At 38.6% G+C, this 60,948-nt stretch overlaps 3 protein-coding genes across 9 annotated transcripts in view; all 3 read left to right on the top strand.

Annotated features, from left to right (window-relative positions):
• Positions 1-9,051: 9,051 nt before the first annotated feature.
• On the top strand, positions 9,052-17,600 carry LOC125275913. 4 transcript variants are annotated; one of them, XM_048203243.1, is made up of 14 exons: positions 9,052-9,274; positions 9,354-9,418; positions 9,971-10,376; positions 10,650-10,919; positions 11,442-11,702; positions 14,672-14,830; positions 14,910-14,951; positions 15,156-15,200; positions 15,342-15,428; positions 15,718-15,780; positions 15,862-15,900; positions 15,991-16,056; positions 16,142-16,180; positions 16,337-17,600. In XM_048203243.1, exons 3-14 carry the CDS (start codon positions 10,322-10,324, stop codon positions 16,339-16,341), a joined length of 1,131 nt encoding a protein of 376 aa, XP_048059200.1. In that variant the 5' UTR covers positions 9,052-9,274; positions 9,354-9,418; positions 9,971-10,321; the 3' UTR covers positions 16,342-17,600. The 4 variants fall into 4 exon arrangements, 3 of the variants coding, with proteins under 3 accessions (XP_048059200.1, XP_048059198.1, XP_048059197.1); XM_048203241.1 differs by having other exon boundaries at positions 9,962-10,376; XM_048203240.1 differs by lacking the exon at positions 9,354-9,418 and having other exon boundaries at positions 9,962-10,376.
• Positions 17,601-23,429: 5,829 nt separating this feature from the next.
• Positions 23,430-37,863, top strand: LOC125276274. The gene is made up of 14 exons (XM_048203774.1): positions 23,430-23,504; positions 23,795-24,070; positions 24,620-24,880; positions 31,189-31,305; positions 31,383-31,424; positions 31,679-31,723; positions 31,864-31,953; positions 32,516-32,578; positions 32,660-32,698; positions 32,775-32,840; positions 32,945-32,983; positions 37,383-37,445; positions 37,527-37,565; positions 37,799-37,863. The coding sequence occupies exons 1-14, from the start codon at positions 23,441-23,443 to the stop codon at positions 37,861-37,863; spliced, it is 1,269 nt and encodes a 422-aa protein (XP_048059731.1). The 5' UTR covers positions 23,430-23,440.
• Positions 37,864-54,977: 17,114 nt separating this feature from the next.
• LOC125275912 overlaps positions 54,978-60,948 on the top strand; it is a 9,061-nt gene continuing 3,090 nt past the window's right edge. For all 4 annotated transcript variants that reach the window (XM_048203239.1, XM_048203238.1, XM_048203237.1 and 1 more), the window contains exons 1-6: positions 54,978-55,118; positions 55,346-55,519; positions 57,620-57,736; positions 58,695-58,766; positions 59,735-59,752; positions 59,907-59,924. In XM_048203239.1, the coding sequence (XP_048059196.1) occupies positions 55,106-55,118; positions 55,346-55,519; positions 57,620-57,736; positions 58,695-58,766; positions 59,735-59,752; positions 59,907-59,924 (412 nt within the window). In that variant the 5' untranslated portion in view covers positions 54,978-55,105. The remainder of the gene's footprint in view (positions 55,119-55,345; positions 55,520-57,619; positions 57,737-58,694; positions 58,767-59,734; positions 59,753-59,906; positions 59,925-60,948) is intronic.

Below are 60,948 nucleotides of genomic sequence, written 5' to 3'. Positions count from 1 at the left end.
TAGTAGGGTTCATGGACTTCACTGTACTTATAATAAAATCATCTGCAACCGTTTCAAAGTTCGAAAAGGTAGTGGTTGGAGAATTTGAAGATTGGATATCAACTAGCTCAAGAGGAGTGATGGTATTTAAAGAGCTATATATACCCTCAATCTTACCAGTGAAATAATGAAGAAACTTATTACACTGGTCAACAGAGGAATGAACAACGGCCTTAGTTGGTTTGAGAAGATTGTCAACAGTCTTAAACAGTGATTTAGAATTTGTTGCAGCATTACCAATGATGCTTGAATAATAGTTCTGACGTGCAGTATTCAAGGCAGAATGGTAAGCAGACTGTTGTTAAGTGTAAAGAAGCCTGTGCACCATCAGGCCAGATTTTTTGTACTGCCGTTCTAATTGCCTTCCGGCAGCTTTCATTAAACGTAACTCCGGGGTAAACCATGGACAGGGTTTCCTAAAGGTAACAACCCGTTCTCGCACAGGTGCGAACTCTTCCAGAAGTGAGGATAGCATGGAATTATAGTGCTCAACGGAGTTAGTAGTGGGAAGCCCAGAAACAGAAGTCGAAAAAAAGAGTGAAGTCCATGTGCTTGATGTTACGAAATTTGATAGTGCGCTCAGAAATGGATCGTGAAGGCATAACATTTATGTCAAAAGTAATAAGTCTATGGTCACTTATACTCATGTCAATACTATCCAGAGATTGGATACCAACACCAGCAGAACATACCACATCCAATATATGGCCCAGCCTATGGGTCAGAAAAGTCACATGCTGTTTAAAGTCAAAACCATCCAAAATATCCAAAAAGGTAGCAGTTTTGACACAGTTTGGATTATCAATATGGAAATTGACATCACCAGTCAAGACCATAGACGGACAGAGTGGACTAAGAAGTGTCAGCAACTCAGTAAACTCAGAAAAAAAATAAAGGATTAGGTTTTGGTGGACGATAAATGAGCAGCACAAGAACAGGTGAAGCACCATTGACTTTAAAAACCAGACATTCAAATGATGAAACAGTAGGAGCATCAATAACATCGATTGATACATTTGATACAAACATTGCAGCCAAGCCACCACCCTTACCAGAAGCTCGAGGCACATCAATATATTTATATCCAGAAGGGGCACACAAATTCAAGTTAAGATAGTCATTGTCTTTCAAGTTTCGCTGAGACAAAGAATGTCAATTTTCCTGTCAAGGATAGTGTCCGTGATAAGTGCCGTTTTATTGTTTATTGACCTCGTATTGAAGTGAGCAAGTCGCATAGTGCTACAGCACACATTCGCCGCGGGTTTTTGAGAGAGAACCTCAGGATAGCGTAGGTTACCATGGCCGATTCCACGGCAACCAGAAGTGCGACGCAGCGAGCGCCTGCGGTTCGACCAAAGTGCAGTGACTCCAGCACCGGCAGTAGAGCGACTCTGACGGGAGCTTCTATGATTATAACTAGGCCGGCGGAGGAGCTGCATGGAACGCAAAGTTTGTATGACGCTGAAATTTGGACGGCCATGGTGTCTCAGGGATAATAGTTCAGAGAGAGAGTACCTCAGCATGGTAAAGTCCAGAGGTTCAGTCCACTGCTTAACGCTGGTTCCTAATAAAATCAAGACGGCAATAATCCAGGTGATCATATGAAGTCGCATGATGACATCCAAGAGTTGTTATACCACCATTGCACACGGAGAACTTGACGCAACTCCAGGAACCCGTTTGATCTCACACGGAGACAGCAGTAACAGGCAGAGACAGTGCAGGTGAATCACGGCAAACAGACGAGACGAGCAGCAGACAGACCAGGGAAAACACTTTAAAACTGCCTTCTCTGCCTCATTTCAGAAATGCACTCTCTATCCTACATGTACAGCATCATATCAAAATCTCATAATATTTGTACTTAAGGATGCACATTATGACAGCCTTTAATATATTTAATTGTTTCCACCTTTTTCAAGATTTAATTTTTAATAGCACTAACCTATGGCAAATTAAGTTTGGTTTGAGAAATTAATTTGACCTTCCATATAAGAAAATTACTTTGACATGTAAAAATGTTTTATGGCCAGAGGTGGAAAGTCCAGGGGTCAGAAAGTAAAAGTCCTGCCATATTTTTTTCCCCACCCACTGAAGCGGTGTTAAAGTTAATGAGATAAATAAGTGATTAATTGAGTGATGATTGACCATTATTGAAGACACCTGATGATAACAAGCAGAATCACCAAAGGAGAAAAATCACAATTTTTAAGACACCATCACAGAGGTCATGGTTTGCTTTAGTTGGACTCTTGACCCTTCACTCTTTAATATTAGATCTTGTTTGGGCTGCTGTAATTGAGTTATAACAGCCAGACAAGCAAAGAGAAAAGATGGTCAGGTAACGTTGGTTATGGTTTCACATAATCATTATTTAATCTGAATCACTGAACTCATTTAGTGCCCAATCTCTGAGTTAGATTTACATTATTGATTACAGCAGCACTGAGATTCTAAAGCACAAGATCAGCTTTATCAATAAAATAAGAATTTTTTTAAAAAGTTGTTCTGATCAAAAAAAGTCTTTTAGGCACACACAGACATCAAGAATCAGTCCTGTGAATCTCAATGACTGTGACAAGCAACATATTCTGATCAACAGATCAACTGTGAACATTAAAAAACAAGCTACTAAAAAGTCACAGAAAAACAGCAAAATTTAAATAGTGAGAATAAAGAAAATTACTAAGACAATTCATCTCATAATTTATTCATGCAGCAATGCATGATGGGAGCTGTGGATGAGTTTTGATTGGTGGCACCCAGAATGCACTGCAACATTGCTTAATTATTCTCACCACTGTTGAGATTCACAGACTGATTCTTGATATCTGTGTGTCTAAATAAGAGTCTTTTTTTCTAAGAACAACTTTTGATGAAACCTTTGAATTTTTTTTAAAAAAAAATGGATCTTGTGCTGTAGAATCACAGTGCTGCTGTAATCAATAATGTAAATCTTACTCAGAGATTGGGCTCTAAATGAGTTCAGTGATTCAGATCAAATAATGTTTATGTGAAACCATAACCAACATTACCTGACCATCTTTTCTCTTTGCTTGTCTGGCTGTTATAACTCAATTACAGCAGCCCAAACAAGATCTAATATTAAAAAGTCAAGGGTCAAGAGCCCAACTAAAGCAAACCAATGACCTCTGTGATGGTGTCTTAAAAATTGTGATTTTCTCCTTTGGTGATTCTGCTTGTTATCATCAGGTGTCTTCAATAATGCTCAATCATCACTCAATTAATCACTTATTTATCTCATTAACTTTAACACTGCTTCAGTGGGTGGAAAAAAAATATGGCAGGACTTTTACTTTCTGACCCCTGGACTTTCCACCTCTGTTTATGGCATAATAAGCTAATCACTTTTAATCAAATTTCATTCCTCTGTTTGTAAACTTTATGTATAATATCACTGTCAGATTTAGTATCTTCTGTTCTTAATCTTCTGTGTTTCTCTTCAGATCTTCATGTTCTTCAGTGGAGGCACGGCTGTGTTTGTTGCTTTTATTCTGTGTATGTAGCTCTGAAATCATCTATATTGTGTAATGTCCTACTAAAAGTAACCAAAATCATGTGTACTGTGTCAATAGAAATGGAGTGTTGTCTTCCAAACAAAAGATATAAAAGATATAATAAAAAGCAGAAAATTGTTGAACTTGAAAATCTCTGGGGCCTATGAAGTTTTCATAATGTGACATACAAAAACACATGCTGTGGCTCGGGTGAAGTGTATACCACATCCTGTAAAGATGACGAATGTTATGTGTGTAGGTGAACATGGGTTCTGGGGATAGAAGCATTGTTGTGTGCAACTGACGAAAATGAAGACAGTTAGGAAATAAAGATCTAGCAAGGTTGAAATCTGATAAAGATGTATAATAAAAAATGTATTGCTTAAGCCATTGACGAAATAGGAAATGCATTGACGCAAGCAAAAAAGGTGATAATCAAGTAACATAGCAATTGACGCATGCAGGTAATATGTTAACGCAAGTAGAAGCCACGTGTGCGAAAATGAAGAGATAAAGTGCGTCAAAAGAGAATATAAAAATAGGGGCTTTTATAGTTCTCTGTAGTTTTGCTGAAGAAAGAAAGAGCATACAAGCAAGCAGCAAGCGGAAGCCGGCACCAGACCACAACCCTCAGAAGATCAAAGAAGACACCTGATATTCTTAGAAAGAACATATACTGAGTAGAGAAGAGGTTAAGCTTTAAAATGTAATTATTTATCTGGCCCATGGAACTTCCAGCTTAGCTGGCATAGAGTGCCCAGCCAGCAGAGCCATGTGGGGCCCAAATGGGTTTGACCTGGGCTATCTAACTGGGACCCAGCCAGTTTTGCACCCAGTTTCCATGTAGGCCCCACATGGATTTGCCCAGATGAAATGAACACTGCTTAGTGTGCACACTACAGGCTGTTTAATGTAACACTTAATCAGTGTTGGAGGTAATGAGATAATTAAGTGATTGAATAATGATTTTGTATTAGTGAAGAACACCTGCTGTTAACAAGCATAATCACTGAAGGAAAGAGAAACACAAGAACTACTTCCAGCCACAGCCTTGGATGAAATCAACTGAAGATAAAATACATTACATCTCTCAAGATCTGATTAAACAACTCCACAAACAACATTAGCTTCACTTATTACTAACCAGACTGACTTTATTTCTGTCAGACATCTACAGAAGTTCGTATTAAGAATTAAGAAGAGGCTTAGATGTTGATTACTTATTTGAAAGTAATAGTTTGATTTGATGTTACCATTGTGGCGATCAGTGTGTGCTTTAGTCAGGCTCTTGACTTTTTAACATTAGTTTTTCTCTTGACAGCTGTGTCTGTTTGTTATGGTGAGAACAGCAAGAGAAAATATAATCAGATGCTGTAAGCTGATTGATGATAAGAATATAATCATCATATATTGGCTTAACTCATTGATATTACGTGGGAGGTTTATACGGTAGTATGTTATTAATTCTGTTTTGTTGTTATGATTCTACAGCAAGAGAATAATAGAATTTAATCAGAACATGTGCATCATACGAAACTTATCCATGGCTCCCAGAATGCATTGCACCATTGAAGCATGTCACCATTGCTGAGATTCATACGCTGATTCTTGATGTCTGTCTGCGAGTAAAACTCACAGGAGACCAAAATATGTAAATGGTGTGTTATAAATCGTTTGATGTTCTGATTAAATTCTATTATTCTCTTGCTGTAGAATCATAACAATAAAACAGAATTAATAACATAGTACCCGTATAAACCTCCCACATAATATCAATGAGTTAAGCCAATATATGATGATTATATTCTTATCATCAATCAGCTTACAGCATCTGATTATATTTTCTCTTGCTGTTCTCGCCATAACAAACAGACACAGCTGTCAAGAGAAAAACTAATGTTAAAAAGTCAAGAGCCTGACTAAAGCACACACTGATCGCCACAATGGTAACATCAAATCAAACTATTACTTTCAAATAAGTAATCAACATCTAAGCCTCTTCTTAATTCTTAATACGAACTTGTAGATGTCTGACAGAAATAAAGTCAGTCTGGTTAGTAATAAGTGAAGCTAATGTTGTTTGTGGAGTTGTTTAATCAGATCTTGAGAGATGTAATGTATTTTATCTTCAGTTGATTTCATCCAAGGCTGTGGCTGGAAGTAGTTCTTGTGTTTCTCTTTCCTTCAGTGATTATGCTTGTTAACAGCAGGTGTTCTTCACTAATACAAAATCATTATTCAATCACTTACAGTTTTTCTCAGTCGCTTTGGTGCATTTCTCACATCACTATTTACATTTGCACAACAGTTAGTTCAACCTCCACAATATTTGGTCATTTGTGCACATCATAGTAGCAGTTTCTCATTCCTTCGAACAAATTGCAAATGCTTTTGGACATGCATCAATTGCTTTCATACAACTCTCTGCTGTTTTATAACATTAGCATTTGCTTATGTCATGTCAGTCAAAATTAACTATACTTGTGAATGCTGAATAGTCATTCCATATAAAACTAATAGTCCTCATTTCATTGATTGAGTCATTACATACAAAAATGTTGAACTAGTTGTCAAAATCTGTCAAGCAAATTTTACACATTTTTTTTAATCTTTTTTTTCCTGAAAATGTCTCCTAAATTGAACAATTTCTTTCAAGTGAATCTCAACTTTCACTGATGAGAAGGGGTGTGTGAAGCATTAGTTGCAACCAATGATAAGCCACTTCTCTACAATTACTGTCAGAGGTGAATCCCATAAACTCCCACTTAACAAGCATATACGAACCAAGCAGGTGTGCCATTTCTACAATACTGTGACACAGAAATGGAAGGTCAGCCTCGTGGAAGAGGGGTAAGGGTGCGGGGAAGAAGGGGAAGGGGACAAAACAGGGGAAGAGGAAGAAGAGGCCAAGTACATAGGCAGATCCCTGATGAAATCAGGGCTACAATTGTGGATCATGTTGTCAATCACAGCCTCACAATGGCTGAGGCTGGTCGAACTGTGCAGCCAAATGTTGGGAGAACCACTGTAAATTCAATTATTCAAACATTTCGTTGGGAGAACAGGTGTGTATAAATGGACAGTAATTCAGCACTAAACAATCTACACTGCACTACTGTCATTGTGTCATGCATGAAGCTTGCAGTCCCACTGAGCAAATTACGTCCAGAAGACGTCTTTTTCAGGTCTTGTCTCAAGGTTGAAAAGACGTCCACTGAGGGGCCAGAATGAAAGTTTTTATGACGTCTTTTTTGGACGTCTTCTGAACATCCGATATAGACGAACACGCAGAATCACCAAAGGAGAAAAATCACAATTTTTAAGCCACCATCGTGGAGATGAGTGTTTGCTTTAGTTTTGCTCTTGACCCTTGCCTTATTAATATTAGAATTTGTTTGGGCTGTTAACTCAGTCATAACAGCCAGACAAGCAAAAAGAAATGATCAGGTGTTGGTTATGTTTTCACATAATCATTGTTTGACCTGAATCACTGAACTTGTCTAGAGCCCAATCTCTGAGTTAGATTTACATTATTGATTACAGCAGAACTGTGATTCTACAGCACAAGATCAGCTTTATCAATGTGATTCACATGATTTCAGAAAAGGTGTGTTGAACAAAAAAAAAAGCTTCTATTTTAGGCACACACAGACATCAAGAATCATCCTGTGAATCTCAACAGTGGTGACCATCAAAAAGCGTGTTGCAGTGCATTCTGGGAGCAACCAATCAAAATTCATCCATGGCTCCCATCATGCATTGCTGCATGAATAAATTATGAGCTTAATTGTTTTAGTAATTTCCTTTATTCTCATATTTTATTTTGTTCTGTTTATGTGACTTTTTAGTAGCTTGTTTTCTAAAGTTCAGAGTTGATCTGTTGATCAGAATATGTTGCTTGTCACCGTTGTTGAGATTCACAGGCTGATTCTTGATGTCTGTGTGTGCCTAAGAGAAATTTTTTTTTTTTTGCTCAGAACAACTGTTTGCGAAATCCTTCAGATTATATTGATAAAGCTGATCTTCTGCTGTTAAATCACAGTGATGCTATAATCAATAATGTAAATCTAACTCAGAGCTTGGGCTCTAGATGAGTTCAGTAATTCAGGTCAAATAATGGTTATGTGAAAACATAACCAACACCTGATCATTTCTCTTTGCTTGTCTGGCTGTTATGACTCAGTTAAAACTGCCCAAACAAACTCTAATATTAATAAGGCAAGGGTTAAGAGCCCAACTAAAGCAAACACTCATCTCCACGATGGTGGCTTAAAAATTGTGATTTTTCTCCTTTGGTGATTGTGCGTGTTCGTCTATATCGGATGTCCAGAAGACGTCCAAAAAAGACGTCATAAAAACTTTCATTCTGGCCCCTCAGTGGACGTCTTTTCAACCTGAGACAAGACCTGAAAAAGACGTCTTCTGGACGTAATTTGCTCAGTGGGGTGGGACAAGAACTTGTCACTGTACATTTTACATTTAGACGTACAGCTTTACTGCATCACACATTTAGTGTATTGTAGTGTACAGTAGTGTTACAGTAAAGATTTGCCATATGTACTGCAATATTGTTTACAGTTGTGCACAGCTCTACCCAAAGGGAGTTTATGTTTGTTGCAAATATGGGTGTATTTTTTCTTTTGCACAATGCTGTGAACAAATTAGAATTGCAAAGAGCATATGCAGTAAAAATGTGAAACATACATATTCAGTGTCTTGTACTCAGTTACCTCACTAAATACAGTAATGTGTAACTTTACTGTATTTTTCAAATGGCTGTGCAAATATTATATAGTGCTGTCTTGCGCATTTTCAGGTAGTGTCACCAAGATCTGACTTTTTTGCATTGGAAAACATTGACAGAGTAAACTGTCATAATGAAAACATGACAAAGCCATTTGACTATCTTGTTCATAAACAATGGTGTCAGGACTTTTCATCTTGATGACATTGACACTTTCATTGACACGAATACTTGCTTTTGAGGAATGACCTATCCATTTTGAGCAAGTGACATGCTTTTGCAGGTTATCAACTAGGTTTTGCAGTTTGCACTAATTGTTTTGAGAACTGCATTAACTGTTGTGCAAATGTAAATAGTGATGTGAGAAATGCACCAAAGCGACTGAGAAAAACTGTAATTATCTCATTACCTCCAACACTGATTAAGTGTTACATTAAACAGCCTGTAGTGTGCACACTAAGCAGTGTTCATTTCATCTGGGCAAATCCATGTGGGGCCTACATGGAAACTGGGTGCAAAACTGGCTGGGTCCCAGTTAGATAGCCCAGGTCAAACCCATTTGGGCCCCACATGGCTCTGCTGGCTGGGCAGTGAGATAATATAGTCTAAGAAGAAAATATTATATGACTATCTGAATCCTCCTGAATCTATAAAGGACATGAGTTGAGTAATATGATTAGAGGAAGTGGCTTGTGATCAAGATCATGGTCACGGTGGAAACCACCCAGGGGGTGACGCGGCACAACTGTACTTACAGTCTCTCATGTGAGCAGTATATGAGTTTATTTCACATGTGTATCAGTGTTTACAGGAATTATATTAATGAATATAATTGAAGATTTCATTGTGTCTTTGAGTGGCTAATAGAACTCTAAATGTAGATCTCAGATAGAATGACCAGTGATTGAGTCAATATAACCTGCATGAGGAGGACAGTATGTGATTTTGATTCAGATGTTCTGTTCAGCAGTAGGTGAGTTTGTCTTTCTCTGTTGTTTCTTTCTCTTCGTCATGCAGATGTGATCAGATTGTGTTTCTCATGTCAATAACAGACCACAGCAGATAGGGGTGTAACGATATTCATACCAATCCAAAAAAATGCGATACACCACCCAGGGTACGTATACTCTCAATTCTGCCATTTTATTGCGAAATTCAATCAAAAAAAATGTTTTGCCGCTCTTTAATGTGGCGTGACAGATTACTCTACAGGCGCCTCATTTCAAGCTAGACCGCGATCATCTCTTCCTCTGTAACATTAGTTACAAAATAAACATGAATGAACATCTAAAAGCATGTTGAAAGATACAGTACAACTTACTGAAATGTATCACATCTCAAATAATTGCTCAATCGGTGTTTCAACGGTGGAAATACATCAACAAAACACTGTGTCACCTAGCATTTACCTCAGGCAAGTCCACAGCTTGTTAGTTTGTTAGTCTAAATATATGCCCTATATATTCATTATATTTTACTTAACTTGTTAGTGATGTCTTGATTATTTAAATCTGTCATGAAAATGACAGCCACTGTATAAATGATTATATTTCAACAACAAAGAAATGTGATTTAAATGAGTTTGAACATGACATGGTTGTTGTAGTCAGAAACTGCTGATCTACTGGGATTTTCACTTACAACCATGAACCATCTCTAGGGTTTACAGAGGTGGTCCGAAAAAGAGGAAATATCCAGTGAGCGGCAGTTCAGTGGGTGAAGACGCCCTGTTGATGCCAGAGGTCAGAGGAGAATGGCTGGACCGGTTCAGCTGATAGAAAGGCAACAGTAACTCTAAAACCGAGGTCTGCAGAAGAGCATCTCTGAACATGTTCAACCTTGAAGCAGATGAGCTCCAGCAGCAGAAGACACACCGGTGACACTGAGAATAGCAAACTGAGGATACAATTCACACGGACTCACCAAAACTGGACAATAGAAGACTGGACAAACATCTGGTCTGATGATTTAGGATTTCTGAGATTTTCTTTTTTTCAGATTTTCTGAGTCAAGATCTGCAATGTACTCCGTCAAAGTTCTCCTCCTGATTTCCTTTATTGTGCCATCTCAGAGTGGTAAGAACTCCATATGTCTTCTTATATTTCCTAGTGGATTATATAACATTCCAATTAAGTAAATGTGTTTATGGGCAAAAAGAGTTGTTGAGAGATTACTGAAAAGTTTGGATTATCTTAATGCATACTGAATCATCATTACCAATTTTTAATTCATTTATTTACCTTTTATTCTTTATTATTCAGTGTTTGCATTTTGGCTTTGAATTTTGTTGGTTTTGTTTGAACTCTGTTTCTTGTTTGAACAAGTTTCTTCTCTGTTCCTCATTTCAGAAATGCACTCTCTGTACTACATGTACAGCGTCATATCAAAATCTCAGATGTCTGGAGAAGTGTTTGAATTCTACACCTCAGTTGAACTCAATGACATTCAGATGAGTTTGTGTCACAGTGTGAATAAAGCAGATTTCATGACTCAGTTGTGTGAGGAATCTGAGAGACTCTTTAATGAAAGTGATGATCTGCATTATAAACAACAGTGGCTTCAGATCAACCTTAAAACACTGATGAAGAGGAAGAACAGCACACGGGACACAGTTGGGGGTAAGATGTGCCATTTCAAATAATTTGAAAAATTGAGGAATGCATAAAAAATTTAATTTCGAAAAAAATAACTTTCTAATGAACAATCCCATTCAAAATCTAATTTGGTTGCATATTATTCATATTTTCTTAAATAAATTAAACAACAAATTCGATATTCAGAGTATTTGAATGTAGTAAAACAATTTTCTTTAGTTATAAATGAATGCATATATGAACTGCTTCCACCTTTAAGACTGAGATCTTCTTCTAGCACTAATGCCATAATGAGGAAGGTTATGATAGATTTAAACTAATTCAAGTTTGTTTTGAGAAATTTATTTTACTTGCCATGTAGATTTGGCATAAATTTGCTCATAACTTTTCTCTTGTGCAATTGCTCAAAAACAAGCAAATGTATATGATAAAAATGACAAATACAGTTCACCTGCTGACACATCTTACCCCACTCTCCTCCACATTTTGAATAATATCACTGTCTTATCTTATCTTAATATCAATGTCTTCTCTGTTTCTCTCCAGATCTTCATGTTCTTCAGTGGAGGCACGGCTGTGCAGTTGAACGTCACTCTAATGGTTCAGTCATGTTTCTTCAAGGCACTGATGAATACGCCTATGATGGCCAGATCTTGACCTTTGACCTCTCAAATCAATGGAAGCCTTTAGTCCTTGACCATGACATCATCTGGAACAGAGAATCAGTTTCCAGCCTGGAGAGGAAATGTGTGAAAACGTTAACCAGCTTCATTGATCTTCAGCTTGAGGGAAAGTTCATCATGAAATGTGAGTTTATCACACTCTTATAGTTCACAGAATCTATAAAAATGTCAACATCAGATGATGGGTTGTTTCATCCTCGGCCAGAAGACACACAATGAAATGGTAAGCAGCACCTGTTCAAATTTAGATTAAGAACTTTTAGTTTTTATAATAATACATTTAGATCAATTTTTCACTTCCATGCTTTTCTCTTACATGTGAAAGATGATTACTAAAAAAATTCAGGAATTGCCTATTTCAGATTTACCCACCCCAAAAGGATAAGTAAAAAATAATAACTTTGTTGATTGTAGCAAGGTTTGCTGATCAGGGAAGGTGGAGGCATTATTCATATAAAATAAATAAACACAAAATGAAAGTAAAAGCGGCAGCCCCTCATGGACGACTGCCACACACACATCAACAAAACATGACATAAATAGTCCAGGCCTGCACTGTAAAAAAAAGTCAGTAAAATATACAGCAAAACACCATCAAATTCCAACGGTAATGGAGCGTAAAACCAAAAACTTCCTTTTACTGTATTAAATAGATTGAATAACCGTTAATTGTGAGACTGGATAAAACTTTGTTTTTTACTGTAATAAAATGTTGAAATTTTATTTTAAAAATAAATATTTTCTGTGAAAACAAATAAATATGCATACATTTTACAATTAAATATTGTAATGTTGAAAATGTCTAAAAACCTTAGATTTTATGGTATTATTTGAGTAAAACTACATCTTTTGAGGTTGTGCACATTGGAATTCACAGTATAAATCTGTAGATTTTTAAGCAAACAAAAACATTCATTTTTACAGAAGCAAGATGTTAAAAAATCCCACTAAACACTGGACGTCGGATAGACATGCAGATCATGTCTATATTAGGTCCGTCGGTCCATGACCATTTCTGAACATCTATTCGACGTCCAAACTAGGTCCACTATTTGGACGTCCAACCATGACCCAACTTGGACGTCAACTTGACGTTCAACATTTGACCTTTGAACGGGGTAATTTTTTTGGACGTCATTTGGACGTCTATAACAGATGCAGGAAATTGACATGATTAATATGTAATATTTGTTTTATAGGCCTATCAACATACATGAAGAGTTCAGATGCAAAAGCCTCTAAGTGCCATCTGAAATTTTCTTCTAGAATTATCATTTTTATCAAGCTTGTATATTTAAGTTCAATAATTTCACTTAAATGGCAATGCTAATTACCTATTAATTGTCATTTAAGTGTTTAAGTGTTCATATGTTCACTTTGGGTGTTAATTTAACACTGGGGATTTTGCTTTATAAAAATGATCATTCTAGAAGAAATTCAGATGGCACTTAGAGGCTTTTGCATCTGAACTCTTCACATACAGATTATTTAGAAACAAACACGATTTATTATGTGAATGCATATTTATTATTTCAGGCCATTATTTTTTTTTTTTTTTTTTTACATTTTCCTGATTTTCTTTAACTGGTTTATTTAAAGTAGCCTAATCAAGTTATTTCTTTATGCATATGTATTTTTGCATGTATCTGTTTATTTATTTGGAAATGCAATTTGTGGGAAGTTATAGTTCAGAAAATAATTTCATGGTAGCATATATTAGGCCTATACTGTTAAAAAAAACTGTCAAATTTACGGTAAAATACCGGCAGCTGTGGTTGCCAGGAATATACCGTGAAAAAAATGTGGAATCTGTAAAAGACAATACGGTATACTGGTTTTGTAACCCTAAATTTTACAGTAGACAACGTATTTTTTTTTACCAAAATCATGGTAGAAAAAAAACAAATATATTTGTCAATTATACAGTAATTTTATGTAAAAAAATGCAACTTTCCATAGCTTTTTACGGTTATTTGCAGTAAAAAAAAAAGTTATAATATAATAATATATATTAATCAGTAATTTGTTGTTAATTTAACAGTAATAGGATAGACCCTATTATGGTAAATAACTGTAAAAATAACAGAAATATGTTTTACTTACTTATCTAGCGAAACGATCACTCATTTCAAAAATAAATAAAAAAGTTTAAGTTTTATAAGCACAAATGCTCGCCTTGCTCTGTTCTGTGATGCGCGTTCGTGACATCACGCAATACGCAATTACATTGAAAAGGTCAAGTTGACGTGTTTACAAATGTGCGGAAGGAGGACCATATATGTATGAAGTGTTGGTACACAAGAAAATGTGAATGTACTCTGAAGATTAAAATATAGAATATAAGTACTGCACACCAGCCCACTTCGAGCACTTCATACATGTGTACAGACAGAATTAAAAGAATTAAATAAGTAGAATTAAATAAAAACTAGTGTTGCACCAAAATTTCATTAACCAAAAGTTTTCAGCCAAAACAGCAATTTTCAATTTCGACTGAAAATGGCTTTTTTTGTTTTTAAATCATTGACCGAAACAGTGACTTTAATCAGCTCTGCTCCAATAGTGCATTTTGACCAGGTCAGTGTCTATTTTGTTTAACAGTTCAACATGTCAGCTGTGTGGATACTGGAGCAGGAATGACAATATTGATTTCTCAATTTTAATCAATTCTGATATGAATTCTCAAGATCAATCATTAATCTGTGCAGTTTTCATTTGAGGCGTGAACAAAACTTCACTGAACTTTTGTAAAGCAGCTGCTCCAGTAATCATAAGCTTTGCTTCTTCAAATTGTACCTGTACTTCAAATGCTTGTGCTCTGAATGTTCAAAAATCAGCAAATGGTTGTTTGGTGTCTAAAGCTTAATGTCTAGCATTGTTAACGAATGTAGTAAAAGAAATCAGAATAAAGTTACCTAGAACATGACAAACACACACACACACACACACACACACACACACACACACACACACAAAAACTAGTAATAAAAGTACTGAAGAGCTCCAAACTGAGACAGATTCAGCGCTGCCATCCTAATGACCATTATCAGTGTTACAAAATTTGACAAATAATGGATTTTTGTTCTGTGACAGGTCCAAAGACGGCCTTTGGCTTTATACCCACTCTGGACTCAGAAAGAAGCCCACTGTGGGCGCGGGATGCAGTAATTGGATCTGTAGTTTGCATTTTGATTATTTTCCCCATGATTGTCCTGACATTTTATCAACTGAGAAAATATGGTAAACATCCAAGTGAGTATCATTTAAGTCTCTTCAAGTGACATAAATATGGACAGAAGAGGAGAATGACTGTTAATGTTTAACATTTCAGAAGAGCAGGACACACTGAAGACACCATCACTGCAACTATCAGGTGAGTCTGACTCTAATAGAAGTTACTCATTAAAGCACAACACATGTCCAGATGTGTCCTGAAGAGATTCCTGCTCCTGACAGTCAATAACTCAAAACACACTGTGATCATTTCATTTACAATGTAACATCACTACTAAATAAGTAAATGTAAACGAGATGAAGAGACTGATCATCTGTGTTATTATTTCATGTGATTCTGCAGCGCTTCATAAAACACAGATGAAACCAGAACTGTTGGAGGAATCAAGTGAGTCTGAATTGCTAAAAAAGCCCATAAATTAAAACCCTCTGGTTTAAAATTGTTTGGTTTACTGTCACTGTACAGCTTCACTGTGTCCATGACTAGATGTTTAATAACCATCATTTGATTCAATCTGAACTCCATCAGGAGCAGAAAGATGTGCAGATTTGACTGATGCTTTAAATGATTCAGATGATGAAAACACCACAGATCCCAGAATGGAGGAGGAACACAGTAGGTCCTGAACACACACACACACACACACACACACGCACAGTGTTTCTTCACTGCAGTCACTGGTATGAACAGAAGCTTTTTCAGATGTTCTTCAGACGTCGTTCAGATGTTGTTCAGATGTTCTTCAGATATTGTTCAGATCTTCTTCAGATCTTCTTCAGATGTTGTTCAGGTGTTCTTCAGATGTTGTTCAGATGTTCTTCAGATATTGTTCAGATGTTCTTCAGATGTTCTTCAGATGTTGTTCAGGTGTGTTTCATTAATGGTTTCTCTCCGTCTCTTTCAGCTGAGGAGGTTCATGACACTCAAAGTCTTTGTGACACTGAAGCGACTCCAGCAGCAGCTCGAGGTCAGAACATCTGAATTCATCTCTTATCTGACGCTGATTCTTCATCTCACTCACTGAACGTGTCTGTAATGACTTTTCTAGGTGCAATGGGCTCCAAAATCATCTCTCTGCCTAACTTTGGTGAGTTTCAGTGGGTTTATTTATTTTGATTCTATTTTTAGCTATAGTCAGGCAAACAGGATGAGAAATTAGTTTTTTTGTTTTTTTCAGCTATGGAGAGAGAAGACACTGATCAGAACACATTTACCCAGAATGCTCTGCTGTTGCCACCGCCTAGTAAGATCAGTAGCTTCTGTATTTTCTCTATTTCTAAATTATTTGTTTATATAGATAATTATAATGCTGTTATTCTGTGTTTCAGGACGTTGCAGATCTAAGGACATTTCACTGCCAAACCTCAGTAATGTTTCAGTTCATTTCAACAAAATACAAATATTTTTAATCAAAAGCATCAGTTTACATTTTAAATGTATTTTTCTATTTGATATTGGCATTAAAAAGAGAACTTCTGCAGTTTTTAATAACTTTCTAAATGAGCAGTTTGTGTGTTTTTCAGTTTAAGACAGAAAGGACTCCAGTGACTCCAGTTAGAAGATCAAGCAGTTCCTCGTTGTTCAGGTTGAATCAGATGTTCCTTCCTTCCATCATCAGGAGGAGGTTTCCACATCAACACAGCTTTTACTCTACAGACAATCAGACACTGTATTAACTGCATGAGCAGATGTGGTCAGGAAACATGATGGCAATATTAACAACACACACCTGCACCAACACACACCTGCTCTCTGTTTCATCTGTAACTTTTTCTGAGCAGATTTCTGAGACTGTTTTAAATTCATGTTCCTCATAATCTTGAATCAGAATCTCTTGCAGCATCTCTTCTCTTCTCTGAAGATGAGGGCGGGGCAACCTGTCACTCACATGAGATCCACCAATAGCAAACCACAACCATCCAATCAATTCCCCACAGACAAAATCAAGCCCCACCCTACATTTGTTCTTGTTCCAGATGCGTTTTACTCAGATATACATAACGATAGAGAAGAAAAGACTAGCGCAACTTCTGTTTCATGCAAACTTTGAGGAAACTTGAAGCTAAATTTAATCCTCATACTGTTCCTTTAATGTTATTATACTTCACTTAGTTTACTGACATCATACTGAGTCATGGAAACCCTGTTCATAACAGGGAGTTTTTAAAGAGTGTTTTTTATGCCAGGAAAAGGTTTATTTTTTTTTTTTTTTTTTTTTTTTTAACAATGTTGCATTTTACAGTGAAATATGGAACATTGTTAAAACAAAAAAACTTTGCTCAGCTCTAAAACATTTTATCGACTCATTGTACTCTTTTTCGTATTACACGTTGCTTGTACAATCATGTATTCAATGCAGGGTTTTTTTTTTCCGTTACTTTTTGTGCTGTAAGCAGTTGTAAATATATTGTGTATTTCTTAGTCATGCATAAACCATTTGTTACGTTAAGCAGTAGAATTATCTTTCTGCCTGTCATGTAGCCTTTCATAAGCAGTTTGAAGGATTTTACTGTAGATTTCATGTTTTCTCTTAATCGGAGCAGAGATGAACCATAGACAGTATTATCTAAGAGGTTTGTTTCTTCGTTTCATTTTATTTAGTAGTTTTTTATCAATGTACAGTATTGATTTCTTAATGTAACCAGCAGAGGGCAGCATGAACCTGAGAGACAAGAATGTTTAAAGAACCCTGGAAATTAAAGGTCTTTGGCTTTTATTCTGTGTATGTAGCTCTGAAATCATCTATATTGTGTATTGTCCTAATAAAAGTAACCAAAATCCTGTGTACTTACAGTCTCTCATGTGAGCAGTATATGGGTTTATTTCACATGTGTGTCAGTGTTTACAGGAATCATATTAATCAATATAATTGAAGATTTCATTGTGTCTTTGAGTAGCTAATAAAACTCTAAATGTAGATCTCAGATAGAATGACCAGTGATTGAGTCAATATATCCTGCATGAGGATTCAGATGTCCATTTGTCTGTTGTTTAATTTTCTCCATCATGCAGATTGAGTTTCTCATCCCAAAAACAGACAGCAGCAGTAAATGATTGTGTGAGTTTATTATTCTGAATGTTTGAGTGTTTGAGAGCCACTGAGACTCACAGGCTTCAGTTTTACTGTGTGATTTGGGTGTTTTTGACCAGCGAGAAACTGATGATCGTCATTTACACACAAAAGATAATCCACTTTAACAGACTGTCAGTTAAAATACTCTCCACATGAGCTTTATGTGCTCTTGATCACAGACAACATGGAGTAGAAATTTTCGTCCTCTCTGGAGACAGACTGTGATTGGACACTGACAGCGAGGGAAAGCAGAGGCTCCTGGGAGATTTCAACTATAAATTTCAGAAAAAGTAAATACAAACGTAATGTATAGGCCTATGACTTATTTAAAATGATGGTGTTGAAAATGTAATGTTATGTTAACATATTCAAAAACATGGCTAAACTGGTTTTCTGGTCTTTTAGGCTCGATTAAGCCATTTTCACAAGAGAATAAGTACATAGACATAGACCTAAATCTTTGTTTATAAGATGTTCACAGACAGACAAATTTCACACCAAAAACTGATGATCACTGTAAATCAATTGCTGTAGCTCAAGCAGCAATTGAACTAATCAGATCTCTTTACAACTATTTATATCACCGAATAAACATGAATGAACATCAGAGAGGGTATGTTGAAAGATACAGTACAACTTACTGAAATGTATGATGTAATCACTCAATTAGTGTTTAAACTGCTGAAAGATGTCAATAAAACAGCTTGTAAACATTGTACACAATCATTTACCTCAGGAAAGCCATTCAGTGATCATTGGGCTGGAACCCTTAGTTCCAGTGAAAGGAACTCTTAATGCTTCAACATACCAAGACATTTTGGACAATTTCATGCTCCCAGCTTTGTGGGAACAGTTTGGGGATGGCTACTTCCTGTTCCAACATGACTGCACACCAGTGCACAAAGCATGAGCGAGTTTGGTGTGGAGGAACTTGACTGGCCGCACAGAGTCTTCCTAGAAGAAAAGCCTTCCTAGAAGAGTTGAAGCTGTTAGAGCTGCAAAGGCCGGGCCAACTCCATATTAAACCCTACGGATTAAGAATGGGGTGTCATTAAAGTTCATGTGCATGTAAAGGCAGATGTCCCAAAACTTTTGGCAATATGGTGTAGCTGTGACAGTAAACCCCTCCCAGAAAGGTGCATCCTCACGCTAATAGTCCAGTAGAGGGAGGATGCTCAGTTGGGGGATGTGCAGTAGGCAGAGGACAGGAAACCAGGGGAGGTGATAACAGGAGAAGCCAGGGTAGTGCAAATGGTCAGAGGAGCCAAGGAGAAGCCCGGAGCCCAGCCAGGATGGAAACCCACAGTAGCGGTGTAGGAGGGAGGAGCTGTGGCTGGGATCTCCTTTATGAGGCCATGGTGACAGAGCCAATGGTGGTGGAGCCCTAATGGATGGAGAGCAGATGGAACCAAGTGACTCTGAAGGCTTCGGGGGCCATAATGGAGCTGCAGTGACGATGGAAGGAGCCCAGTGGTGCGTAAGGGCGGTGGTCCCTGGTGGAGCCATGGGAGGCAGGGGGCGAAGAGGGAAGGCGGGGGATTATGGAGGTTATACCAAGGTGGAGTGAAGGAACCAGATCCAGGGGATCCACTTGCCCAGGAGGAGCTGGCTCATGGAAGGCCCGAGGTGCATCCACATTGCCTAAGGAGAGGCTGAGGAGGAGCAGAGGAGCTGATGGGAGGCAGCGGAGACTGGGCAGAGGAATCAGGTGATCCTGGAAAAGGAGGCAGAGAGGGAGGCTGGGCGGGATCAGCGAAGATGAAGGCAGGCATTTAGAGTTAGGCGGGATCAGCGGGAGCAGGGAATCATCCTTTTCCCAAATCCATTGTGCAGAGGCCCATGACTCACCCTTATGGCGGGAGTATGGGCAGGGCTCTAATCCATTCCCTCGAACTCCACTATAACTCCCACGGTGGCGCACAATGTAGCCAGCTCACGCACCTGGTCAGCCGTATTCTCGAGCTCAGTCGCTGCTTCTTGTGCTGGCTGTCCGTCTGCAGTGGACTAAGGCATCATATCCATCCAACGGGATGGTGTCAGGCTGGGTTCTGAGTCGGGATTAGGGCTGGGTCCTCCTCAGGGTCGACGTGAAATCCAGCCCACTATTCACCAGCACCCACTCCACCAGGTGTGCCCTTGCTTGCTCGCTCAGGCTGGCATGGTAGAAAACACTGAGCGAGTCGTCTGAAGGCGATGAAACACGGGGCAACTTTTTGAGCAATGTTGTCGGGTAATATTGCAAAGCGATTTTGCTTGGGCACTTTTCCATTGAGAATGGGCAACAAATTTCAATCTAAAGTATCCAGATAGAAACTTTTTGCCCATTCTCAATGGAAAAGTGCCCAAGCAACATCGCTCGGCATCATTACCCAGAAACATTGCTCAAAAAGTTGCCCTGTGTTTCATCACCTTGAGTAGTGTGTAAGGAACACCAGATCTAAAAAGTTTTGGGTATGATGCGCTAGCAGACTGTCCTTTTGCTCCATGAAGAGCAGTTTAACAGGGGGCACATCCATGAGGAAAAAACACTCACAAAACACACCTCAACAAAAATCTTTTCTAGGTCCAGTTTTCTGTCACAAACCGGTTGTTTAAAACACAAGACAAAGATGATTAGAGTCTTTAATGAATAATCCACACAACATAACTCAATAGAAAGCAGGCAATGTAACAACTGTGATACACTGACGAGACCGGACAACTCACTAATGAAACAAGGGAACTTATGCTGCATTCAAGCCACCTCCCACACAGCAGGAGACTCCTAGGCGGATCCGCATTCAAGTCACCAAACCCGCATGACTGTCTAATTCGTTTTGGCGCCGCCCAGAGGATCAGCTCCGCCTCCGGGCAGTGCCGTAAATTCTACTGTCAATCAGCGGATCCTGAGTGTACTCATGTCGGATCATGTCGGCCGATCCGCCGCGGAGTCCTTTTGCTGTGTGGGCTCATATTTACCAGAATCTTGAAATGACAACACGTGACGTTATATTCGGAGCTGTTTCACGTCCTTTTGGTCCTTGGACTGAGAATTATGCGTTTCTATGGCACCAGTATCAACGCCTAAATGAATCTACAGCGGTCAGGTGGTACAGTGGGCATGTGGTACATCTGGGAGCTTTCAGAAAACTGCCAGCTTACAAGTTGTAATTACGAGCTCTACGAAGATGTGAACGCTTTTTACAAGCTAGAATCTCGTAACTACAGGAATTAGGTAAAATTGCACATGAATGCTCTCCCTTTTCGAAACTTGAATCGAAACTTTAGAAGTGGGAATTATCAAATTTCTGATAGCACATGAAGGGAGCATAAATTGTAGCCATTTGTGATTTAATAAGGACACTTTTTCATATTGCGCTTTCGATTTTAGTTTGTTTGACAGATACTTTGCCAAAACAATGGTGCAAAACACAACATTAAAGACCTCTTAGTTACAAAGTTTAGAAATATTTTCAGTTAATTATCATATTGTTTAAAATGTGTAATATAATTGACAGAATTTCAAAGCTGAGACTTTGTTTCATATTAAAGTAGCCTCTGTCGTTGTCAGTGTCTTCTTTGCGCCATGATTTTTCAATGTGTGAGAAAATGGATGTGTAACATGAGAGAATAAGAACAGTGTCGAGTCAGTTGCGTAAGTCTCATACTGACTGAGTGAGTTGGCAGTCCTGACTGAACTATCTGAAGACTGACTCCTTTTTTACAAGCTCCAGACCATTACACAGAAGTTTCTTCATCATTAGTAAGTAAGCAGATGCATGTAAGCAGACATTTTGGCTTTACAGTTTCAAGCTCCCAGCCAGCAGAGCCATGTGGGACCCAAATGGGTTTGACCTGGGCTATCTAACTGGGACCCAGCCAGTTTTGCACCCAGTTTCCATGGAGGCCCCACATGGGTTAGCCCAGATGAACTGAACACTGCTCAGTGTGCACACTACAGGCTCCTAAATGAAACACAGAAATATGCTGGAGTTAATGAGATAATTAGGTGATAACGAGCAGAATCACTGAAGGACAGAGAAACAAGAACTACGACTTCAGCCACAGCCTTCGATGAAATCAACTGAAGATAAAAGACATTAAATCTCTGAAGATCTGATTAAACATCTCCACAAACAGCATTACCAGCTTCACTTATTACTAACCAGACTGACTTTATTTCTGACATTCATCTACAGAAGCTCTTATTGAGAATTACCAGAGGTTTAGATGTTGATGATTTGTTGAAAATACGTTTGGTTTGATGTCACCGTGATCGAGGTCAGCGCTTACTTCAGTTAGGCAGTTTGACTCTTAACTATAACTTTTAATTTTTTCTCTGGCTGTTTGTTATGGCAAGAAAAACAAGAGATAATGTGGTCGGCTGCTAAGTGATAAAAATATAGTCATCATTTAGTGGCTTAATTCACTGATCTAATGACTGAGCTTTTTATGAGCAAAATGTGTTTAACTTTGTGCTGGATCTTTTCTAGAATTACAACACTAAAAATGTTTTAATCAGAAAATTTGAAAAACATATTGTTCACTAAACACTTTAAACCTCCTGCAAGATTGACTTACACAGACATCAAGAATCAGCGTATGATTCTCAACAATGGTGACATGCTTCATGCTGCAATGCATTCTGGGAGCCATGGATGAGTTTTGTATGAGGCACCCAGAATGCATTGCACCATTGAAGCATGTCACCATTGTTGAGAATCATACGCTGATTCTTGATGTCTGTGTGCGAGTAAAACTCACAGGAGCCCAAAATATGTAAATGGTGTGTTATAAATCGTTTGATGTTCTGATTAAATTCTATTGTTCTCTTGCTGTAGAATCATAACAATAAAACAGAATTAAAAACATAGTACCCGTATAAACCTCCCAAAATAATATCAATGAGTTAAGCCAATATATGATGATTATATTCTTATCATCAATCAGCATCTGATTATATTTTCTCTCGCTGTTCTCGCCATAACAAACAGACACAGCTGTCAAGAGAAAAACTAATGTTAAAAAGTCAAGAGCCTGACTAAAGCACACACTAATCGCCACAATGGTAACATCAAATCAAACTATTACTTTCAAATAAGTAATCAACATCTAAGCCTCTTCTTAATAATTCTTAATACGAACTTCTGTAGATGTCTGACAGAAATAAAGTCAGTCTGGTTAGTAATAAGTGAAGCTAATGTTGTTTGTGGAGTTGTTTAATCAGATCTTGAGAGATGTAATGTATTTTATCTTCAGTTGATTTCATCCAAGGCTGTGGCTGGAAGTAGTTCTTGTGTTTCTCTTTCCTTCAGTGATTATGCTTGTTAACAGCAGGCGTTCTTCACTAATACAAAATCATTATTCAATCACTTAATTATCTCATTACCTCCAACACTGATTAAGTGTTTCATTAAACAGCCTGTAGTGTGCACACTAAGCAGTGTTCATTTCATCTGGGCAAATCCATGTGGGGCCTACATGGAAACTGGGTGCAAAACTGGCTGGGTCCCAGTTAGATAGCCCAGGTCAAACCCATTTGGGCCCCACATGGCTCTGCTGGCTGGGCTGAAGCATGAAGATAATGGCCTCAGTCAAAGTTCTTCTTCTGATTTCGGCTATTTTTCCCTCTCAAAGTGGTAAGAAATCTCTTTTTTATCTCTATGTTCTTAATGTACATTCATTGTATTCACTTCTTTCTGCTTTAGATTAGTATTAGATTAGATATTACAGAAAATATGATCCAAACTGAGCGAACACTGAGAAGTTTGGTCAAATTTTATGTCATTAATCTTGATGGCCAGTGTGTTTGCTTTTACATTTGAATTGCTCAGGTTTAGGTTTAAACTTTGGTCAAATGCCTGTTGCACTGCATGGTGTATTTTTCTCTTCTTGTTGTAACAAGTTTTGTCTCTCTTCCTCATTTCAGAAATGCACTCTCTGTACTACATGTACAGCATCATATCAAAATCTCTGATGTCTGGAGAAGTGTTTGAATTCTACACCTCAGTTGAACTCAATGACATTCAGATGAGTTTGTGTCACAGTGTGAATAAAGCAGATTTCATGACTCAGTTGTGTGAGGAATCTGAGAGACTTTTTAATGAAAGTGATGATCTGCATTATAAGCAACAGTGGCTTCAGATCAACCTTAAAACACTGATGAGGATGGAGCACGAGAGGAACAACAGCACACGGGACACAGGTGATTGTGTTGAGGGGACAGTGGGGTCAGTTGGGGGTAAGATGTGCCATGTCAAGTAATTTGAATAATTGAGGAATGCATAAAAAATTTAATTTCGAAAAAAAATAACTTTCTAATGAACAATCCCATTCAGAATCTAATTTGGTTGCATATTATTCATATTTTCTTAAATAAATTAAACAACAAATTCTATATTCAGAGTATTTGAATGTAGTAAAACATTTTTCTTTAGTTATGAATGAATGCATTTATGAATTGCTTCCACCTTTAAGACTGAGATCTTCTTCTAGCACTAATGCCATAATGAGGAAGGTTATGATAGATTTAAACTAATTTAAGTTTGTTTTGAGAAATTAATTTTACTTGCCATGTAGATTTGGAATAAATTTGCTCATAACTTTTCTCTTGTGTAATTGCTCAAAATCAAGCAAATGTATATGATAAAAATGACAAATACAGTTCACCTGCTGACACATCTTACCCCACTCTCCTCCACATTTTGAATAAAATCACAGTCAGATTTAGTGAATTCTGTCTTCTGTGTTTCAGATCTTAATGTTCTTCAGTGGAGGCACGGCTGTGCAGTTGAACGTCACTCTAATGGTTCAGTGATGATTCTTCAAGGCACTGATGAATACGCCTATGATGGCCAGACCTTGACCTTTGACCTCTCAAATCAATGGAAGTCTTTAGTCCTTGACCATGACATCATCTGGAACAGAGAATCAGTTTCCAGCCTGGAGAGGAAATGTGTGGAAACGTTAACCAGCTTCATTGAGCTTCAGCGAGAGAGAAAGTTCATCATGAAATGTGAGTTTATCACACTCTTATAGTTCACAGAATCTATAAAAATGTCAACATCAGATGATGGGTAGTTTCATCCTCGGCCAGAAGACACACAATGAAATGGTAAGCAGCACCTGTTCAAATTTAGATTAAGAACTTTTATTTTTTCTAATAATAAATTCAGATCAATTTTTCACTTCCTGCTGTTGTACAGTAACTATGCTTTTCTCTTACATTTGAAAGATGATTACTAAAAAAATTGAGGAATTGCCTATTTCAGATTTACCCACCCCAAAAAGATAAGTAAAAAATAATAACTTTGTTGATTGTAGCAAGCCCAGATAGCAACACTGTGTCGGCCCAAATCCGGCCCACATCTGGCACATGCGGAATGATGATCTGGCCAACATGTGGCAGGAATGATGGCACTTGGGCGGACCGCTCCTGTTTGCCAGATCTGGACCACAAGCAGGCCACAAAAATGCCAAATGTCAGCCAAGAGCAAAGAACTGGACGTTATCTGATCCACAAAATCTTATGTATTATTTATAGAGTCATTTCAACATTAACAAGCCTGTTTTCAAGCAGAATCACTGAGGGAAAGAAGAAAAAAAGAGATGAGCAGAAACACAAGAACTACAACTGACTTCAGTCACAGCCTTAGAGGAAATCAACTAAAGATAAAAGACATTAAATCTCTGAAGATCTGATTAAACAACTCCACAAACAGCATTACCAGCTTCACTTATTACTAACCAGACTGACTTTATTTCTGTCACACGTCTACAGAAGCTCTTATTGAGAATTAACAGGTTTAACTCGTTTGTTACATTTCAGGTTACCATGATGGTGATTGATGTTTCCATTAGTTGGCCTCTTAACTTTATACATATATAACTGTCTTTTCTGACTGCTGTGATAGTGTTTACCAAACACATTAGCAGCAGCAATAAAAATTGAAATGAGATCAGGTGTTGGCTGTTAGCCATTGGTGATTTAACTAATCAATGATGTTGTTTAGATGAAAAAAAATGTTTTGCGCCATTAATACACTAACATTACAAACCCTGTGTTTCTGTGACATGAGCTTGAGCTGTATTGCAGAAATAATAATTTTTTATTTTTTTTAAAAACGGTACTTTGAGATGATACACTAAGACATCAAGAATCAGCACATGAATCTCAACTATGGTGACAATCAAAAGCATCATGTAGCCGCAATGCATGCTGGGTACTATAGTACAAAACTCCCAGAATGCATCAAAGCATTATGCAGCTGATCTGATTGTCTAAATATTTTGTTTATTGTCACCATCATTGAGATTCATATGCTGATTACTGATATCTGTGTTTGTCAACATAGTTTACCTTCTTGTGTTTTTATTTATTTTCATCTCAGGTCAGGGATGGACAACTCCGGTCCTGGAGGGCCAGTGTCCAGCAGAGTTTAGCTCCAACCCTAATCAAACACACCTGAACCAGCTAATCAAGGTCTTTAGGATTAGTACACAGCAAAAACTGCAGTGTTAAATTAACTCTCCTGGGAGTACATGTGAGACCATACTCAAGAGTGTTAAAGTGTTAAAATAAGAGTGTTAAAAAAACACTGAAGCGGTGTTAAAGTTAATGAGTTAATTAAGTGATTAATTGAGTGATGATTGACCATTATTGAAGACACCTGATGATAACAAGCAGAATCACCAAAGGAGAAAATCACAATTTTTAAGACACCATCGTGGAGATGAGGGTTTGCTTTAGTTGGGCTCTTGTCCCTTGACTTTTTAAAATAATGTTTTGTTTGGGCTGTTTTAACTGAGTTATGACATCCAGACAAACAAATGGAAAAAATGATCAGGTGGTGTTGGTTATGTTTTCACATAGTCATTATTTGATTTGAATCACTGAACTCATTTAGAGCCCAATCTCTGAGTTAGATTTACATTATTGATTACAGCAGAACTGTGATTCTACAGCAGAAGATCAGCTTTATCAATATAATATGAAAGATTTCACAAACAGTTGTTCTGAGCAAAAAAAAGAAAAATCTTTCTATTAGGCACACACAGACATCAAGAATCAGCCTGAGAATCTCAATGACGGTGACAAGCAACATATTCTGATCAACAGATCAACTCTGAACATTAGAAAACAAGCTACTAAAAAGTCACATAAACGGAACAAAATAAAATATGAGAATAAAGGAAATTACTAAGACAATTCAGCTCATAATTTATTCATGCAGCAATGCATGATGGGAGCCATGGATGAATTTTGATTGGTGGCACCCAGAATGCACTGCAACATGGTTTATTATTCTCACCATTGTTGAGATTCACAGGCTGATTCTTGATGTCTGTGTGTGCCTAAGAGAAAGATTTTTTTTTTTTTTTGCTCAGAACAACTGTTTGTGAAATCCTTCAGATTATATTGATAAAGCTGATCTTGTGCTGTAGAATCACAGTGCTGCTGTAATCAATAATGTAAATCTAACTCAGAGATTGTGCTCTAAATGAGTTCAATGATTCAGATCAAGCAATGATTATGTGAAAACATAACCAACATCACCTAATCATTTTTTCTCTTTGTTTGTCTGGATGTTATAACTCAGTTAAAACAGCCCAAACAAAATTTTATTTTAAAAAGTCAAGGGACAAGAGCCCAACTAAAACAAACCCTCATCTCCACGATGGTGGCTTAAAAATTGTGATTTTCTCCTTTGGTGATTCTGCTTGTTATCATCAGGTGTCTTCAATAATGGTCAATCATCACTCAATTAATCACTTAATTAACTCATTAACTTTAACACCGCTTCAGTGTTTTTTTAACACTCTTATTTTAACACTTTAACACTCTTGAGTATGGTCTCACATGTACTCCCAGGAGAGTTAATTTAACACTGCAGTTTTTGCTGTGTACTAATCCTAAAGACCTTGATTAGCTGGTTCAGGTGTGTTTGATTAGGGTTGGAGCTAAACTCTGCTGGACACTGGCCCTCCAGGACCGGCGTTGTCCATCCCTGTTCTAAGTGATTTCTGCAAAACATCTGGATTTCATTTTGCAGTAACATTTATATTCAATTATTATGACTTCAGTGACGCAGGCTATTTGATGGCTAATTGTTGGACACAGTGTTGTTCACAGGCTATATGATGATTACAAAATCATCAATAGTTAACAATGATCACATGATCATGCTTCAGTTTTCTTTGGTACTGCTAATGTGTTTTACAGAAACACTACCACAGCAGACAGAGAAAACAAATATATATGTTAAAAGTTAAGAGGCCAACTAATGGAAACATCAATCACCATCATGGTAACCTGAAATGTAACAAACATGAGAGTTAAACTTCTGTTAATTCTCAGCAGGAACTTCTGTAGACGTGTGACAGAAATAAAGTCAGTCAGGTTAGTAATAAGTGAAGCTGGTAATGCTGTTTGTGGAGTTGTTTAATCAGATCTTCAGAGATTTCATGTCTTTTATCTTTAGTTGATTTCCTCTAAGGCTGTGACTGAAGTCAGTTGTAGTTCTTGTGTTTCTGCTCATCTCTTTTTTTCTGTTTCCTTCTTTCCTTCAGTGCTTCTGCTTGATAACAGGATTGTTAATGCTCAGATGACTCTATAAATAATATATAAATATTTTGTGGATCAGATAAGGTCCAGTTCTTTGCTCTTGGCTGACATTTGGCATTTCTATGGCCTGCTTGTGGTCCAGATCTGGCAAACAGGAGCGGTCCGCCCAAGTGCCATCATTCCTGCCACATGTGGGCCAGATCATCATTCCGCATGTGCCAGATGTGGGCCGGATTTGGGCCGACACAAAGTTGCTATCTGGGTTTGTTGATCAGGGAAGGTGGAGGCGTTATTCATATAAAATAAATAAACACAAAATGAAAGTAAAAGCGGCAGCCCCTCATGGACGACTGCCACACACATATCAACAAAACATGACATAAATAGTCCAGGCCTGGTCCTCTCTCGTCCTTCACTGTCGTTGCTCCTCCTTTTATGCTCCAGGAGCTTATCAATCACGCCACCGGCCTCGTCCTGCCACATTGATTTACATGCAAGTCAAGCTACATCTCAATATGACTAGAATGAGCTGCAAAGTAGACCAGTATGCCTGAGACTACTGTAGATAAAGCATCTCATTACCATTATCACTTGGATGAGTCAGTTGTGTTTATCTGTCTGTCCTGCAGCTCCTTCCAAAGCTTACTTATTTGTAAAAGCGTCTGGATCATCAGTCAAGCGGCTGCTGGTGTGTTTGGCCACAGGCTTCTACCCTAAACATGTGCAGATGGAGATCAGACACAATCGGATGTCGTTACCTGATGAGCAGCTGAAGTCAGATGGAATCAGACCGAATGCAGACGGATCCTTTCAGCTGATGAAGAGCCTGGAGATCCTGCCGTCTGAAAGATCTCAGTATCGGTGTGTGGTGGACCGAAGGATTCTGCCAGAAATCATCCCTACAAATAATAATAAAGATACTGAGATGTTTGTTTCATGCAGAACTGGCTTTATGTAGTTTGTTTGAAATTTAATCTATGGTTTCATAAGATCTCAACTGATAAGGTTTCCTGGAGCTCTAGGGACTTGCATTCATACAGTGCTTGAATTGAAAAAAAAATGTCTTGTGCTTTGGCTGGTCTATGCAAATCATTCACACATTTGAAATTTCTGCAATGAAGAAATGACATGTCTGAAGGTTAAAGAAACAAAACCAACACACAGACATCAAGAGTCAGCATATGATTCTCAAAAACGGTGACGATAAATAGATACAAAATACTGACAAACAGATCAACTCTGAACATCACAAAACAAGCTACTGTCACAACAAAACAACAGAAAAATAAAAGCAAACATGAACAATCTATGAAAATTACAGGACAATTCAGCTGCATAATTTATTCATGCAGCAATGCATGATGGGAGCCATAGATGAGATTTGACTGGTGGCTCCCATCATGCACTGCAACATGAAGCACTTTGTTTGATTGTCACCATTGTTGAGGGTCATATGCTGATTCTTGATGTCTGTGTGTTGGTTTTGTTTCTTTAACCTTCAGATTATATATGCTCTTCTGGATTTCAAGTGGTAACAGATTTGCTAGAAAGAATCTAAAAAAAACAAATGTCACAAAAAGAATGTCATGATACAAAACCATCATGACTGTGACTCCCAAAGCATTGTAAACCTAAACTGATAATCTTTGGCTCACATCACTATTGGGAAACACAGCCCAGATCATAGTTTTTCTGACCGTAACAAATCTGCTCTACAAACACAAAGTTGGAGCAGCCAGAGATAACTCAAGGTTAATAAAGAGAGTCAAGAGCCCAGCTAAAGGAAATGCTTTTCACCATCATGGTGACTTCAAACTAAACTTTCATTAAAACATTAACATCTAAACATCTGTTCATTCTCAGTAAGAACTTTTGTTGATGTATGACAGAAATCAAATCAAACTGGTTAATAATAAGTGTAATAATGTTTAATGGCTGGAAGTCAGTTGTAGTTGTTGTGTCTCTCTCTTTTTCTCTTGTTGTTCCTTCAGTGATTCTGCTTATTATCATCAGGTGTCTCCACTAATTGTCAATCATCACTCAATCATCAATCAATTATCTCATTAACTTTAACACTGCTTCAGTGTTACTTTTTAACACCCGGTAAGATGGACTCATATGTTCACTTTGGCTGTTAATTTAACACTGGGGATTATAGTTATGTACTTTCACTTAAATGACAATTAATAGGTAATTTGCATTGCCATTTAAGTGAAATTATTGAACTTAAATATACAAGCTTGATAAAAATGACAATTCTAGAAGAAAATTTCAGATGGCACTTAGAGGCTTTTGCATCTGAGCTCTTCATGTATTAATCATGTTGATAGGCCCTATAAAACAAATATTACATATTAATCATGTAAATTTCCTGCATCTGTTATAGACGTCCAAAAAAATTACCCCGTTCAAAGGTCAAATATTGAACGTCAAGTTGACGTCCAAGTTGAGTCATGGTTGGACGTCCAAATAGTGGACCTAGTTTGGACGTCGAATAGATATTCAGAAATGGTCATGGACCGACAGACCTAATATAGACATGATCTGCACGTCTATCCGACGTCCAGTGTTTAGTGGGAACACACACACACACACACACACACACACACACACACACACACACACACACACAAACAGTAAAGTACTGAAGAGCTCCAGACTGAGACAGATTCAGCGCTGCCATCCTAATGACCATTATCAGTGTTACATGTGATTGTACACCAAAACTTGACAAATAATGAATCTTTGTTCTGTGACAGGTGCACTGATGTATGAAATACCGTGGAAAGTAGTTTGTTTTTTCCTTTTTTCCCCCATCATCATCTTCATCATTGTCCTCACATTTAATCAAATCATAAAATATGGTGAACCTTCAAGTGAGTATCATTTTAAGTCCTTAAAGTCATAAATATGGACAGAAGAGGAGAATGACTGTTAATGTTTAACATTTCAGAAGAGCAGGACACACTGAAGACACCATCACTGCAACTATCAGGTGAGTCTGACTCTTCTAGAAGTTACTCATTAAAGCACCACACATGTCCAGATGAGTCCTGAAGAGATTCCTGCTCCTGACAGTGAAGAACTCAAAACACACTGTGATCATTTCACTGACATTAACATCACTGAGAGAGTCTAAGACTAAATCTTTATACAGATCATATTGCTTTTAAGATTCTTCTAAATGCATAGATGTAAATGAGATGAAGAGACTGATCGTCTGTGCTATTATTTAATGTGATTCTGCAGCGCTTCATAAAACACAGATGGAACCAGAACTGCTGGAGGAATCAAGTGAGTCTGAATTGCAAAAAAAACGCATAAATTAAAACCCTCTGATTTAAAAGGTTTGGTTTACTGTCACTGTAAAGCTTCACTGTGTCCATGACTAGATGTTTAATAACCATCATTTGATTCAATCTGAACTCCATCAGGAGCAGAAAGATGTGCAGATTTGACTGATGCTTTAAATGATGATTCAGATGATGAAAACACCACAGATCCCAGAATGGAGGAGGAACACAGTAGGTCCTGAACACACACACACACACGTTCGTTTTTGTGAATTGTGAGGACATTCCAGAGGCATAATGGTTTTTATACTGTACAAACCGTATTTTCTCTCCCCCTACACTACCCCTACCCATCACAGGAAACTGTGCACACTTTTACTTTCTCACAAAAACTCATTCTGTGTGATTTATAAGCCTTTTGAAAAGTGGGGACATGGGTAATGTGCTCAGAAGCTTCTTCAGATGTTCAGATGTTGTTCAAATCTTCTTCAGATGTTGTTCAGATATTCTTCAGATGTTCTTCAGATGTTGTTCAGATGTTTTTCAGATCTTCTTTAGATGTTGTTCAGATGTTCTTCAAATCTTCTTCAGATGTTGTTCAGATATTCTTCAGATGTTCTTCAGATGTTGTTCAGATGTTTTTCAGATCTTCTTCAGATGTTGTTCAGATGTTCTTCAAATCTTCTTCAGATATTGTTCAGATATTTTTCAGATGTTGTTCAGATCTTCTTCAGATGTTGTTCAGATGTTGTTCAGGTTTGTTTCATTAATGGTTTCTCTCCGTCTCTTTCAGCTGAGGAGGTTCATGACACTCAAAGTCTTTGTGACGCTGAAGCAACTCCAGCAGCAGCTCAAGGTCAGAACATCTGAATTCATCTCTTATCTGACGCTGATTCTTCATCTCACTCACTGAACGTGTCTGTAATGACTTTTCTAGGTGCAATGGGCTCCAAAATCATCTCTCTGCCTAACTTTGGTGAGTTACAGTGGGTTTAATGGTTTTTATTTTCAGTCAGAGAGACACTGGATGTGATTTTTTTTTTTTTTTCCAGCCATGCAGAGAGAAGACAGCGATCAGATCACCGTTACCCAGAATGCCCTGCTGTTACCACCGCCAAGTAATGTTAATAGTTTCTCATTCATTCTCCTTTAAATGTCATTTCATTATTATGTCAAACTGCTGATTATAAAGACATTATAATGCTGTTATTCTGTGTTTCAGGACGCTGCAGATCCAAGATCATTTCACTGCCTAACCTCAGTAATGTTTCAGTTCTCTGTTCATTTAATCTAAAGATGAACAACATATTCACGCTTTCATTCATTTACACTTTAAATGTTTGCTGTTTAATTTTAGTTCTCTGGTTTTAAATGGCTGTGAGTTCAAATGAAATCTTGTTTTGTTGTTTTCTTCAGCTCAAGACAGACAGAAAAACCTCCCAAAATAATATCAATGGACAGCGATGACTCCAGTTAAAGATGTTCAGGTTGTTTTGAAGAATCAGATCTAGAGCTTCACTTCCATCATCAATGCCAAAAGAATCATGGATCTAGAGCTTCACTGAACATCACAGTTGTTTGTGGAGTTGTTTAATCATCATCAATGCCAAAGTGCTTTTCCTTCAGAACATGGAAACCTGAACATCACAGTCATCTGTGCTTGTTTCATAAACCCGTGGCCATTAATGTGAGGTTTTTATGTCTAAGAGCATCAGGAGGTCAAACACCAGATCAACATTATGGACATTTGGACACATCCTCAATGAACCAACAAAATAATGTTACATTTATTTACAGGAGTGTTTTTTAAACTCATGACAGTCATTGTGTATGTTTGTATAAGAAATTAGTTAATTAACTACTAGTTCATAAAATCATTGATTTCTAAAGTTAATTTGTGAAATGAATGTGTTGGTTTACATTCAAAAGAACTGCATTACAAAGTCTATAAATGATATTACACAACAAACCTGAGTTCTGCTTTTATTCAGTTCATCTTTCTCATTTCCTGCAGCTTCTAAAAATCTCTAAAATCAAGTTTTTGAAAAATCAAAGACATTGCTAGTGCCTTATAATCAGCAAATAACTCATCTGTCCTTTAAAATCTGTGCCCAGTCAATGACAGCTTTAACATTTGTTACAGTATGATCCTTCACATTGACAGACTCAACCTTCGGCTCAGATCCTGCAGGAGACGGAGAATCTAGTGAAAAGGTTTGTGTGTTCTTTTCTTTTATGAAGGCACATATTGATTCTGTATTCAGTTCTGATTGTAACCAGCAGAGGGCAGCATGAATCTGTTTGCCTGACAGTCCTGAACCTGCAGCTAACAAAAATATTGGAATAACGTTTCCATACGTTATAAACAGCAGCGTTGGGTAATCCAGGGTCCAAAGAGTAAAAGTCCTGCCATATTTTTATTCTACCCACTGAAGCATTAATGAGATAAATAAGTGATTAATTGAGTGATGATTGAGCATTATTGAAGACACCTGATGATAACAAGCAGAATCACCAAAGGAGAAAATCACAATTTTTAAGACACCATCATCGAGGTCAGGGTTTGTTTTAGTTGAGCTCTTGACCCTTGACTTTTTAATATTAGATTTTGTTTGGGCAGTTTTAACGGCATTAAAACCATCCAGACAAGCAAAGTTAAAAGATAATCAGGTGGTGTTGGTTATGTTTTTACATAATCATTATTTGATCTGAATCACTGAACTCATTTAGAGCCCAATCTCTGAGTTAGATTCACATTATTGATTCTGCAGCACAAGATCAGCTTTATCAAAACAATTTTTTTTTTGAGTTCTGATTTAAAAAAAAAAAAAAAACAGAGCTCATTTAAACACACAGACATCAAGAATCAGCCTGTGAATCTCAACAGTGGTGACCATCATAAAGCATGTTGCAATGCATTCTGGGAGCCACCAATCAAAATTCATCCATGGCTCCCATCATGCATTGCTGCATGAATAAATTATGAGCTGAATTGTCTTAGTAATTTTCTTTATTCTCACTATTAAAATTTTGCTGTTTTTCTGTGACTTTTTAGTAGCTTGTTTTCTAATGTTCAGAGTTGATCTGTTGATCACAATATGTTGCTTGTCACCGTCATTGAGATTCACAGGCTGATTCTTGATGTCTGTGTGTGTGTGTCCCTAAAATATATATATATATATTTTTTTTGTGATAAGGGCAACTTTTTAAAAAAAAATATCTGTATTGTAAAAGCTGATCTTGTGCTGTAGAATCACAGTTCTGCTGTAATCAATAATGTAAATCTAACTCAGAGATTTGGCTCTAAATGAGTTCAGCGATTCAGATCAAATAATGATTATGTGAAAACATAACCAACATCACCTGATCATGTTTTAACTTTGCTTGTCTGGTTGGTTTTAATGCAGTTAAAACTGCCTAAATAAAACCTAATGTTAAAAAGTCAAGGGTCAAGAGCCCAACTAAAGTAAACCTTGACCTTGATGATGGTAACTTAAAAATTGTGATTTTCTCTTTTGGTGATTCTGCTTGTTATCATCAGGTGTCTTCAATAATGCTCAATCATCACTCAATTAATCACTTATTTATCTCATTAACGCTTCAGTGGGTGGAATAAAAATATGGCAGGACTTTTACTTTTTGGCCCCTGGATTACCCAACTCTGATAAACAGGTTATATTATTTATGAATATTCTCTGAACACTCAAAATTAAATTTTTTTATGTTTTGTGAACGTTCTGAAACAAGTAGTAACATTTAAAAATGTTAGACGAACTTTGCTGGAATAAAAACGAGCCATACAAGCACAGAATATTTGTGTGACTGAGAAAAAAAACAAAACAAACAAAAAAACAAGATTGATTGTTAGGTGTTTTCAAATATGGAATAAATATATTTAAACACGTGACTTTCCTAGATGTTCCTTCCTCAAATGCAAGAAAAGAAAATCGAGGAGGAATTGAAAGAAGACGTTTTTGTGAATTGTAATATTGATTAAAGTCATTTCAACCCAACAGGGAATGCTCTCAGAACTAGCTGATGTTCTGGCAAGGGTTTCTCAAAGTTACCCAGATAGCAACTTTGTGTCGGCCCAAATCCGGCCCACATCTGGCACATGCGGAATGATGATCTGGCCCACATGTGGCAGGAATGATGGCACTTGGGCGGGCCGCTCCTGTTTGCCAGATCTGGACCACAAGCAGGCCATAGAAATGCCAAATGTCAGCCAAGAGCAAAGAACTGGACCTTATCTGATCCACAAAATATTTATATATTATTTATAGAGTCATCTCAGCATTAACAATCCTGTTATCAAGCAGAATCACTGAAGGAAAGAAGGAAACATAAAAAAAGAGATGAGCAGAAACACAAGAACTACAACTGACTTCAGTCACAGCCTTAGAGAAAATCAACTGAAGATAAAAGACATTAAATCTCTGAAGATCTGATTAAACAACTCCACAAACAGCATTACCAGCTTCACTTATTACTAACCTGACTGACTTTATTTCTGTCACACGTCTACAGAAGTTCCTGCTGAGAATTAACAGAAGTTTAACTCTCATGTTTGTTACATTTCAGGTTACCATGATGGTGATTGATGTTTCCATTAGTTGGCCTCTTAACTTTTAACATATACATTTGTTTTTTGAAGCGTGATCATTGTTAACTATTGATGATTTTGTAGTCATCATATAGCCTGTGAACAACACTGTGTCCAACAATTAGCCATCAAATAGCCTGCTTCACTGAAGTCCTAATAATTGAATATAAATGTTACTGCAAAATGAAATCCAGATGTTTTGCAGAAATCACTTAGAAGATGAAAATAAATAAAAACACAAGAAGGAAAACTATGTTGACAAACACAGATATCAGTAATCAGCATATGAATCTCGATGGTGACAATAAACAAAATATTTAGACAATCACATCAGCTGCATAATGCTCTGATGCATTCTGGGAGTTTTGTACTATAGTACCCAGCATGCATTGCGGCTACATGATGCTTTTGATTGTCACCATAGTTGAGATTCATGTGCTGATTCTTGATGTCTTAGTGTGTCATCTCAAAGTACCATTTAAAAAAAAAAAAAAAAAAAAATTATTATTTCTGCAATACAGGCTCAAGCTCATGTCACAGAAACACAGGGTTTGTAATGTTAGTGTAAGTCAGTCTGGTAAGTAATAAGTGAAGCTGGTAATGCTGTTTGTGGAGTTGTTTAATCAGATCTTCAGAGATTTAATGTCTTTTATCTTTAGTTGATTTCCTCTAAGGCTGTGACTGAAGTCAGTTGTAGTTCTTGTGTTTCTGCTCATCTCTTTTTTTCTTCTTTCCCTCAGTGATTCTGCTTGAAAACAGGCTTGTTAATGTTGAAATTACTCTATAAATAATACATAAGATTTTGTGGATCAGATAACGTCCAGTTCTTTGCTCTTGGCTGACATTTGGCATTTTTGTGGCCTGCTTGTGGTCCAGATCTGGCAAACAGGAGCGGTCCGCCCAAGTGCCATCATTCCTGCCACATGTGGGCCAGATCATCATTCCGCATGTGCCAGATGTGGGCCGGATTTGGGCCGACACATTGTTGCTATCTGGGGATGTTCTTCAGATGTTCTTCAGGTGTGTTTCATTAATGGTTTCTCTCCGTCTCTTTCAGCTGAGGAGGTTCATGACACTCAAAGTCTTTGTGACACTGAAGCGACTCCAGCAGCAGCTCGAGGTCAGAACATCTGAATTCATCTCTTATCTGACGCTGATTCTTCATCTCACTCACTGAACATGTCTGTAATGACTTTTCTAGGTGCAATGGGCTCCAAAATCATCTCTCTGCCTAACTTTGGTGAGTTACAGTGGGTTTATATTTATTTTGATTATATTTTAATTTCAGTCAGGCAGACAGGATGAGAAATTTGTTTATTTTTTTCAGCCATGGAGAGAGAGGACACTGATCAGAAAACATTTACCCAGAATGCTCTGCTGTTACCACCGCCTAGTAATATCAGTAGTTTCTGTATTTTCTCTATTTCTAAATAAATATGAATATAATTATAATGCTGTTATTCTGTGTTTCAGGACGCTGCAGATCCAAGAACATTTCACTGCCAAACCTCAGTAATGTTTCAGTTCATTTTAACTAAAGATAAATAACAATAATCATTTCATCAAAAACATCAAAAACATCAATTTACATTTTAAATGTAGTTTTCTATTTGATATTGGTGTATTAAAAAGAACTTCTGCAGTTTTTAATAACTTTCTAAATGAGCAGTTTGTGTGTTTTTCAGTTTAAGACAGAAAGGACTCCAGTGACTCCAGTTAGAAGATCAAGCAGTTCCTCGTTGTTCAGGTTGAATCAGATGTTCCTTCCTTCCATCATCAGAAGGAGGTTTCCACATCATCAACACAGCTTTCACTCTACAGACAATCAGACACTGTATTAACCACATGAGCAGAAGTGGCCAGGAAACGTCTCGGTTACGTATGTAACCCTCGTTCCCTGAAGGAGGGAACGGAGACGTACGTCAGTAGTGACCGACGAATTGGGATATCGCTAGAGAGCCATATCAGCTTCGAGTGAACTAAAACAAGCCAATGGAATTGGCGTGCGATATTTGCATAATGCGCACCGCCTCCGACAGGTGTATATAAATAGGAAGCAGATGCAATCGCACTCTGTTTTTCGCTGAGGAGACAACTGGTGTCCGCACAACAGCGAGGGTACAGAAACTGTGGCGACCGGGACGTAACCGAGACATTCCCTTTCAGTCGGTCACGTTCGACGTACGTCAGTAGTGACCGATGAATTGGGATCCCAAATAAAGCGCCACAGTTACGAAACCCCTTCCAGTGCCCAGTGCAAGCTCTAGCCACCCGTTGCACCAATTGGGACGGTGAAGGGGGCGAGCTTACGCCGAGAGAGTCTACTGCTGTTCCGACATACCCACTAAGTAAACTAGACTACACTGGGGAAGCGAACCCGTAGGGGACGCTGCAGAGGCCACTACCTACCCAATGGGGGAGGAGTTTACGTGGAGAATACACATATGGACTGGCCCGGGGGGCAGTACGCATATGGAGTCCCTTGGATGGCTCCACCTGGGTAGGGGGAGACTCATCTGACAGGTGACAGCAGAGCTGGCTCTGCTAAGGGAAAGACACGGACTCACCATAGGGAGTTTTAAACCGTGGACAATTACACATATGGGACCGCTCACGTAGAGGAGTCACGACATATGGAACCCAGCCAACAGACAACGTCAGGGACGGATGTTGGCCTGGCATCAGACACTCCGCAATGTCCGAGCCGAAGGGGGAGGCGGAGGAACTCGACAGGGTTCGCCAAGTGGGGAACACGACTGGAGTCAATAGATGCACGTATCCGGCCCAGGGGGCGGGAATGGCATTGCAAGCCGACACTTAGAGCAGGTTCAACGCGTCTACCGGCTAGTGGAAGCGAGTACACGGGAAGATACTGGCTCTACATGTAGGCTATAGAATCTAGCGAACGTGTTAGGTGTCGCCCAGCCCGCAGCTCTACAGATATCTGTCAGCGAGGCGCCATGAGCCAACGCCCAGGAAGAGGCCACTCCGCTGGTGGAGTGGGCTCTCAACCCAAGCGGACAAGGCACGCCTTGGGAATCGTACGCCAAGGCGATGGCATCCACTATCCAGTGGGCCATCCTCTGCTTGGAGACAGCCTTTCCCTTCTGCTGGCCTCCGTAACAGACGAAGAGCTGATCTGAGGTCCTGAAGCTTCGCGTTCTGTCCACGTACACACGCAGAGCGCGGACGGGACAGAGCAAAGCTAGGGCTGGGTCTACCTCCTCCGAGGGCAGCGCTTGCAGGTTCACTACCTGATCTCAGAAGGGAATGGTAGGAACCTTGGGCACATATCCGGGCCGGGGTCTGAGGATGACGTGAGAGTCACCGGGCCCGAATTCTAGGCACGATTCGTCGACCGAAAATGCGTGCAGATCCCCTACCCTCTTAAGCGAAGCCAGTGCAACCAGGAGGACGGTCTAGAGAGACAGTACTTTTAACTCGACTGACTGCAGAGACTCAAAGGGATGACCCCGAAGAGATGTAAGAACCAGGGTCAGATCCCAAGAGGGTATAGAGGAAGGGCGAGAAGGATTCAGTCTCCTCGCCCCCCTCAGGAACCTGACGATCAGATCGTGTTTCCCCAGGGACTTACCCTCAACTGCATGGTGATGTGCTGCGATAGCGGCGACATACACCTTGAGGGTGGAGGGAGACAGCCTTCGCTCCAAGCCCTCTTGCAGGAAGGAAAGCACAGATCTGACCGAGCATGATCGGGGGTCCTCTCAGCGAGAGGAGCACCATTCAACGAACAGGTTCCACTTCAGCGCATAGAGGCTCCTCGTGGAAGGAGCTCTAGCGGAAGTGATGGTGTCTACGACCGCTTGTGGGAGATCACTCAGAACCTCCACATCCCATCCAGGGACCACACGTGGAGGTTCCACAGGTCGGGACGCGGGTGCCATAGGGTGCCCCGTCTCTGAGTCAGGAGGTCCTTCCTCAGAGGAATCGGCCAAGGAGGGGCTGCTGTGAGGAGCATCAGGTCCGAAAACCAGGTCCGAGTGGGCCAATACGGAGCCACTAACAAGACCTGCTCCTCGTCCTCCCTGACCTTGCACAGGAGCTGAGCGAGAAGGCTCACTGGGGGAAACGCATATTTGCGCAGACCCGGGGGCCAGCTGTGTGCCAGGGCATCCGTGCCGAGCGTGCCGCCGGTCAGGGAATAGAACCACTGGCAGTAGGCAGTTTCTGGGGAAGCAAACAGGTCTACCTGGGCCTCGCCGAAGTGCTGCCAGATCAGCTGGACCACCTTGGGATGGAGCCGCCACTCGCCCGCAAGTGGAGGCTGCTGTGCCAGCTCGTCGGCTGCACGGTTGAGCACACCTGGGACATGAATAGCACGAAGCGACCTCAGATGCTTCTGACTCCATAACGAGATGGCGGGCGAGTTGCGACATGCGACGGGAGCGTAGACCACCTTGATGGTTGATGTACGCAACGGTCGCAGTGCTGTCCGAGCGGACCAGTACGTGCTTGTCTGACAGCAGCTTCTTGAAGCGGCCCAGTGCAAGACGTACTGCTAGCAACTCCAGGCAATTGATATGCCAATGCAGTTGAGGCCCCGTCCACAGACCCGACACTGCATGCCCGTTGTACGTGGCCCCCCATCCGGTGGCAGAGGCATCTGTGGAGACCAAAGCGTGCCTGGACACCTGTTCCAGGGGCACTCCTGCCCGCAGGAACGAGGGGTCCGACCACCAGATGAGGGTGCGACGGCAGCTCGGTGTCACGGGGACACGGAGCGTACCGCGCTGCCACGCCCATCTCGGGACCCGGCCGCGGAGCCAGTGTTGAAGCGGCCTCATATGGAGCAATCCGAGCGGCGTGACCGCGGCTGCAGATGCCATATGACCCAGGAGCCTCTGAAAAAGTTTCAGTGGGCCGCTGTCCTGCGCTTGAGCGTACTCAGGCAGGTCAACACCGACTGAACGCGCTCCTCAGTGAGGTGCGCAGTCCGGGCGACCGAGTCTAGCTCGAGACCGAGATAAGAGATCCTCTGCCCGGGGGTGAGTTTGCTCTTGTCCCAGTTTACCCGAAGACTCAACCGGCTGAGGTGAGCTAGAACCATGTCCCTGTGTTCGCACAACTACTCTCGCGAGCTGGCCAGGATCAACCAGTCGTCGAGATAGTTGAAAATACGAACGCCTTGTTCCTTGAGGGGAACAATGGCCGCCTCCGCAACCTTCGTGAAGACGCGGGGTGACAGGGCCAGCCCGAAGGGTAGGACTTTGTACTGATATGCTCGACCCTCGAACGCAAACCGTAGGAAGGGTCTGAGGCGAGGCAGAATCGAGACATGAAAGTACGCGTCCTACAGGTCGTTCGCTGCAAACCAATCCTGGGGATGGACGCATTCGAAAATGCGCTTCTGCGTGAGCATCTTGAACGGCAACTTGTGAAGGTACCGGCTCAGGACGCGCAGATCCAGGATTGACCGTAGCCCACCGCCCTTTTTGGTACAATGAAGTAGGGGCTGTAAAACCCCAACTTCATATCGGCTGGAGGGACCGGCTCGATTGCATCCTTCGCCAGGAGGACAGCAATCTCCGCCCGGAGAACAGGTGCATTGTCCAGTGACACCTGAGTGTAGTGGACGCCCCTGAAAACCGGGGGACGCCGGGCGAACTGAATCGCATAGCCAAGTCTGATGGTACGAATGAGCCAGCTGGATGGGCTGGGGAACTATCCACGCTTCCAGACACCGAGTCAGCGGGACCAAAGGCACCACAGACGCACCGGGGGTGGGGCAGCGAGGCAGAGTACAGGGACCCGACTCGGACGGCATGGGAGCGGCCCGGAGTGTGGTCAGACTCTGCGAGGCAGCAGTGCGTATGGGAGATGTCGCACGGGGCGCGGCCTGCACCATCACACTGCCACCTGCTGGCGATGTGAGGGGGGGCTGCGCGTGACAAGGCAGGGCCTCGCACGCCGCCAGCAGAGTACGGGGACCCGACTCGGATGGCGTGGAAGCGGCCCGGAGTGTGGTCAGACTCTGCGAGGTAGCAGTGTGAATGGGAGACGGCACATGGGGTGCGGCCTGAACCACCACACTGGAACCTGGATGGTGAAGTGAGAGAGGGCTGAGAGCGGCAAGGCGGGGCCTCGCACACTACCAGCCACACCCTCTTGGGACCTGGAGGATCAGATAACAGTTCTATTCGTGGGTACCGCTGGACTCCGGAGAGCCAGCGGCGGAACAGACCAGAATTCTCCACCCAGCCCTCCTCCGGGGAAAGAACTGTTTACTTCAGCTTCAGGTCGCCATATCCCCAGGACCGCCTCCCGCTAACCAACTGGGTTGGCTGCGGGGGGAGCGGGCTGGGTTTTAGGCCAGCTTGTGAGATGAGTGCGTCGAGAAAGTGTACTTTGACAACGACACATCCCAGCAAGACTAGCCAGGGGTGTTTCCGGACCACCACAGTGGACATTGTCTGGCCAGGGGCCTGCGCTATGACCTGGATCATGCGTAGCTCAACCCTGACTCAGAACTACCCACATGCAATGAGTGCTTTGGCGTACCACGGACTTGCCAGGGGCCAAGACCCATGCAGGGCAGAGGTGGTGTGCCCGTAGCACTGCCACCCCACCCTAAAGGGTAGTGAGAGAGAAAAAAACTTGTAATGCAGATTATGGCCCCTTTGGCGTACCATATTTGACACCAAAGAGGCTACAAACTGCCAAGTTTTTCCATGCACGTCCGGGCTAAAGACAGGGGCGGGGCAAGGCGAGTATGCGTCGCACAACGCCCCCAGGGGCCCGGGAAAGCATGGTTGTCAAGTCTGAATCTGATTCAGCATGAGCACATCACAACTGTGGGACGCTCAGCATCATCTTCATGTTCAGAGCCCAACAATACTCTCTCCAATGTAGCAGTCGACATCTGATCCTCTGCTGGAGCCCAGACTAAGACGCTAGGTCCCTCATGAGAAGGACCAGCAATCCAAGCAGAAGCTACCAGCCATGTTGGACAGTGAACGTGGCCGTCCAACTGGACGACACACGGCGCACTGGGCGCCGACATGGCCATGTTATACTAAACATGAACCACCCACGGACATAGTCACAGCATGTTTGCGATGCACTAGAGGAGTGGGGGGCCCACGGAGAATGACTCGGCAGGTATTGCCCCACTGTGATCCTCTGGTCACCCAGGCTTATTAACCAAAGTAGTATTTTTCTGATTCAGAAAAATAAACTAGATCGGGGAATAAGTGAGGGGACTCCACCTCATTAAAGGCGCTCGAGTCTCGACCGTGCATCTAGAGCGCCAGACAATGCGCAGGGTTGCCATGGCAATGCGTGCTGTCAGCCGGCAGCTCGACGGCACACGGCACGCTGAACGCTCAAGCCCTTACGAGAAAGGCGAGACAAACAACGCGCCGACGTGGGCATATTCTCATAAGAGAATATGAACCACCCACAAACACAGTCTCAGCACGCTAAACAGACATGAGAGAAAGTGGTTGTGGCCGTCAATGAGGATAGGAAATGACCGCCTCCAGAAACGCACAGACAGAATGACGTCTTGAAAAAGACGCAGTGTCTGTCTGTGAAGCTCTTTTAGAAGGGGAAGAGTCAGCTCTCTCGTGCTGAAGCACACAGGGAGTGACGCGATGTGTTCGGGTACACCACTCCCCGAACACACCGGGAGGAACCGGCCCAAATCGCAACATACAACTGCGTTTTATATGGGAATTCAGTTGCTGTTAAAACAGCAGTTGAGAGCTTAGCTCAGGCTCCCCGGGAAGCTCGCGACCTCGCTGTTGTGCCTTAACGCCAACACAAACAGACGCTGAATCTCCAAGGCTGTTTAGTTTCACTCTTGTGAAGTCTGAAGCTGGACATCAACTGTTGGCTCCGAAGCGAAAGACAGAGTGCGATTGCATCTGCTTCCTATTTATATACACCTGTCGGAGGCGGTGCACATTATGCAAATATTGCACGCCAATTCCATTGGCTTGTTTTAGTTCACTTGAAGCTGATAGGGCTCTCTAGCGATATCCCAATTCGTCAGTCACTACTGACGTACGTCGAACGTGACCGACTGAAAGGGAACATAATGGCGATATTAACAACACACACCTGCACCACACACACCTGCACCAACACACACGTGCACTAACACGCACCTGCACCAACACACACCTGCACCACACACACCTGCACCAACACACACCTGCACTAACACGCACCTGCACCAACACACACCTGCACCAACACACACCTGCTCTCCGTTTCATCTGTAATTTTTTCTGAGCAGATTTCTAAGACTTTTTTAAATTCATGTTCCTCATAATCTTGAATCAGAATCTCTTGCAGCATCTCTTCTATTCTCTGAAGATGAGGGCGGGGCAACTTGTCACTCACATGAGATCCACCAATAGCAAACCACAACCATCCAATCAATTCCCCACAGACAAAATCAAGCCCCGCCCTACATTTGTTCTTGTTCCAGATGCATTTCACTCAGATATACGTCACAATAGAGAAGAAACTTTGAGGAAACTTGAAGCTAAATTTAATCATCATACTGTGACTGTGTTACTTTAATGTTTATTATACTTCAATTAGTTTACTGACATCATACTGAGTCATGGAAACCCTGTGCATAACAGGGAGTTTTTAAAGAGTGTTTTTTATGCCAGGAATAGTTGTCAGAGTAATAAATAGACTTTTTAACAATGTTGCATTTTATAGTGAAATATGGAATGTGATCTTGTATTCAATGCAGGGTTTTTTCCATTACTTTTTGTGCTGTAAGCAATTGTAAATATATTGTGTTTTTCTTAGTCTTGCATAAACAATTTTTTACAGTAAGTAGTAGAATTATCTTTCTGCCTGTCATGTAGTCTTTCATAAACAGTTTGAAGGGATTCCATGTTTTCTCTTAATCGGAGCAGAGATGAACCATAGACAGTATTATATAAGAGGTTTGTTTCTTTTTCTCATGTTATTCAATAGTTTTTATCAATGTACCGTATTGATTTCTTATTGTAACCAGCATGAACCTTTAAAGGTTTATGGCTTTTATTCTGTGTATGTTGCTCTGAAATCATATATATTGTGTCCTAATAAAAGTAACCAAAATCATGTATACTGTATTTACAGTCTCTCATGTGAGCAGTATATGGGTTTATTTCACATGTGTGTCAGTGTTTACAGGAATCATATTAATAAATATAATTGAAGATTTTATTGTGTCTTTGAGTAACTAAAATAACTCTAAATGTAGATCTCAGATAGAATGACCAGCGATTGAGTCAATATATCCTGCATGAGGAGGACAGTATGTGATTTTGATTCAGATGGTCAAATTGTCTTTGTTGTTTCTTTCTCTGCGTCATGCAGATTGAGTTTCTCATGTCAATATAAGTAACCCAGGCCCAGGCATGATACCGCTTTGATTCAGAACACAAGTTTAAAAAATATTGGCAGGACTGCCAGCTCTCGGGTCAGAGATGGCTCTGAGTGTGAGACTCATGCAACTAATGCTCTCATGTCATTCAAACTCTTCAAATTCTCTCAATTTTATTACGAAATTCAAACAATAAATACCGGTTGGAACTTTTATGTGGCGTGACAGATCGCTGTAGCGTCTCATTTCAAGTAGCAGTTGAACTGATCATCTCTTCCTCTTTACTAGTCAGTTATAGCACAAAATAAACATGAATGAACATCAGAGAGGGTATGTTGAAAGATACAGTACAACTTACTGAAATGTTTCATGTAATCGCTCAGTTTAAACCACTGAAAGATGTCAATAAAACAGCTTGTAAACAATGAACACAATCATTTACCTCAGAAGAGCCTTTCAATGACCATAGCTTGTTAGTTAGCTTGAGTAGCATTTTGCAAAAAATATGCACATATTATTATAATCATAATACCAGAAATGACAGAAAACAAACTCAAACAGAACATAACTTTGACAGTAATGTATGAGCTGACAGGGCTCCCTGTGTAGTTTACAGCATAAGTTGAGAGAGATTTTTTAATCCAAATTAATTGATTTTTAATCAGAATCGAAAAAAACAAAACACAAAAACCTTGAATCACAATAAGTGTATTGATATCGTCCAAACATTTGGTAACTAAACAGAATTTCAATTAAGTTAGGGACAACAAGGCTCTTAGACTATATATGAGTGCTCCTTGAAACTTCTGAGTAAGACCAAATTTTACCCAATTACCTAAATGTTGTTGTGTTTTTGCCTAAATTCCAAATGATCCAACAAAATTAGCCTAGAAAGCAATAGAGCATGTTTTAGTACTCATTATTTAAAATTTTAGCTGTAAAAACACCCTTCACTCTACAGTTCTTTGAATGACTGTAAAAGATCCACCTTCAAATAAATGCCAATTAAGCAGTGTATATTTGAGAATGAATATTTAATCATATTTATTACATTACAGTTGAGAAATTAGGAAAACATTTCCTTAATTTCTTCTCTTGCACAAGATAAACCATTGAGCATTTATTTTGGTGGAAAGCAAAATGTGCCTCACACAAACCTAGTCAAATGCTGTAATCATCTGTCCACAAAAATGTTGGAAATTATGCAAATGTGAAAATAAAGTGCATGTTAAACTTACAGCATGTGCATAGATCTGAGATCTGTGATCCAAACCACTTTGAATAATTGGCCCCAGGACCTTTGCAAGTCATAATCCATCCCTGGAAAAGAGGAAGAGATGATCGGTTCACATGCCACTTGAACTGAGGAGCTACAGCGATCTGTCATGCCACGTTAAAGAGTCCCAAAACGGTATTTATCAGTATACTTCATACTGTACAGAAGTTTCTTCATCATTAGTAAGTCTGTGTGTCACATGATAATGGCCTCGACTTTCTTCTTCTGATTTCGGCTATTTTCCCCTCTCAAAGTGGTAAGAAATCTTTTTTACTTGATTTATCTCCATATTCTTAATGTACATTTATTGCATTCACTTGTGTCTGTATTAGATAGTATTCCTATGGGAAAAAAATGATCCAAACTGAGCAAACACTGAGAAGTCTTGTCAAATTTAATGTCATTAATCTTGATGTCCGGTGTGTTTGCGTTTACCTTTGAATTGCTCAGGTTTAGGTTTAAACTTTCTCTGTTACACTGCTGCATGGTGAATTTTTCTCTTCTTGTTTCGTCTCTCTCCCTCATTTCAGAAATGCACACTCATCAGAGTCTGATTGAACCACACTTCATCAGGGGGAAACATCATCCAGAAAAGACAGGTCAGAGTTTATCATTCATAAAATCTCTTCATTATCAGTATTATGTCTGATGTTGCTCCATTATAACTGAACTAATGTTGATGAATGATGTTTTTCTGTGACAGATGAAGTGAATGGCCTGCTGCTGCTGCTCATTGGATTTATAGTTGTTTTAGTTGTTCTTGCCATCATTCTTCTTGTTTTTTATCTGCTGAGAAAATGTGTTAAACGTAGAAGTGAGTATTATTCCTGCAAGTCCTTTATATAGGATGGATATATTGACTGTGTAAATATTTATAATTTCATAATACACTGCCCGGCCAAAAAAAAAAAAAGTCACTGTTTGGATTTTAATAGGCAAATACAAGAGCGTCTATGGATGGATCATTATTACAGTGATTATTATGTTTCTAGCATGTTTTATGTTTGACAACTGTTCTTTTAATCCTTAAAGATGGAGTGTGTAGCTTTTCCATGTAGGAAGACGTATCAAGGGCATATTCCAGGATGACAATGTCAAGATTCATCAGGGTAAAAAATGGTTCAACATTTTTTCAACATCTGAACAACATCTTAACAACATCTAAACATCTGAACAAATGTTGAACATATGTTGTTCAGATGTTGTTTAGATGTTGTACAGATGTTGTTCAGATGTTGTTTAGATGTTGTTCAGATGTTTAGATGTTGTTCAGATGTTGTTCAGATGTTTAGATATTGTTTAGATGTTTAGATGTTGTTCAGATGTTGTTCAGATGTTGCTTAGATGTTGTTCAGATGTTTAGATGTTGTTCAGATGTTGTTCAGATGTTGTTTAGATGTTGTTCAGATGTTGTTCAGATGTTGTTCAGATGTTGTTTAGTTGTTCAGATGTTCAGATGTTGTTCAGATGTTGTTTAGATGTTGTTCAGATGTTGTTTAGATGTTGTTCAGATGTTGTTTAGATGTTGTTTAGATGTTTAGATGTTGTTCAGATGTTGTTTAGATGTTGTTCAGATGTTGTACAGATGTTGTTCAGATGTTGTTTAGATGTTGTTCAGATGTTGTTCAGATGTTTAGATGTTGTTCAGATGTTGTTCAGATGTTTAGATATTGTTTAGATGTTGTTCAGATGTTGTTTAGATGTTGTTCAGATGTTGTACAGATGTTGTTCAGATGTTGTTTAGATGTTGTTTAGATGTTGTTCAGATGTTTAGATGTTGTTCAGATGTTGTTCAGATGTTTAGATATTGTTTAGATGTTTAGATGTTGTTCAGATGTTGTTCAGATGTTGTTTAGATGTTGTTCAGATGTTTAGATGTTGTTCAGATGTTGTTCAGATGTTGTTCAGATGTTGTTTAGATGTTGTTCAGATGTTGTTTAGATGTTGTTCAGATGTTGTTCAGATGTTGTTCAGATGTTGTTTAGTTGTTCAGATGTTCAGATGTTGTTCAGATGTTGTTTAGATGTTGTTTAGATGTTGTTCAGATGTTGTTTAGATGTTGTTTAGATGTTTAGATGTTGTTCAGATGTTGTTTAGATGTTGTTCAGATGTTGTACAGATGTTGTTCAGATGTTGTTTAGATGTTGTTCAGATGTTGTTCAGATGTTGTACAGATGTTGTTCAGATGTTGTTTAGATGTTGTTCAAATGTTGTTTAGATGTTGTTCAGATGTTGTTCAGATGTTCAGATGTTGTTTAGATGTTGTTCAGATGTTGTTTAGATGTTGTTTAGATGTTGTTTAGATGTTGTTTAGATGTTTAGATGTTGTTCAGATGTTGTTTAGAAGTTGTTCAGATGTTGTACAGATGTTGTTCAGATGTTGTTTAGATGTTGTTCAGATGTTGTTCAGATGTTGTACAGATGTTGTTCAGATGTTGTTTAGATGTTGTTCAGATGTTGTTTAGATGTTGTTCAGATGTTGTACAGATGTTGTTCAGATGTTGTTTAGATGTTGTTCAGATGTTGTTCAGATGTTGTACAGATGTTGTTCAGATGTTGTTTAGATGTTGTTCAGATGTTGTTTAGATGTTGTTCAGATGTTGTTCAGATGTTGTACAGATGTTGTTCAGATGTTGTTTAGATGTTGTTCAAATGTTGTTTAGATGTTGTTCAGATGTTATTCAGATGTTGTTTAGATGTTCAGATGTTCAGATGTTGTTTAGATGTTGTTTAGTTGTTGTTCAGATGTTGTTCAGATGTTGTTTAGATGTTGTTTAGATGTTTAGATGTTGTTCAGATGTTGTTTAGATGTTGTTCAGATGTTGTACAGATGTTGTTCAGATGTTGTTCAGATGTTGTTCAGATGTTGTACAGATGTTGTTCAGATGTTGTTTAGATGTTGTTCAGATGTTGTTCAGATGTTGTTCAGATGTTGTACAGATGTTGTTCAGATGTTGTTTAGATGTTGTTCAGATGTTGTTCAGATGTTGTACAGATGTTGTTCAGATGTTGTTTAGATGTTGTTCAGATGTTGTTTAGATGTTGTTCAGATGTTGTTCAGATGTTGTACAGATGTTGTTCAGATGTTGTTTAGATGTTGTTCAAATGTTGTTTAGATGTTGTTCAGATGTTATTCAGATGTTGTTTAGATGTTCAGATGTTCAGATGTTGTTTAGATGTTGTTTAGTTGTTGTTTAGATGTTGTTCAGATGTTGTTCAGATGTTTAGATGTTGTTTAGATGTTGTTCAGATGTTGTTCAGATGTTGTTTAGATGTTGTTTAGATGTTGTTCAATGTCAAGATTCATCAGGGTAAAAAATGGTTCAGAGAGCATGAAGAATCATTTTCAAACATGAATTTGCACCTCTGAGTCCTAAACTTAACCTCAATGTAAGTTTTTGGGATGTGCTGGAGGAGACTTTACAGAGTGCTTGACTCTTGCATTGTCAATACTTCTTAGATCGTGACCAAAAATTGATGCACCTCCTGATGGAAATAACATATTTTCATCAAGAGGTGCATCAATTTTTACTACATAAAACATGCTATAAACATAATAATCACTGTAATAACGTCCATCCATAGACTCTCTGGTATTTGCCCATTAAAATCCAAACAGCGACTTTTTTTTGTATAACTGGAAATATCAGAAGTTCAAAACACAATATACTCTTACATTCTGCAACACGCTCATGTAATCAGTCAAGTTGTGAATCAGAGATCAGGACTGTGTCATTAACCTTCATCTCTGTATCTTTTAGCCTTGGAATTAGATTGTCCACCTTCAGGTGAGTCCTTGTACAGTATATAAAAATTTGAATATTTTAGGAAACTATTTGATAAATGCAGGTATATCAGTGCTGTTTTGATTTTTGTCAGATCAAAAAATTGTTTTAGTCTTCAAAAAGAATCAGAACAATCAAAGAATCATATTCTGTGCCAATAATGTTTCATATTTTGCATGAGCGGTTTATGAGTCAAGAATAAATAATCTTTGCATCTCATGATGATAAGCTGAAGTCAGATGAAGAGACTGACTGCTAAAATGTATTATTTCAGGTGATTTGCTGGAACTAACAATAGATGCGAGTAAATCTAACTCTTCAAAAGTACAAATCAGAATAAAATAACTTTTTTTGACAAATTAGGTGCATGAATTTGTGCTTTTAATCTTTTGCCATTGACATTATCATTTATAATCCTATATAAGATTCTGTAATGTATTTTACATCTACCTCACATTGATAATTCATTCTGTACTTTCATCCAGAGTGCTGACATGATCTTTTCTTTCTTTTAGATTGTGACATTGAAAGATGTGAGTTTCCTGCATTAATATATATTTACTTTCTTTAATTGTTCAGTTTATTCAACATAAAGCAACATATCAATAAGAAGCAAACTAAATCAATATTCACAACATTATGTCAGTCCATACAAACCAAAATGACTTTAAGTACAAAAATAACAAAAATGTCCTTAAACTCGTCTTTATTTTGGGTGTTTAGTTTCATTATGTCTCGTACATTTCAAAGGTGTTTTGCTCTTGATCTGTAATTCAACACTGTGTTAATATTCATTGTTTCAGATCAAGTGTTACGAGGCCTGTGGCTGGAACGTGAGTCTGAATTGTTAAAATTCTCAAATGTATTAATAAATTTATTAATTTGTTATTATTTCCATGAACAACTTTTGTGCGGACATGTTCATTTTTTTAGCTTATTTGAAAATTAAAATGTACGTTCACAATTTCACTCAACACAGACCAAAATTACTTTATGTACAAAAGTTAATCTTCAGAGATCACTCTGATCATAAACTGAAGTGGCAAGATATGATATAATATGTTATCTATTATTTCATGTGATTCTGCAGCGCTTCATAAAACACAGATGAAACCAGAACTGTTGGAGGAATCAAGTGAGTCTGAATTGCTAAAAAGCCCATAAATTAAAACCCTCTGATTTAAAAATGTTTGGTTTACTGTCACTGTACAGCCTCACTGTGTCCATGATGTTTAATAACCATCATTTGATTCATTTCATCATTTCATTCTGAACTCTCCAGCTTTAAACACTGATTTGGATGATAAAAACCCAACAGATCCCAGAACAGAGGAGGTTCACAGTAGGTCCTGAACACACACACACACACACACACACACACAGTGTTTGGTACTCTGTAGTCACTGCATGGTATAAACAGAAGCTTCTTCAGGTCTTCTTCAGATGTTGTTCAGATGTTGTTCAGGTGTGTTTCATTAATGGTTTCTCTCCGTCTCTTTCAGCTGAGGAGGTTCATGACACTCAAAGTCTTTGTGACACTGAAGCGACTCCAGCAGCAGCTCGAGGTCAGAACATCTGAATTCATCTCTTATCTGACGCTGATTCTTCATCTCACTCACTGAACGTGTCTGTAATGACTTTTCTAGGTGCAATGGGCTCCAAAATCATCTCTCTGCCTAACTTTGGTGAGTTACAGTGGGTTTAATGGTTTTTATTTTTAGTCAGAGAGACACTGGATGTGATTTTTGTTTTCCAGCCATGGAGAGAGAAGACACTGATCAGAACACTGTTACCCAGAATGGTAAGAGCAATGACTCCAGTTAAAGATGTTCAGGTTGTTTTGAAGAATCAGATCTAGAGCTTTACTTCCATCATCAATGCCAAAAGAACATGGAAACCTGAACATCACAGTCATCTGTGCTTGTTTCATTATAAACCCGTGGCCATTAATGTGAGGTTTTTACGTCTAAGAGCTTCAGGAGGTCAAACACCAGATCAACATTATGAACATTTGGACACAAGCTCAATGAACCAACAAAACGATGTGACATTTATTTACATGAGTGTTTTTTAAACTCATGACAGTCATTGTGTATGTTTGCATTAGAAATGTGTTACTCACTAGTTCAAAAATCATTGATTTCAAAAGGTCATTTGTGTTTGTGTTGATTTATGTTCAAAAGAACTGCATTACATTAAGTCTATAAATTATATTACACCACAAAACTGAGTTTAAGAGTTTAAGAACTGCTCTTATTCAGCACTTTTTCATTTCCTGCAGCCTCTAAAAAGCTCTAAAATCAAGTTTTTATGTTTTCTGAAGCAACAAAGACATTGTACATTTGGCTCATTATTGTGCCTTATTCACAGGAGTCATTTTGACTCGTTTAATTAAGGTCACGCTCTTACTGTCTGTCTCAGTGAGTTTGTGTTTAGTTTAGTACCTTTGATGTAGAAGACTAATGCTAGAAACATCTTCTGGACCAATTAAATCTAAAATTGAGATAAAATCATTAAATTCAAGCTGACCTTTCACGTCCCTCCTTCTTCCATGGCGCAAATGACAAACTCTTGAAATGTTGAGTAAAATTAGGAGACTAATAAAAGTGATGATCCAGTAGTCCAAAAGGTTTGTGCTCTTTGTTTATTCTATTTTATGCACTCAAAAAAAAAAAAAAAAAAAAAAACATTTTACAATTAATAGTGAAATTCCATCAAATTGAATTGGATAATCCTTACATATTATGAAGTTTAATCACACATTTTGTCTAAATATTAAACTTAAATTTATTTATTTATGAATGAATCACATAAACTAAATGGTCCATTGCCTTGTTCCATTAAGATGTATTTGATTCAGTATTCAGTTCTGATTGTAACCAGCAGAGGGCAGCATGAATCTTTTTGTCTGAGAGTCCCGAATCTTCCCAGCTAACAAAAATATTGTAACAATGTTTTGCTGTCATTTCCATTACAGTCTGCAAAGTGCTAAACACAGTTCTCTACAATAGACACATCACTCAAAACTAACAGCTGTTGTGTTTCATTTAGAAAACAATCATCTCCAGATACCTACACCCAATGATCATGTGAAAACACTTGTACATAAACTGATCACTTAGAAATCAAAACTCAGTGTTTGAGAAACAAATACATTTTTGATCCTTACATTTCTGTTTATTTTGTAAATATTATCTGAATGTGCATACAAGTCAGCTTTATTTCTGTAGCACTTCACACGACACAGATTGTTTCACAGCAGCTTCACAATAGTAACAAATTCAAATTCTCTAACAAGCCCATATCGTCATTAAACAGCTCAAGTCATTTCTCAATTCAGTTCAATAACTGTAAAGTTCATCAGTTGTGCATACATACTGTATATACAGTGTATTTGTGCATGTACATGTACACGTGACAAACTACACTGAACAAGCAAAAGAGAGTAGTGTTTTACATTTTTCACGTCTGTGTGGTGTGTATGTGGATAATCATTTGATGTTTATGTGTGGAGTTACTACACTAAAACATAATTTTAGAATAGTTAAAATATTTTTGAATGAAGCGTTTCCTTTTGAAAGATATGTGTGATGTTTTACATTGAGTGCATGTTTTATGTGTAGAATTTTGAGAAATGGAGCCATATTTCAGAAATTGCGCAAGGATGAATGAAAACGCTGTAAGCTATATTTATGAATGTCCTCTGAATGTTCAAAATTCCATTTTTTTTATGTTTTCTGAACGTTCTGAAACAATTTACAAAAGTTAAGGATGTCTAACATTCCATGGAGGGTGAATAGATCATGTGTTAAAGTTTTGAGAACATTATTAAAAACAACTTTTAACGTTACTAATGAACATTGCCAGAACGTTAGTTTAGTTTTAAGAATGTTCCCTGTTAGCTGTGTTTACAGACCCACAGAATTAAAGCTTCATAGTCCAAAGTCTGACGTTTTGAAGTCAACTAAAACGCCTAGTGAAGGCTAGTAAAAGGCATATTTCGTGTTAAACAAGTTGTTTTCTATGGTGTTTTGTCCACTCAAATACAAGTCTTGTGCACTGAATGTGATTTAACCAGTTTCTAAAAATGTATTTACATTTTTTAAGAGAAATATATTACGGTAGCCTATATATAGGCCTACTATATTTTAAGATGCTTGTCCTTCGTTCTTGGTGAAAACAGAGAATTGACACACACTGCAGTTTAACTGGCTTATGAATCTGTGTAGTTCAAATGGAAATGTGAATATGCACGGGTAAATTGCGGATGTCCTGCTTTATCACATTCAACCCGAAACACGAGGATTTGTTCCTCAAAGTCAGTGATTTCTGCTATTTTGCTGATTCACACGATCTCGCAAGATATGGAAAAAAATGGTAAGAAATCTTCAATGTCTCCGTTATTGTAACTACATGAAACTTTGCATTCGCCTGTAGTTGTAGTTAATTATGCTATATCCAAACTTTACAGCATTCTCTCAGAGCTCTTGAATGTGTTATGATCTTCACATAATAAGGCTGGCTAGCTGTTTGTTATATAGACTAATTAATTACTAAAGCGTCTGGATCATCAGTCAAGCAGCTGCTGGTGTGTTTGGCCACAGGCTTCTACCCTAAACATGTGCAGATGGAGATGAGACACAATCAGACGCCGTTACCTGATGAGCAGCTGAACTCAGACTCGAACACGGAGTCTGGAAGACCATTGCGTCCACATTATAACACGCCTAAACCACCCATCACCATCGGGGGAAACCATGATGATTCATATAGGACGGGTAGGTCAGAGTTTATTTTTCATAAATCAGTTTATTATTAGGGCCCGAGCACAGGACTCTATTGCTGTCAGTTATTCTTCTTCTCCGAAATGATTCACACGTTTGAGGGCCTAAATATGCTCGAAAACTCATGAAACTTTGCACACGCGTCAGAAGTGGTAAAAATTTACATCTGATATTGGTTTTAGAATAAGGTGTGGCAAAATGGCTCGATAGCGCCACCTATAACATTTTTCAATTAAAGGATTAGTTCACTTTCGAATGAAAATTTACTGATAATTTACTCACCCCCGTCATCCAAGATGTTCATGTCTCTCTTTCTTAAGTCGAAAAGAAATGAAGGTTTTTGATGAAAACATTCCAGGATTTTTCTCCATATAGTGGACTTCAATGGTTGAAGGTCAAAATTACAGTTTCAGTGCAGCTTCAAAGCGTACTACATGATCCCAGACTAGAAATAAGGGTCTTATCTAGAGAAACCATCGCTCATTTTCTAAAAATAAATAAATAAATAAATAAATTATATAAGTTTTAAAAATAAATGCTCATCTTGAACTAGCTCTCTTCTTCTTCTTCTCTATCTGAATTCCAGCAGTGTAGACACTGCTAAGTGTATTACTGCCCTCCACAGGTTAAAGTTTGAAGTGTTATATACTTGCACCAGCATATTGAATATGACAATTTAGTTCAAACTTTGACCTGTGGAGGGCAGTAATACACTTAGCAGTGTCTACACTGCTGGAATTCAGATAGAGACAGGGGCGGATCTACCGGGGTGGCATGGGGTGGCAACTGCCACCCTAAGAAAAAGCTTTGCCACCCCATCTGCCACCCCAAAATTATCAGAGAATAAAATATAAATGTTAGCAGTGTTTCAAGTAACTACTACTGCTTTTCAGCAGCGGCGCTTCAATGTGATGACATAAAAAACAGCGTATTGTAAAATGATGGCAAGAAAACACGTCTTTCAATAAGCTGCATGACGGTTGCATGCGCACACAGCGCGCCCAATGTAGTCAGCTTCATTAACAAATGACTCTTATGAACCGGTTCTTTGAGAGTCAAAAACACAGCGCAGCCAAGTTCACTTACAAATTGTTTTCCATTTGTTCGCGAATCGGAAGATTACTGCTTCTCGGCTAACGCAGAAGTCCTCGAATTTTCGTAATTTTTTGCGAACTGATTCACCGACCGCCCGCTCCACTTTCATCATGGATAAAGGTCTTTTTGCCATCCGACGAAACGATAACATGAAATCAACAAGAAGATCCCGATCACAGAAACTAGTTAGGTAAGAATCTAAATGTATTTTAGCTTTTCCCGGTTGCTAACACATTGCATAAGATGTTGCTAAGACATCTGCATTTAAATATTCAGTTAGTCATAGCGCCACCTGCTGTAATTCACTCCCTGAAACATATTTAAATATGCCATAAAGTACCAAACATGCTAGAAACGAGTTAAATAAATCATACAACACTGAGTGATAATTTATGTGATTAAAGGATTAGTTCACTTTCAAATGAAAATTAGCCCAAGCTTTACTCACTCTCAAACAATCCTAGGTGTATATGACTTTCTTCTTTCTGATGAACACAATCGGAGAAATATTAATAAATATCCTGATGCATCCGAGCTTTATAATGGCAGTGAGCGGGATCAACGAGTATGATCTAAAGAAAGTGTCTTGAGGATTAGTAAAGCTTGGGCTAATTTTCATTTGAAAGTGAACTAATCCTTTTATGCCACAAAACAGGAAGTTGTTGTAACTCAAACATACAGTGTTCAATCAACTTCACATGTTTGATAAGTGCCCTGGCCTCAAAGACATCTACACACCAAAATTTAGTTATACTCATAGCGCCACCAGCTGGTAGCAGAAAGTGTGGCAAATGACTGATGTAGTCCTCCTATATTTATAAACTTCAATGCATATTGCCCACCGTGCTCTGTTTTCCGAAAGCCACCAGGTGGCGGTGGCACGGGTGCGAGGGCTCTTTTATCACTGCTTGCAGCTTTAATTAATATTACATTTGATTTTGCTCCATTATAACCCAAATAAATGTTGATGAGTGATGTATTTTTGTTTTTCTGTGACAGATGAAGTGAACGTCCTGCTGCCGGTGCTCATTGGATTTATAGTTGCTTTAGTTGTTCTTGCCATCATCATTCTTGTTTATTATCTGCTGAGAAAATGTTTTCTCATCAAACATCAAAGTGAGTATTATTCCTGTAAGTCCTTTATAGGATGAATAGCAGGGCAGAATGACTTAATATTTATAAAAATCAGAATATAACTGGAAACATCAGTTATGACAATTAAAGGATTAGTTCACTTTCAATTTAAAATTTCCTGATAATTTACTCTCCCGCATGTCATCCAAGATGTTCATGTCCTTCTTTCTTCAGTTGAAAAGAAATGAAGAGAAAAACATTCCAGGATTTTTCTCCATATAGTGGACTTCAATGGCCTCCAAACGGTTGAAGGTCAAAATTACAGTTTCAGTTCAGCTTCAAAACGTTCTACATGATCCCAGACGAGGAATAAGAGTCTTATCTAGAGAAACCATCACTCATTTTCTAAAAAGTTTTTTAAATTTTATATATTTTAACCATAAATGCTCATCTTGAACTAGCTCTCTTCTTCTTCTTCTCTATCTGAATTCCAGCAGTGTAGACACTGCTAAGTGTATTACTGCCCTCCACAGGTCAAAGTTTGAACTAAATTGTCATATTCAATATGCTAGTGCAAGTATATAACAATTAGTTCAAACTTTGACCTGTGGAGGGCAGTAATACACTTAGCAGTGTCTACACTGCTGGAATTCAGATAGAGAAGAAGAAGAAGAGAGCTAGTTCAAGATGAGCATTTATGGTTAATATATATATATATATATATATATATATATATATATATATATATATATATATATAAAATATATATATATATCCTGGAATGTTTTCATCAAAAACCTTAATTTCTTTTCGACTGTAGAAAGAAAGACATGAACATCTTGGATGACATGGGGTGAGTAAATTATCAGGAAATGTTAATTTGAAAGTGAACTAATCCTTTAAGGTGTGAGTCTGACTCTTCTAAGTCAAACATAAATTCAGTCATGATGTGAATCAGAGAACAGAACTGTCATTAAACTTTCCTCTCTGTGTCTTTTAGACTTGTCAAAAATAGCATCAATTTGTATAAGAGAACCAGTCAATGAAACTACAATCCACCAGCCACCTACACGTGAGTCCATGTAACCTATATAAGTATTCTGTGCCGATAATGTATATGTTGCACTTGCTGATTATGAGTCAAGACATATATTTCAGGTGAAATAAAATAAATACAAGTACGTCTAGCTCTTTCAAAAGTTAGCCACTGCAAAACAAATCATAATATATTTGATTTACAGTGCTTGATAAGATTATAGTGCATGTGATCATTCATTCCCTTTTATACTTTCACACAAAGCCCTAACTCTGATAAGAATAACAAATTGTACAAGAATAATTCATTTAAATTCAAACACTGCATGGTGTTCAGCAGAAGTGTCTTTATTGTTTGGGTGTTCGGTTTGTGATACATTTTCCTGATTTTAGTAAATAATTCACCACACAAAACAGACATTAACATCAGATTAGAGGTCACACTTTATATTAGGTATCTTATACTATACTTATTTTTAGTATCTTCAATATAAATCAGACTACTTCTTGAACTGAGTTGAAGTTGACACTTGCCTCTCGCATGGGACATCATCTTCATCTAACTGTCCATGTAAGAACGCACAACATTGTAAACCTAGTGGTTACTCCAGGATACTACATTATTGTGTTGATGTTGTACTGTTTTACTGCTAGTGAGGTGTGATACTGGTCAGGTGACCACAGGTTTGGTGGTATGGGAAGGTTTAAGGTGGGTTAAGGGGTAAAGGAAGGGTCAACAGTTTAATTGCAGAAACTAATTACAGATTATAGGAGATTATGCCTAGCGGATGAATGTGAGTCTGAATTGTTAAAACGACTAAAAATGTATTTTAAAAAGTCTCTTCATTTAAAAACGTTTGTTTTACTGTCACTGTACAGCATCACTGTCTGATTTCTAGTACTGTAAAACATTTTTTAATGTATTTTACATCTACCTCACATTGATAATTCATTCTCTACTATACTTTCATCCAGAGTGCTGACATGATCTTTTCTTTCTTTTAGGTCCTTACCTTGGAAACCGTGAGTTTCCTGCACTAATATATATTTACTTTGTCTTATCATTTATAGTCCTATATAACATTCTGTAATGTATTTTACTTCTACCTCACATTGATAATTCATTCTCTACTGTACTTTCATCCAGAGTGCTGACATGATCTTTTCTTTCTTTTAGATTGTGACATTGAAAGCTGTGAGTTTCCTGCACTAATATATATTTACTTTCTCTAATTGTTCAGTTTATTTAACACAACAAAGCAACATATCAAGAAGTATCAAGTTCAGAATTGCTAAAAAGCCCAAACGAAATGAAAAAGTTACTGTCAGTGTACAGCATCACTGTGTCCATGACTAAATGCATGAACATGTTTTTATACTGTACAAACTGTACATTCTCTCCCCCTACAAACCTACCCATCACAGGAAACTGTGCACACCTTTACTTCCTCAAAAACACTCATTCTGTATGATTTATAAACCTTTTGAAAAATGGGGACATGAGGTAATGTGCTCATAAGTCACCCTCTTCTTGTAATACCTATGTCATACCCATGTCATTATACACATTTGTGTCCTGATATGTCACAAAAACACACACACACACACACACACACACACACACACACACACACACACACACACACACACACACACACACACACAGTGTTTGTTCTCCTTCATGTATTGTCAACCTTCATGTTAGTCCATGTACAGTATATAAAAAATGTTATATTTTAGGAAACTATTTGTCATTTTGATAAATTCAGCTATATCAGTGCTGTTTAGATTTTTAAACACTGATTATTAAAACATTGTTTTAGTCTTCAAAAAGAATCAGAACTATCAAAGAATCATATTCTGTGCCAATAATGTTTCATATTTTGCATGAGCGGTTTATGAGTCAAGAATAAATCTTTACATCTCATAATGATAAACTGAAGTCAGATGAAGAGACTGACTGTTAAAATGTATTATTTCAGGTGATTTGCTGGAACTAACAGTAGATGCAAGTAAATCGAACTCTTTTCAAAACTACAAATCAGAATAAAATAACTTTGACAAATTAGGCACATGAATTTGTGCTTTTAATCTTTTGCCATTGACATTATCATTTATATCATTAGTCCTATATATGATTCTGTAATGTATTTTACTTCTACCTCACATTGATAATTCATTCTCTACTATACTTTCATCCAGAGTGCTGACATGATCTT

This window comes from Megalobrama amblycephala, linkage group LG9 (genome assembly GCF_018812025.1).
Source record: "Megalobrama amblycephala isolate DHTTF-2021 linkage group LG9, ASM1881202v1, whole genome shotgun sequence".
NCBI lineage: Eukaryota > Metazoa > Chordata > Actinopteri > Cypriniformes > Xenocyprididae > Megalobrama > Megalobrama amblycephala.
Note: the sequence above shows the minus strand (reverse complement) of the source record. Positions and strands in the feature narration are given on the sequence as shown.

Bases quoted from the DNA above. Each gene is read 5' to 3' on its own strand.
- LOC125275913 (XM_048203240.1), top strand. From the start codon at position 10,322: ATGTACTCCGTCAAAGTTCTCCTCCTGATTTCCTTTATTGTGCCATCT. The intron at 10,377-10,649 runs GTAAGAACTCCA...TCCTCATTTCAG, and splicing joins TATTGTGCCATCTCAGAGTG to AAATGCACTCTCTGTACTAC. The intron at 10,920-11,441 runs GTAAGATGTGCC...GTTTCTCTCCAG, and splicing joins CACACGGGACACAGTTGGGG to ATCTTCATGTTCTTCAGTGG.
- LOC125276274 (XM_048203774.1), top strand. From the start codon at position 23,441: ATGAAGATAATGGCCTCAGTCAAAGTTCTTCTTCTGATTTCGGCTATT. The intron at 24,881-31,188 runs GTGAGTTTATCA...GTTCTGTGACAG, and splicing joins GAGAAAGTTCATCATGAAAT to GTGCACTGATGTATGAAATA. The intron at 32,984-37,382 runs GTAATGTTTCAG...CGTCTCTTTCAG, and splicing joins CATTTCACTGCCTAACCTCA to CTGAGGAGGTTCATGACACT.